Source organism: Myiozetetes cayanensis, unplaced genomic scaffold, assembly GCF_022539395.1.
Source record: "Myiozetetes cayanensis isolate MyiCay16 unplaced genomic scaffold, myiCay2020 scf230, whole genome shotgun sequence".
Lineage (NCBI taxonomy): Eukaryota > Metazoa > Chordata > Aves > Passeriformes > Tyrannidae > Myiozetetes > Myiozetetes cayanensis.
Genome location: NW_026087446.1, coordinates 2,146 through 66,468, shown reverse-complemented (window position 1 = coordinate 66,468; position 64,323 = coordinate 2,146). Strand labels below are relative to the sequence as shown.

The window sequence follows — 64,323 nt, the reverse complement described above, 5'->3', positions numbered from 1 at the left end:
CCATTTCTCAGCATAGCACAGTGCCATAAGTAAATGTCACAGGAACTGTGGAAGATGGTACATGAAAAGAAAAAAATTCAGCAAGAAGAAACCTTGAGACACAAGAAAATACCTACCAGACAAGTCCCTGTGACAAAATGCCACCAAAAATGCCTAAATCCTACACTTAAATAAATAAGCAAAACTCACCCCAAAAACCACCTCCAAAACTCAACTTTTCCAAACATCAGAGAGAAAATTGATATATTTATTTCTACCACTGAGATCACTGTAGTCCAAGAACCAGAAGAGAATAAGTTTATTCCAAGGCAAATCACTAGCTGTCACATATTTCCAGGTGCAGACTATGTCCCTGTTTTTCCTGTACTTTGGCCAAACCTTACAAAAAATTAATATTTATTTTATTTTTAAAACATTACTTCTTTCATAAAGTATAAAACTGATATGTCATAATTTCAAACTATGTCATTTGATTGACTTTTATTTTTTAAATAAGAACTTAATACTAGCATCTTTCGGATTCAATTTTACACTAACATAGGTGTCATGAAGAAGGAATTCAATTTAGCCATTCCCTCTATCAAACTCACTGCCCCTGCTCTCTCATAGAAATATTTTTTTCTTAAACCTAGGGGAAAAATATATATATTTATCTACACACACATAGATACACATGCATAAAAATAAAATGGAAAAATACAAACAGGGTATGCAAACAGGGATTGAAAAGGTGCAGTAGTTTGTGCAGTGTGTGTGAGAAGGGCTGTGCACACTGCTTGTAGGCCCAGAGCCCCGGGGAAGTGCTGTAGGTCTCTGCCATAATGGTGAGCACTTGCCCCAGAGTTAAAACCAGTGTTTCTACAGAGCCCCCGAGATGTCTAACACTTCCACACAGACAGAACTGGTAAGGAAGGAGACATCAGTACAGATGGAAGGTTGCAACGAGGGCCCAGGCCCTTATCCTGGAGAAAAGGTAAGAACCTGCAAAAGATGCTCATAGGTTGATGATCTCTTGCATCAGGTGACCGAGTTGCAGGAAACAGATAAAAGGCTGAGCAATATTAGCAGGGTCAAGACAGAGATAGATAAGTGGTTTCAGAACCATGCTCCTGTGGTGTACACCACAGAGAATGAGGCACCTTGGACCTTGGTGACTGTTGAAGAATACATTTGGTGTAGGTAGCTCAAGGTGCAGCTGCAGTGTGAGCTGCAGGTTGAGCTCTGGGTGGCTGGAGCCTGAGGCAAGGGGCTGTGAACTGGCACCAACCCTTTGCACAACAAAGGGCACAGGGACCTGGGATGAAGCCAGGTGACTGGACACTGAGAGACAGCAGAAGTCAAGGACCCCAGATTTTCCTGTGAGGATATAAAAGTCTGGGGGGGGGGGGTGTCCTCTGTTCGAGATCCCTCCTCAGAGGCACCCAGCTTGAGTTGTTACTTAGTTATTTAGTTATTGCACCAAAATTAAACTATTTGAACCATCTGGATGTCTGAGACTCTGCTATGGGAAACCTGGGGTCGAGTTGGTAAGGAAACTTGGTCTGACTGTGTGAGTGTGGTGTGTGTAGGGAGTCAAGCGGGACACCTGTGAGCTCACTGGAGCTGCCCAGTGCGAAGGGGCTTTGGTCCTAGTGCAGGTGGTGCAGGTGTGACTGCCAGAGTGGCTGGCTCTTGGATGGTTGGACAGGGAAGTTTCCTTAACAGTGACCCACAAAAACAGGACTCTGCTTCAGTCTCCACCCTCCAGCATTACAAGCAAAACCAAATATGAAGCTTTAACAGCTAGAGACACTCACAAGCAAGGTCTGCAAGGAGAAAGTGTAACAGCAGCACACACTGGTTATCACAAAAAAAAAAAAAGAGAATTACTCATAGCAGGTGTAAAGAAAGGATATTTATTAGTTGCCTAGCATTACTTACTTAGCATTAATATCTAGGTGTGTTGAGGTCTTAGGCTGCAAGTTGTGAATTTTCACCTAGATATGCTGAACTTCTACCTAGTTCAATAAAAGGAGGCCCCAGAGCTGGTTCTAATGAACATGAAACAGAGCAAGGATTTTTAGATGCTAGAATCCTGCTCTGAGGAGAGGCTCACAGATCCCACTTTGAGGAATGCTGCATTTAGGTTCAAATGATAGAGACAGAGAGCATGTGTTATGAGATTAGTTAAGAAAGAGAAGGCTGCGAGAGGCCTGTGAGAGGCCTGCTTGCGCCTGGTATGCTCTATCCTAATGAAAGATAACAAAAAGGTTGGCCTAGTAGTCATAATTTAGATAGGATGGACATTTGGGGGGTAAAGGGCTGAGTAAAGGGGTTTTTTGTAAGACTTTCGCACATAGTCAGGAAGAGTTGAAAAGTTCAGGACAATGAGGAACAGAGAAAACAACCCTCACGAGGCCAAAGAAACAGGAACGACCCCCAGGAATCTACCCAAAAGGATGACTCCACCTCAAACTCTGCCTGAACCCCATCTAATATGAATATTATAACTAGATGATGTAATTTTAATAAATATTCATGTAAAATATTGTAATCTCTCACCAAAACTGTATAAATTACCTGACTTTTCACTGAGAACTTTGGAGTTAGTTTGTCCAGCGCGAGCTGGCTAGCACCCCAATGTTGCTCTAAATAAATACCTTTGCTGCTTAAGGACCCAAAACTGTCTCTGAGCAGTTATTTTATGCTGTTTTTGGCATCAAGCAGAAGCTGGAACCTTAGAGATAAGAAAGAGCCAGCACAGAAAAAATGAAGGGACCCAGTGAGGAATGGGAAGACCCCAGACCTTAATATTAGTACTGGTCAGAACTGTCATGAGAGGGGTGAGGAATTTAAATCATAAAGGTATAATTACCCAGGGTTTTCTTTGTTCAGGGTTCCTCTGTGGAGGTACCCAGTTCAAGCTGTTTCTACCACTGTAGCACTCAAATAAATTACCTTATTGGACTTAAAACCTGAAACTCTGCTACAGTACACCTAGGGTGGAGAAACTTCTTTAACAGTGGGTGACCCTCTGTTAAGGGGCAATGAGACACCCATCTGCCAACCTGACAGAGAGTCATGAGAGGTATGCAGCATTCTGGGAGCTAAGGTCTGAGATGTTGCAGAGAGGGTGCCACAAATTGTCAGGAGCACAGACTACTATACTTTGCTACTGTCAGGGGCAAAGGTTTTTGGAAAAGTTGCAAGGAGGGAAAAGTAAACATTTGATCAAGGAAACCTTGGCTGCCAGGGAAGACCTAGCATGGAAAAGAGTTCTTTCTCACACATGGTGCTGGGTATGTTCTCCCTGTCTGTAGAGAAGTAACTCCCCTGCTACAAGAAGAGATAAGATTCTCACAGACATGCCTATGGGCCCCTGCTGGAAGACAGGCAGGACATAAAGTTATGCGCATGTGAAAGGTGTTGATATAAAAGCATCAGTGTTTCCTGCTGTAAGGGTAGATGGCCTTCCAGGATGTCATTGGCCTTCTTGGCCACCCAGGCACACCACTGGTTCATGTTCAGCTTCCTGTCAATCAGAACCCCAAGGTCCCTTTCTACCTGTCCGCTGTCCAGACACTCTGTCCCCAGCCTGTAGTGTTGCATGGGGTTATTGTGGCCAAAGTGCAGGACCCGGCACTTGGTCTTGTTGAACCTCATACCATTGGTTTCAGCCCATCGATCCAGCCTGTCCAGGTCCCTCTGCAGAGCCCTCCTACCCTCCTACACTCCCCCCCAACTTGGTGTCATCTGCAAATTTGTTAAGGGTAGACTCGATTCCCTCATCCAGATCATCAATAAAGATATTAAACAGGACTGGGCCCAATATTGATCCCTGGGGAACATGATTAGTCACTGGCTGCCAACTGGATGCAGAACCATTCACCACCACTCTCTGGGCCCGGCCATCCAGCCAGTTCTTAACCCAGTGAAGAGTGCACCTGTCTAAGCCATGGGCCATGGGCCGACAGCTTTTCCAGGAGTATGTCATGGGAGACAGTGTCAAAGGCTTTGCTGAAGTCCAGATAGACTACATCCGCAGCCTTCCCCTCATCCACTAGGTGGGTTACCTGGTCTTAAAAGGAGATCGGGTTGATCAGGCAGGACTTGCCCCTCCTAAATCCCTGCTGGCTGGGTCTGATCCCCCATGTGTCCTATAGGTGCTGTGTGATCGCACTCAAGATGATCTGCTCCATAATCTTGCTGGGCACTGAGGCCAGGCTGACAGGTCTGTAGTTTCCCAGATCTTCCTTCTGGCCCTTCTTGTGGATGGGCATCACACTGGTCAACTTCCAGGGACCTCCCTGGTTAGCCAGGACTGTTGATAAATGATGGAGAGCAGCTTAGCAAGCTCTTCTGCCAGCTCCCTCATCACCCTAGGATGGATCCCATCCGGTCCCATAGACTTGTGAGGATGCAAGTGGCTCAGCGTGTCACTAATTGCTTCCTCTTGGATTACAGGGGTGCTATTCAGCTCCCAGTCCCTACCTACCAGCTCAGGAGGTCAGTTGTCCTGAGGACAACCTGTCTTGTTGAAAACAGAGGCAAAGAAGGTGCTAAGTACCTCAGCCTTTTCCTCATTTTTGGTAACTATGTTCCCCCTCTCCCACTCCCATGTCCAACAAAGAATGGAAGTTTTCCTTGCCCCTCCTTTTGCTATTAATGTATTTATAAAAACACTTTGTTATCCTTACCAGAAGTGGCCAGATTAAGTTCAAATTGTGCTTTTACCTCTCTAATTTTCTTTCTGCATGACCTAACGACATTCTTAAACACTTCATGAGTTGCCTGCCCTTTTTTCCAAAGGTGAATAACTCTCTTTTTTCCCCTAAGTTCCTGCAAAAGTTCCCTGTTCAGCCAGGCCGGTCATCTTCCTCTCTGGCTCACCTTTTGGCACATAGAGACATCCTGTTCCTGCACCTTCAAGATTTCCTTCTTGAAATATGTCCATCCTTCCTGGATCCCTTTGTTTTTAAGGGCTATTTCCCAAGGTACTCTCCCAATCAGCATCCTGAATAGGCTGAAGTCTGCCCTCCGAAAGTCCAGGGTAGAGGTTTTGCTGATACCCCTCCTTGCTTCACGAAGTATTGAGAACTCCATCATTTCATGGTCACTGTACCCCAGACAGCCTCCTGTCGGAGGATGCAGCAAGGCCGTGCAGCCTGGCAGCATGGAAAAGAATGTAAATAAGAGGTGAACATCCAATCATATGTGAAGGTTAGTGGTAAATTACAGATAACAGAGCTAAGAATAGTGTTAGTATGTAAGATTCTACAGACGGTGTGTGAGTGCAGCTGTGTGAAGACAAGATGTAATATTCTGGATGAAGAGAATAAAAGCTGAATTTAGGCCATCATCATAGAGTGCCCAGTTTTATTATTTTGGTCGCCCTCACAAACAACAACAGCCTCCAACCACCACATCTCCCACCAGCCCTTCTGTGTTTGTAACCAGCAGGTCTAGTGGGGTCCCACCCCTGGTAGGCTCGCTCACCAGCTGTGACAAGAAGCTATCCTCCATACACTCCAAGAATCATAGAAACAGAATTAACTGGGTTGGAAGAGACCTCCGAGATCATCAAGTCCAACCCTTGATCCAACCCCACTGTGATTACTCCTAGAACCTCCTAGACTGCCTCTTCTCTGCTGTGTTGAGTTCCCAGCAGACATCTGGCAGGTTAAAGTCTCCCACAAGAACAAGGACTGGCAATTTTGAAACATCCACCAGCTGCTTATAGAATAATTCATCCACTTCTTTATCCTGGTTGGGTGGTCTATAACAGACTCCCATTAGGATGTCAGCCTTGTTGGCCTTCCCCGATTCTTACCCATAGGCACTCAACCTTATTGTCACTAACCTCGAGTTCTACAGAGTCAAGAGACCCTCTAATATACAGAGCCACCCCTCCACCTCTCCTACCTTGCCTGTCCCTTCTGAAGAGCTTGTAGCCATCCATTGCGGCACTCCAGTCATGTGAGTCATCCCACCACATTTCTGTGATGGCGACTACATCATAGCTTTCCTGCTGCATGATGGCTTCCAGCTCCTCTTGTTTGTTACCCATATTGCGTGCATTACCATACATGCACTTCAGCTGGGATGCTGATTTCACCCCTAACTCTGGCTCTTGCACCTGGGAAAACATAATCCAGGAGCGCAGCACAGGTTGGGATCTACCTGGCTGGGGAGCAGCTCTGTGGAAAGGGACCTGGGGGTCCTGGTGGACAATGAGTTCACTATGAATGAATAGTGAGCTGCTTTGGCAGAGAGCCAGCAGGATGCTGGGTTGCATCAAGAGCATCACCATCAGAGATAAAGAAGTCATTATCCCACTCTACTCAGCACCTTGTGAGGCCACACCTGGAATACTGTGTTGTTTTGGTCCTTGCTATACGAAAAAGATGTGGATAGGCTGGAGAGGGTCTAGAGAAGGGCCACAAAGATCATCAAAGAACTGTGAATCCTGCCATATGAGGAAAGGCTGAGAGAACTTAGCTTTGAGAAAAGAAGGCTTAGAGGGAGACCTTATCACCAGTATTTAAAGGGTGGTGACAAAGAAAATAGAGACTCCCTTTTTATATGGAAAAGAGGAGGGGGGGTAATGGGTACAAGTTACTCCTGGGGAGATTCTGATTGGATACAAGAAGAAAATTTTTCACAATGAAAACAATCAGCTACACCATGTCAATTCACGATCAGAGAGCATCTCTTTCTAGCACTTTGCTTATGTAGGTGTAACTTCACTGGGATATATATGTACTTGGCTTTTTATTTTTGTTTCACTTGTCTAGTGCTGACCTAGTAAAAATTTAACATAGCCATTACTTCTTAGTATCACCTAAGCAGGGCCCAGATTCACCCTGTCTCAGGACTTAATTGTAGCCAATTTTTTTTGCCACAGTATTTTAGCTAACGTATTCATGAAAGAAAACCAGAATTCTCCTCCCCCAGCCTCCCCACATTTTACTACAAACACAAAATTACTGGCATGCTAAGGGGTAAAAAACAGTAATGGAGAGCAGTTTTCTTTAGTCCCAAATACAGTTACATTAAGCAACCCTTAGTTATTAAAAATTAATATAAATCTCTATTCCCTGTCAGGAGATTACTTATGATCCTCTACTGCATGAGTAGTTATTCAGATTAAACCCCAGTAATTCAGATGCTAACGCTAGAAGGAAGGAATGAGTTATTTAAGAAAAGGTACACAGTTACACACATGTATGTGTTTAAAAAATCCCCCTTACATCTATCATCTTCTTACAAATAGGGGGGGAACTAAAGAAGAAGCAATTTCAAAATTTCACTTTAAATGCTACTACATTAATTTTCAATTTCCACAATTTTCACACAATTCAAAAAACGGTACAAAGCAGCATTATGAGCAATCACATCTGAAGCCAAGCACCTGGAAAACACAGTTTTGGTCCTCAAACAATACATTTGCCTGCTGGTGAGTGATGCTCCACGAGAACAGTTTATTTTGACATTGGTATTAATACCCTCTTCAACCTTCCCCTAACACACCACCCCCCTTAGTAGTGTCAGTGCAGTCTGTAGAAGAAACAGATACAGTTTTTAAAAAACATCCTACCAACTTACAGATCCCACAAAAGAGTGTAACAAGTGAGCACAATTGAACAGGTCAATATTTCTCAAGCCTGCTGCCCTGAAACAAAGTATAAACCAGTTCAAAACAATACAGAATTTAGAAAAAATAAATTTAAAATGTAAAGGGTTTTTCTTTTGGTAGTTTTTTTCCCAATTTTAGTACATGCATAAACATTCCACATTGCATCATGACAGACTTCGGTTGCTTTTCCAAGTGTTTAAAATGCTACGCAGTCTAATACCTTTTCACCTTTCTTTAAGGAAAATTATTGACGTAGCAAAAACCCCAACCCAAACCTAAAAAACCAAAGCTACTCTGGAACTCCTTACACTACAACATCTGTCAGTATCACTCTAAGTTCAGAGAACTTGTTTGCCATAGCTTTAAAAATCTAATTGTTTGAGTTTTTAAAGTTTATAGGAAAAAACATACAAGATATATGTTTCATACACATTTCTAGGAGCTCAGATGATATTTTCTTGATCCGCTAAAAGCTATTATAGGGTAAAGCCAATCATAATCAGCTTGAGAAAGTTCACATTCTTTTAAGAACTTGAAAGACAAGCAATCTCTTACTCCAACAACTTCTATCAACAGCATGCCAGAAGTGGTTTAATCTTTCTTGAGGTTGAAAAGGAAAAGATATACAGTTTAAGTCATCACATACATTTTCTAGAAATAATCACTGCAAGTTATCATTGCTAACCAAGCTGCAAGAGAAAGTATTTCAGGCTATACCAAAATTTGACTTTTAAAACATCTGTTCTAGTAGGGGAAAGAGAAAACACCCTCCCCAGAAAAACACAACACATTTTCATGATAGCAAGACTGTTTCCTTTCATCCTTTTATTAAAAGACTTAAAATCTAAGTTCTATAATATAGGCATTTAAATGGTAAATTCATGGAAATAATAGCTGTGAGGTAGTCCTATTTTAACATCCTTGTCACATTTTCTTTTGCTCCTTTGCCTATGGGGTTCTTTGATTTTCCCTGCATTATCTATGGTGTACCATACAAGTAATTCCTCCTCTAACTGAAAAGTTTTAAATATCATCTGATGCTTTCCAGCTAGGGACCTGTGTTGGTTTTGGCTGTGGTAGTTAATTTCCTTCATAGTAGCTAGTATGAAGCTATGTTTTGGATTTGTGATCCAGTGTTGATAATTCACGGATATATTTGTCATTGCTGAGTAGTGCTTACACAGAGTCAAGGCCTTTTCTGCTTCTAGTACCGCCCCACCAGTGGAAGTGCACAAGAAGTTGGGACGGGACAAAGCCAGGACAGCTGACCCCAACTGACCAAAGGAATATTTCATACCGTATGACATCATGCTCAGCAGATAAAGCTGGGGGAAGAAGGAGAAAGAGGGGACATTCAGAATGATGGTGTTCTGTATTCCCAAGTCTCCATTACTCATAATGGAGTCCTGCTTTCCTGGGGATAGCTTAACATCAGCCTGCCCATGGGAAATGGTGAACAAATTCCCTGTTTTGCTTTGCTTGTGTGCATGGCTTTTCTTTCCCTATTAAACTGTCTCAACCCATGAGTTTTCTCACTTTTACCCTTCTGGTTGAATCCCCCATTCCAGGGGGAAGTGAGTGAGCAGCTGTGTGGTGCTTCCTTGCTAGGGTTAAACCATGACAGTCCTTTTTGGCACCACATGTGGGGCTTGAAGGGTTTGTGATAATGGCAGATTGACTAGGATGAGCTAGGTCAAATTTATAGCTGTTATTGCTGTTTAGCTATTAATTGATAGGCTCCAGTGCTTGCTGTGGTGCTTGAGGATCATTGAGTCCAACCATTAACCTAGCACTGCCCAGTCCACCATTAAACCATGTCCCTAAGTTCCACATCTACACATCTTTTAAATATCTCCAGGGATGGTGACTCAACTGCTTCCCTGGGAAGCCTCTCTCAATGCTTGACAACTCTTTCCATGAAGAATTTTTTTCTAATATCCAATTTAAACCTCCTCTGACAGAACTTGAGGTCATTTCTTCTCATCCTATCAATTGTTACTGTTACTAGGGAAAAGAGACCAACACTCTCCTTGTTGCAACTTCCTTTCAAGTAGTTGTAGAGAGCAATAAGGTCTCCCTTGAGCCTCCTTTTCTTCAGGCTAAACACCCCCAGCTCTCTCAGCCTCTCCTCATAAGATTTGTGCTCCAGACCCTTCACCAGCTTCATTGTCCTTCTCTGGACATGCTCCAGCACCTCCATGTATTTCTTGTAATGAGGGGCCCAAAACTGAACACAGGATTTGAGGTGTGGCCTTGCTAGTGCTGAGTACAGGGGAATGATCGCTTCCCTAGTCCAGTTGGTCACACTGTCTGATACAAGCCAGGATGCCACTGGCCTTGGCCACCTGGGCACACTGTTGGTTCACATTCAGCCAGCTGTTGACCAACACCCCCAGGTCCAGTTCCACCAGGCAGTTTTCCAGCCACTCTTCCTCAAGCCTGTAGCATTGCAAGGAGTTATTGTGACTCCAAGTGCAGGACCTGACACTTGGCATTGTTGAACCAAATACAATGGGCCTTGGCCCATCAATCCAGTCTGTCCAGATCCCTCTGTAGAGCCTGACTACCTTCAAGCAGATGGATACTCCTGCCCAACTTGGTGTTGTCTGCAAATTTACTGAGGGTGCACTTGATCCCCTTGTCCAGATCATTGATAAAGATATTAAACAGGACTGGCTCCAATACTGAGCCCTGGGGAACACCACTTGTGACCAGCCACCAACTGGATGTAACTCCCTTCACCACAACTCTCTGGGCCTGGCCATTCAACCAGTTTTCTACCCAGCAAAGTGTACACCCATCCAAGCCATTGAGCAACCAGTTTCTCCAGAAGAATGCTGTGGCAAACTGTCAAAGGTTTTATTAAAATACAGGTAGACAACATCCACAGCCTTTCCTTCATCCACTAAGTGGGTCACCCTGTCAGAGGAGACCAGGCTACTCAAGCAGGACCTGCCTTTCATAAACCTATGCTGACCAGGCCTGATCACCTGGTTGCATCTGACAAGATGGCACTCAAAATGACCTGCTCTATAACCTTCCCTGGCAGCAAGGTAAGACTGACAGGTCTGTATTTCCCTGGATCTTCCTTTTGGCCCGTCTTGTAGATGGGCATCACATTTGCTACCTTCTAATCAACTGAAACCTCCGCAGATAGCCAGGACTGCTGGTAAATGGTGGAAAGTGGCTTGGTGAGCTCTTCTGTCAGCTCCCTCAGTATTTTTGGGTGGATCCCATCTGGTCCCATAGACAAGTAGTGTAGCATGTCACTGACCATTTCCCCTTGGACTATGGTGGCTTCATTCTGCTCCCCATCCCTGTCAGGGGGCTGAGTACCCAGAGAACAACGGGTCTTACTATTAAAGACTGAGACAAAAAAGGCATTAAGTAACTCAGCCTTTTCCTCATCCTTTGTCACTATGTTTCCCCTCGCATCCAATAAAAGATGGAGATTCTCCTTAGCCCTCCTTTTGTTGCTGATGTATTTATAGAAACATTTTGTGTTGCTTTTTATGGCAGTGGCCAGATTAAGTTCTAGCTGGGCTTTGGCCCTTCCAATTTTCTCCCTGCATAACCTCACAACATCCTTGTAGTCCTCCTGAATTCCCTGCCTCTTCTTCCAAAGGTCATAAACTCTTTTTTTTTTCCTCGACTTCAGCCAAAGCTGTCTGTTCAGCCAGGATGGTCTTCTTCCCCACCAACTTGTATTTCAGAACATAGGAATGGCCTGCTCCTGAGCCTTTAGGATTTCCTTCAAGAATGTTCAGCCTTCCTGGACTCCTCTGCCCTTCAGGACTGCCTCCCAAGGGACTCTGTCAATCAGGTCCCTAAACAGCACAAAGCCTGCATTCTACAAGTCCAAGGTGGCAGTTCTGCTGATCCCCATCCTTACTTCTCCAAGAATCAAAAACTCTTATCATTTTATGATCGCTATGCCCAAGATGGCCTCCAACCATCACATCACCCACAAGTCCTCTGTTCACATACAACAGGTCCAGTGGGGTGCCTTCCCTAATTGGCTCACTCACAAACTGTGTCAGGAAGTTCTCTTCCACACACTCCAGGTACCTCCTAGACTGTTTCTTCTTTGCTGTATTGTATTTCCAGCAGACATCTGGTAAGTTGAAACCCCACATGAGAACAAGGGTTAGCAATTCTCAGACTTCTCCCAGCTGTTTATAGCATATTTCATATGCCTCTTCATCCTATAACAGACTCCCACCAGGATATCTGCCTTGTTGGCCTTTCCCCTTAATATTGATGCCTTTGAATTTTTAGGATTTTTAACTTTTTGTAGATTTTAATGTAGCTGTGTAGTAAATATGGATTTTTAGTATAGTTGTGTAGTTTCTCACACTTCAGAATAGCAGTTGACACTTATCAAACCCTATTCTCATGCTCCATATCAAATTTTCTAAATTCTTTAAGCTTGTTTAAGGTTCTTTCCAACGAAGGTCTATAGCAAACACATCCTGTTTAAGAAAACATGCACCCTAGGCCGGAACAACAAGATATCTTGTACCCAAAGCAACCTTGAAGGCATGGAACCTTGGAGAAGCTCCAAAGGTAATGTGTGACAGAAGGAGGAGGAAGATGACAAAGAAAGGGGTTTTGAGAGCTCCAACTCAATTCTAGGGAGGCATGCCAGGGGGGCAATTCTGGGGAAGATCTGGGAGTGGATAGCTCTCAGATTGGATGGATAGTACTATAAAATTGTAGAACCCCTGGACACGCATGTGCGCCTTTGTACTCCTTGCGGCAGAAGGTCTTCATAAGGTTGCTCTATATCTCATCTATACTAATATTGTGAGTTTTTTCTCCCGGTTTTGAGGCATCAATACTGACACTTCAACACTCAACCCTATCAGTGCCATCATTAAGCTCTAGATAATCAAAAGAATCCCTAACATACAGGGCTACCCCACCACCTCTCCTTCCTTGCCTATCCTTTCCAAAGTCTTTATAGCCATCCATTGCAGCACTCCAGCCATCCCACCATGTCTCCATGATGACAACTATGTCATAGTTTTCCAGCTGCACAATGGCTTCCAGCTCCTCCCATGCAGTTTGTCTTCCATGCTATGTGCATTGGTGTAGATGCACCTGAGTTGGGCCATTGATCCTGACACTGTTTGGGGGGGCAGAAGCCCTAATTCCTATGTGACCATTCTCAGGTTGGACTTGATCTGGGTTGGACTTGATGATCTCAGAGGTTCTTTCCAACCTGGCTGATTCTATGATTCTATTATGCCAGGGCACATGGGAAGGTGGGGCAGTCACAGAGGAGACATGCCTGCTGCACCAGGTAGGCACTTGTCTCCATTGGCCCCTATCTCTTATGTCACCATGTTCAGTTGGGAGGATAGGGAATCCTCCGTATTGTGTACCTTGTCTGCCTGTCAGGCCTATCCCAGGGAAGGTAGGGTGCGATTTCAGTAGTCTCTCTCTCTCACGCTCCCTGATACTCCTCAACCTACTCACTTCCTGCCAAAGCTCTATGACTAAGGGGAGGAGTTCCTCTACCTAAGTGCACCTGCCACAGGTGTGCTCACTACTGATGTCCGGTACTGGCATAAGAGCAGGGCACACCCTGCACCCTGACACATCTTTCCACTGGAGCTCTGTCTGGGCAGCTGTGTCAGTCATGGTGGGTGCAGAGTTGAGAGGCCATGGCTTTCTGCTGGGTAGATACCACTGTTCCCTGGAGCACCTCAAAGCATCTAGTCATGGATGAGCCCACAAAAGAGCAGGTACACCCCTGGAGGGCCTGCAGTCCGTAGATAAGTCCAAGCCAGAGAAGGGGCAAGGGGAGGAGTTCATTGCAATATTTAACCCTAGAACCTGGTCCAAAGGGGCCAGTGGTGGAGACTGTAGCAGAAATACCTTTAAAATGTTGCAACCAATGATTTGAGCCACCTGTTATAAAAATTACTATAGCAGGAATCACCTGAACCAATTGAGGAGAAGCCTTACAAGAAGCAGTGCATCAGTGACCCAACCTGAGCTGGCTTTGGGGCCCAGTAACTGCACCCAACACACCAACTTCTCCTGACCTGAGTGACCACCATAACAGATGGAGCCCAAAGTCATGGACTAAATGAAATCAATGGACATTTGTGAACATTTTGCAAGGGTGGTCCACAGACTAAGGGAATGATATCTGTGTATTGTATCAAAGGATAGAAGGGGGGGTTAATGAGGATATACTGGATAGTGTGGGACGTGAGCATGATATAAATGGTAAGGAATAAGGGGTGGAGAATGTACTGGTTTTGGCTGCAATAGAGTTATTTTTCTTCAGAGTAGCCAATATGGGGCTGTGGTTTGGATTTGTGCTGAAAACAATGTTGATAACAGAGGGATGTTTTCCCTACTGCTGAGCAGTGCTTACACAGAATCAAGGCCTTTTCTGCTTCTCACACCACCCCACCAATGAGTAGGTTGGAGGTGCACAAGAAGTTGAAGGGGACACAGCCAGGACAGCTGACCCCAACTGACCAAAGGGATATTCCATACCATATAACACCATGATCAGCAATAAAAACTGCAGGGAAGAAGGAGGAAGCAGGGGATGTTCAGAGTGATGGCATTTTGCCTTCCCAAGTCACCATTACGCATGATGGAGCCCTGCTTTCCTGGAGATGGTGAAACACCTGCCTGCCCATGGGAAGTGGTGAATGAATTCCTTGGTTTGCTTTGTTTGTGCGCATGACTTTTGCTTTCCCTATTAAACTGTATTTATTGCAACCCATGAGTTTTTTCAGGTTTTCTCTTCAGATTCTCTCCCCCATCCCACTGGGGGGGAACGAGTGAGTGGCTGTGTGGTGCTTAGTTGCCAGCTGGGGTTAAACCACAACAGGTCCATAATTTGTCTAACTTCTCACAATGCCTATTAACACAAAATAGCACCACTGAATTCTACAAGATTAATCTCTTGAACTGGCACTACTAATTATTGAGATTCTAGTATTGTATCTCTAGCTTTAGGATGCAAGGAACATTAAAACTCAAATATTTCTTCAACCAAATACTCAGAATGCTGTCATAATTACCTGCTACAGCGTGTTGTTACATAAGTATAATCTCACGAACAGCAATTTTGATCCTCTGCTCTTCAGAGGTCGTCTTACATAGGAGGACAAGCAAAGTACTTCACCTATTGCCCCCTTCTCTTCCTGTACAGTCCAGGATCAGTGCCTTTCTTTAGATGCTTTTATTTGAAATAGTTCAGCAAAAGGTGAAAAAGAACACCACACTTATCCTGAAGGCTTGTAGTTGTCCGTGTTGAAACCCCACTGTTGTGTTGTATCTTATTCAAGAATTGAGCCAAAAAGCAGCAAAAAGATTGCAGGATAGCAAAAGAGGCAGCTTGATTCATCAGATGATGATGACTACAACAAGAGAGGACCAGCCTTTTTTTCCCCTCTTTCAAAAAAGCCTGTTTGAAACCGGAAGGTAGGAGGCAATCTTCAGAAACCTAAGCCTACATTAGAACCTTCTTGTTTTTCCCCTCACCCTTTCTGAATATACTCAAGAAAAACCATGCATACCTTACATATAATGAAAGAAACAATGTAAAAAACTTAATTTTCACTTATCTATTCACCTGTGTTTGTCAATTTACCCTATCCCACCTTTTCACATTGTCCTCCCTTTACTCTGCTCTTGCATTTCTGTCCTTTTCCAACCAACTCTGTCCTGTGGTGTAATTTGTTTTCCCTCCCCTTCTTGGCCCAGGTGGCCAAGAAGGCCAATGGCATCCTGGCCTGCATCAAGAACAGTGTGGCCAGCAGGACGAGGGAAGTGATCCTTCCCCTGTACTCAGCGCTGGTGAGGCCACCCCTTGAGTATTGTGTTCAGTTCTGGGCCCCTCAGTTCAGGAAAGACATTGAGGTGCTGGAGCAGGTCCAGAGAAGAGCAACCAGGCTGGTGAAGGGACTCGAGCACAAATCCTATGAAGACAGGCTGAGGGAGCTGGGGTTGATTAGTCTGGAGAATAGGAGGCTCACAGGTGACCTCATCACTCTCTACAACTACCTGATAGAAGGTTGTAGCCAGGTGGGGGTTGGTCTCTTCTCCCAGGCAATCAGCAGTAGGACAAGAGGGCACAGTCTTAAGTTGTGCCAGGGGAGGTTTAGGTTGGATATTAGAAAGAAGTTCTTTACAGAGAGAGTGATCAGGCATTGGAATGGCCTGCCCAGAGAGGTGGTGGATTCACCGTCCCTGGAGGTTTTTAAGATGAGGCTGGATGTGGCACTGAGTGCCACGATCTAGTAATCACAGTGGGTTGGATCAAGGGTTGGACTTGATGATCTCGGAGGTCTCTTCCAACCCAGTTAATTCTATGATTCTATGATTCATTGATCAATGTGATTCCAAGACACCAAATATCAACAGAAATGATAAACACTATCAAGACTAAAATTGGAAGAACTCTAGATCTAAAACAGAGCAAGGCAAATTAAGCTACAGAATAAAGATGCTTGTCATGGGTTCAAGTGACAAGGGGGCCATAGAGATGATTTCAATTAGAAGCTACTAGAAGCTTTTGCTATTCTATGAAAAAGCCAATGATAGCCAGCTCTAGGATGGACTTCCTACTACTAGCCAATAATATTCGCTTCTGTGATAACATATTTAAGAACATAGGAAGAGAAGGTTTGTGTCGCAGAAGAAACTCCAGCTCGAAGGAGAGCAGAGGAGAATATGAGATAGCAATGTAGACTCCAAGGTCAATGTAGCAGGAGGGAGGAGGAAGAGGCCTGGGGAGGCCTCCCTCTCCCCCCTCCAGCAGGGGAAAGACTGAAAGCTGAGACCCCTGCTGCCTGTGGAAAATTATTGGGGTGCAGAGACCTCCCTGCAGCTCATGAAGGAGTCCATGCTGGAGCAGAGGAGTGCATGAAGAAGATGTGACTCCGTGGGAGGCCTAAGATGAAACAGAGTCCTGCTGGAGACCTGTGGCCTATGGAGAGAGAAACCTATGCTGGAGCAAGTTGTCCCAGGTAGGACTTGTGGCCCTGTGGGGAAATCCACGCTAGTGCAACTCATTCGTGCCCCAAGGGACAGCAGATTATGGAAGAACTGTGGCCTGAGGGATGGACCCACGCCGGAGAGGTCTATCAGAGACTGTCTCCCGTGGGGAGGGACCCCACAGGAATCAGGGGAAGGACTCAAAGCCATTACCCTCCCCTGTTACCATGGTGAGGACTATGGTAAAGCAAGATGTCCCCTTGCAGCCCATAGAGAAGACCGTCAGAGTGCAGAGAGAGAGAGAGAGACACCTCTGCACCTGATGGAAAAGTGACCCCCCAGGACAGTGAACTGGAAAGAGTTCCTATCTAAGAGATGGATTTTAACAGTGGCAGTAGGAGCCGCTGGCTGTGCCTTTCCCCCTTTTTCTCATCTCCCTGTGTGTCTGAGGGAAGGGGGGAATGGAAGGAAGGTGTTGTGTTTTAAAACTGTTTTATTATTTTACTCTTTTAGCTCTTATTCTATTAGCGATAAATTAGCTTTTAGTTTAAGTTTGTTAGCAATAAATTTAAGTTCTATTCTCTTTGAGTCTGTTTGCCTATGAAAATTAGTTAATAAGTGAATCTCCCAGTTCTTATCTCTACTTAGGAATTCTCTGACTTATTTTTTTCCCTCAGCTCAGAGAAAGTCAAAGGGGAGAGGAGAGGGGAAAAACGGTTTTCAATAAGTGTTTAAAATCCATCCAGGGTCAAAACCACGACAATGTTGTTAATATGATGTATACAGAAAGGGAATATTCAGTATTTGCTGTTGAAGAGAATTTCTGCTCTTTTAGGTACTTAATTCTGTTAGCCAAAACAGAATTCCTGCATTTGTATGTCCCTCTTTCAAAAATATGTCATATAAGCCTTCCTCTCTGTGCTTCAATTTTTATATTGTTTCTATATTATATATATAAAACCCAGTAAAATTAAAACAGCATTATTTGATAAAATATATTCTTGAATAAGAAACTACATGTTACGTACATTGTACTTTGTTCAATTGGAAAAAAAACACAAACAAAACAACCAAACCCAACAACACTAAAAAAACACAGGAATGCATGAGACTGTACAAAATAGTTACAGGAGCATCACAGGAGCATGAAAAAAAAGAAGCAAAAGTAATGGATAAAGCAAAAATGGCCTCTTCCATCCTACTGAAGTGAGACTGCTCTACTATGCAAACAAATCACTGCAGTGATGCCAAGTGACAGTGCTAACCTGCTGTAGTAGGCATGAAGGAATATAGGCTAAGAGTGAATAGCATGCTCTCAGGATAGGATTTCTACGTGAAAAATTATCATTTCGTGTATGTTGGCAAACCAATGTAAAGTCTACAGAGAACATCTTCCAGGATATGTAGTAAACAAACTTCTCACACCCCTAGCCCTTGAGTCAAATAGTTGCAATTGTACAGCAGCAGATGTGAAATCTGATTTGGTATGAAAGTTTGATACTGTCTCTGGATATTCTCAATATATTCAAGAGCAATTTAAGAGAGATACACAAAAACAATATTTCTTTTCAAACTTATGCAAGAAAAGCAAGACAGCTTACTGAGAGTACCAAGAGATAATTGTTACATGTTTGCACCTGTTAATTTTTCAAACCCCAATTGTGGTGGTGCTTCCCCTCCCTCCTCCAGTTGCACTATGATCTCAGAAATGCTCGGTTAGGCCTTGGCCTTGATAAACAGCACCTGGGCTGAGCTCCTCTTGAGCTTATTAGAAACACTGTCTGTTCCCAGGAACTAATGCTGGCTAAAAAGCTCCTGTTTTTTTAACAGCCTTAGAAACTTATTTTTCTTGCCTGAATAACAACCCAAGTGGAATAACATTTTTATTATTGAACTTTCAAAGAAAGTTACTGACCCAAATTGGGGCCAGGATGAAAAATTACTATGACTAAAGCCAACTCTCTTGTGACCCTATAAACAGTGGTCCTAAGTGAGACCCTTTGAGCTCTCCTGGCCTGCAGCAGGCTGCGACCAGCAACCTCCCTCTGAGTGGGGACACCTCTCAGAGACAGCAAACTCGCATTTGCTATACACTGAGGATTATCGAAGGATGACGGATCCTGGGCTGATACCCCCCCATTCCTCGAGGCTCAACCCTTTGCCCACTGAGAAGATGCAAAGGCATCCAATATGAGCACTTCACTGAATTCAAGGGGAATTTTTCACAGGTATATACCTTGTACAGACTCCTTTAGGTCTGTGTGCTTGCAAGTGTGAATGTGCAATAGCAAATGTACTAGGAATGCTGCTGTCCTAGATTCTTAAGTACTTTAGATTTGTAAGTTAGGCCTATAAGTGAGTTACTGTTGTGTTTATAGTAAGTTCTATAGAATCTCTTGTTGATTTGTTAAAATTAGGCTATTAAGTGCTGTTAAGTTTAAGTACTGTTAAAACCTTTAGGCCTAAACTGTTGGTCAAGTCTGGGACTCAGTTTGGCAAGGGGGTCCACTCTGAACATTGTGACTCAACAGGAGAGTCTTTCTTATTCCTTTTTATCCTTACCCTTTTCCATCCCCAGTCTCTATGTTGATGATTTTTTTGTCCATTTTAGCTTTAGATTGATTTTAGATTTTAGTCCATTTTTTCTGTGTGCTTTAACCATCTAGTAAATAGTAGAGTGAACCTTGTCAATGAACTTTGTCATGCTTTCACTTTTATATTAAACCTGCTTTTGATGATACCTTTGCTGGTGATTCTTTGAGTGACCTAAAACACTCATTTGTGACAAATATCTATGGAATAAAATTAGAGTATGCTTTGGGGAGATGAGAGGAGAGACAGACTTAAAGAAAAACATCACTGGCAAAAATTAAAACCAAGTGTTTAGATGTGTAAGAGACATTCATCTTATTAATCACCACTAATATAAAGCAAAGGAATCTGGAGGGCAGATTTCGGCCTTTTCAGAAGACTAGTTCAGAGGGTACCCTGGGAAATTACCCTTGAAAACAAAGGGGTCCAGGAGGGATAGACATGCTTCAAGAAGGAAGTTCTGACCGCACAGGAGCAGGCTGTCCCAGTCTGCCAAAAGTCAACCTGACAGGGAAGACGACCGGTCTGGCTGAACAGGGAGATTTTAAAGGAAATTAGGGTAAAAAAGAGAGCCTACCAGTTATGGGAAAAAGGGCTCGCTACTCAGGAAGAGTTTAGGAATATAGTTAGGTCTTGCCAAAAGAAAATCAGAGAGACGAAGGCAAAACTTGAACTTGATCTTGCCACTTCTGTTAGGGATAACAAAAAGTCTTTCTATAGATATATCAATAGCAAAAAGAGGGACAAGGAAAACCTCCATTCTTTATTGGACATGGGTGGGAACATAGTTATCAAAGATGAGGACAAGGCTGAGGTATTTAACACCTTCTTTACCTCAGTCTTCAACAGTAAGACAGGTTGTCCTGAGGACAGCTGGCTTCTGGAGCTTGTAGACAGAGATAAGAAGCTGAATAGCCCCCCTGTTATCAAGGAGGAAACAGTTAGCAACCTGCTGAGCCACTTGGATCCTCACAAGTCTATGGGACCAGATGGGATCCACCCAAGGGTGGTGAGGGAGCTGGCAGAAGAGCTCATCAAGCCACTCCATCATTTACCAACAGTCTTGGCTCACTGAGGAGGTCCCAGATGACTGGAAGTTGGCGAATGTCACGCCAATCTACAAAAAGGGCTGCAAGGAGGACCTGGGAAACTACAGGCCTGTCAGCCTGACCTCAGTGCCTGGCAAGGTTATGGAGCACATCATCCTGAGTGCAATCACACAGCACCTACAGGATGGACAAGAGATCAGAGCCAGCCAGCATGGGTTTAGGAAGGGCAGTGTGGAAAACAACGTGGAATATACACACTGGAAACAACAGTCATAGAAGAGAAACAGACGCAGCACAGAAAACTCCCAAAGCCAGCACAGAAAACTCCATATCGCGAATTTATTGCTCCAGGCCACCCTATTCTATGTACAATTACCTCTCTCCCCCCACATCCCCCCGTGGCAGCTATGTGCAGCGCCATTCTTGTCCTGCCCACAGAGCCAGGGGCTACGCCCCTATCCTAACTCCATTGGTTGTCTCCCCTGCCTCTCCCCGGTTCCTGGGTTCTTACTGGGTGTTAACCTCCCGGTCCCTCTCATTGGCTAGCCAAGTAGCTGAGCCCCCCCTTCCTTCAGCAGCCTTATAAGCCACGGGAAATTTGAATAAACCCTCTTTGCCTCTAAACAGTCTGGTGTTTGTATCCTTGGCCAGCACTAAGGATTGCATCACTGCAGCTCCATCCTAACAGATGGTCCTTTCCTTCAAACTCTGTCAGGGCAGGTCCTGTCTGACCAATCTGATCTCCTTTTATGATCAGGTGACCTACCTGGTGGATGAGGGGAAGGCTGTGGATGTGGTCTATCTGGACTTCAGCAAAGACTTTGACACCATCTCCCACAGCATACTCCTGAAAAAGCTGGCAGCCCATGGCTTGGACAGGGGCATTCTCTGCTGGGTTAGGAACTGGCTGGAGGGCTGGGCCCAGAGAGTAGTGGTGAACGGGGCTGCATCCAGCTGGCAGCCAGTCACTAGTGGTGTCCCCCAGGGATCAGTCTTAGGCCCAGTTCTGTTTAATATCTTTATCGACAATTTAGATGAGGGGATTGAGTCCACCATTAGCAAATTTGCAGATGACACCAAGCTGGGGGGGACTGTTGATCTGCTGGAAGGCAGGAGGGCTCTGCAGAGGGACCTGGACAGACTGGAGAGTTGGGCTGATTCCAACCGGATGAGGTTCAACAGGGACAAGTGCAGGGTCCTGCACTTTGGCCACAACAACCCACTGCAGCGCTACAGGCTGGGCACAGAGTAGCTGGAGAGCAGCCAGGAAGAAAGGGACCTTGGAGTTTGGATCAGTAGGAAGCTGAACATGAGCCAGCAGTGTGCCCAGGTGGCCAAGAAGGCCAATGGCATCCTGGCCTGGATCAGGAACAGTGTGGCCAGTAGGACGAGGGAAGTGATTCTTCCCCTGTACTCAGCGCTGGTGAGGCCATACCTGGAGTACTGTGTCCAGTTCTGGGCCCCTCAGTTCAGGAAGGATATTGAGGTGCTGGAGCAGGTCCAGAGAACAACCAGGCTGGTGAAGGGACTTGAACACAAGTCCTGTGAGGAGAGGCTGAGGGAGCTGGGGTTGTTTAGCCTGGAGAAGAGAAGGCTCAGGGGAGACCTCATCACTCTCTACAACTACCTGAAAGGAGGTTGTAGCCAGGTGGGGGTTGGTCTCTTTTCCCAGACAGCTATCAGTAAGACAAGAGGGCATGGTCTTAAGCTCTGCCAGGGGAGGTTTAGGTTAGATATTAGGAAGAAATTCTTTACAGAGAGAGTAATTAGGCATTGGAATGGGCTGCCCAGGGAGGTGGTGGATTCTCCGTCCCTGGAGGTATTTAAGAAGACTGGATGTGGCACTTAGTGCCATAGTCTAGTAACTGTGGTGGTAGTGGATCAAGGGTTGGACTTGATGATCTCAGAGGTCTTTTCCAATCCATCTGGTTCTATGATTCTGTGAACAAAGAGTATTAAGTTCAGGCTACCAAGGTGTTATTTCCCATCCTCATCTATTCTGAAGCATGAACTTGATTCCCTTTTCCTGACTTAGACTGAGAACTCAAATCCATTTCTTGCCAATTAAAAATAAAGTAGAATGGTGAGACACAACAACAAAACTGAAACACTTTCCTTCCCCAATCCCCTTCTTCCCAGGCTTACTTTCACTCCTTCATTTCCAACTTTATACCTCTTCTCCCCCCACTTCAGGGGCGGGGAGAAAATCATAGAATGGTTTTGGTTGGAAGTCCTTCACAAACTGCTCCAGCATAGGTCCTCTCCATGGGGTACAGTCCTTCAGGAATGGACTGCTCCAGTGTGTGTCCCCTAGGGGCTGCAATTCCTGACAGAAAACCTCCTCCTCTCCAAAGGTATGCTCTCTAGAGGGTGCAGCTTCCTTCAGGGCACATCCACCTGCTCTGGTGTGGAGCCTCTGCGAGCTGCAGGGTGGATATCTGCTTTGGAGTGGTCTTCTCCACAGGCAGTAGGGAAACCTCTGCTCCAACACCTGGAATACCTCCTACCCCTCCTTCACTGACTTAGGTGTCTGCAAAGCTGTTTCTCTTGCATTTTCCCCCTCATTCCTCCCTCTCTCACAGACACACTCTGCTGCACAGCATTTCACCCTTTCTTAAATGTTACCACAGAGGTTCCCCAGCCTCACTGATTGGCTCATGTTTGGCCAGTGGCAGACCTATTTTGGAGCCAGTTGGAACTGGCTTTGTCCAGCACAGCAGCAGCCCCTGGTCCCTTCTGATGGAGGCTGCCCCTACAGTCTCCTCACTACCAAAACCTCACCACATAAACCCAATATAACTCTCTATACATACACACTTTTTCCTTTCCCCCTCCCCCTAATTTGTATTACCTACTTCTACCAAAAAGACACCAATAGATGAAAATACTTCCATAATTATATTTGTGGAATCTTTAACTCCCACTTAGGTTTCTTGAAAGCAGGAACTTATAATAGTGGTTTTCAATTTATCTTTTTAATCTTCTGTGAAAGGTACGAGTTTATACAGCAAATTCAAGCCTGCTGAAAAAGAACTGGCTTTACTTAATTATCTTTTGTGGTCCACAGACTATTAAATCAACAAAGCAAATTCAATCCACAGAAATTAGTGTCTTGTATTAACATCAGCTTTCAAGAACATAAACAATGGTAAGAGATGTTGATGCAAGAAGCACTTTCTGCTTGCTGGAAAAAGGAAGTACAATTGCACCCCAGCCAGCTACTTTCTAGATAAGTTTTACTTAGCCCACCCTTTTTTACCTACAGAGAAGTAAGGTCTGTTCAAGAGTTTCCTGATAGCAAATGACAAGCACACAAATAGGTTTTCCAGGATCTGTCTGAATTAGGCTACAGGGTTAATGACTGATACAAGCATAAGGGAAAAAGAGTTTAATATTTTAAAACTTTTTTAAAGCTTTAAATTGTGCTCAGCAGCACATTTAAGATGCAAAAAGTCTTACTTCACAGGTAACTATCATGTTTTAAGTAATGTGCATCTTCCTGATATTTGCTTATAATAAAGTTGTCTGAATACGTTTTTGATATTTAGTTGGTTTAGTCTTGAGAATTGCTACAGCTTTTGAGTAACTTTGATCTACTGGTATTTACAAGTGGTCATAGTTTGATATGCAGTATTCTTCCTACATTAGCTAGGTGGCTCACTTGAAGTAGTAAAAAACTTCATAAATACAAAGTCATCAGAGTTGTCCCCAGTAAGTTAATCAGGGGTCTTAGTTATAACTCTCTAAAAGTTCAGAAGACTAGCTTTGGTCACACTGTTTTATTTTGTTCATGTTCCTCTACTCAACTGACAAGGCTTATTGTTGAGTTTGGTTGGGGTTTTTTGGTTTTTGTTTTTGGTGGGGTTTTTTGTTTGGTTGGTTTGGTTTGGGGTTTTTCTTTTTAATATAAGTAATCAGGAATATTTTGCCACTTACTAGAAGAAACCCAAAATTTGTTTACTAACTAAACAAGTACCATCTTTACTGGAAGTAGAAATCAACAACAAAAAAAGCTTACAAGTTATTCACATGATTCAAAGTTTACTGACTTCCTAGAATATTTCTAGGTATAACATCAAAGCCTGAAATTAACAGCTTCTTTTTTTTAAGTTTCTTTAGTTTTACTGTTCATAGGTTTCCTACAAATTTACACCTAATATCACCTAAACACTTCTCTCCCCCCTTCTTCCCACCCCATTACTCACTATGTTACATGCAACCTTAATGGCCAGCATGTGCTGAATGATCATTATCTTCTTGGATCTTTTTCACTTGGAGCAATAATTTAGATCTATCCCCTCTACCCAACTGGCTGTTTTCATAAAGTCCACAGAACTCAGTTTTCTTTATGACCTCTGACTCATGAAATCAACTAACAGGTTCAACAGGCTGTGATCAGAAAGAGGAGGAGACAGACAAGACAGATAGGTAGACTGACAACATAATCACAACAGCTTCTATTTGTAAGTTTCCCTTGCCTTCTTAAATCTGAAGCATTCATCCTATTCCTACTTTTAGAAATATTAATTTCCTAGTGCAGTAGATACTTGTTCAATTTATCAGTGTTCTAAAATAAGAATTCAATTCCACCCCTACAAGTTCACTGTTATCCTTATCTTGCAGCAGGAAAGTTCTAACCAGGCATTTCCAACGGAGTGAACCCTCTACACATCCTAGAACACCAGCAATCAACATTAGAGGAGCGGATTTTTTTTTTTTTAATTAAGAAAATATCTGGGAAAACTGTACTTTCACTTTGGAAAACAAACATGAAGTTAACACTTTCCATTATACTGCTCTGACAACTCAATAAAAAAAAAAAAAAAAAGGAAGCCTCCTTGGAATTAACAGTCCACTGTTCCAACTTTAGAGATAGCATAGTTTGGGGGTTATACAGCACATATTATGCATGCATGCCATGCACTCTATAGATAGACATGAGTTTTACTTTATCATTTCAATCTAATCTGTTTCAGCTTTTGACACTTCAGACAACTTTTGAGGAAAAAGAGAGTAATGCTGATAGACCTTTAATAGAATTAAAATTGTATTATGTAAGGTATGTACACGATTGTTATGGTCATTAAATGAAACTAACTGATTCTAACAAGCAGATTATGCATCTGTAAAAAAGCATGGTCAGTCCACTTGCTCACCAGGAAGCTTTGGCACTAAGTTAAAACATAAACCAGTTCTAAAAAAACAAAATACAGGAGAATATGTAACCAAGGACTGAACGTGCTTACCTTGACTCTCCGCTACTGTTTCTTACAACATCTTCATCACTGTGCCCATTCATTGTAAGTATTAAGAAGTTTAAAAGATAAATAGAAGTCCGCTCAGGTTAGAAGGCAGATGTCAAGAAATTATTTCTTGGTACTCTGTTTTCCAGGTGACTTTTTTACTCAACTGTTCTCTGCAAGATTTTTCCCAAATTACCTAAAGTAGTAAAGGAAAATGTTGACATAAATGGAAATATTTGATAGTTGCAACTGAAAGATACTGAAAATAACCTATCCTAACACCACTGAAAGGGAGTATCTATCACATTTGGCATCTTCTTTTTAATTGAAAAATAACTTTTGGTGTGACATAGTCCTGTCTTAAGAACAACCCGATCTTACTTTTAGAGGAAAACAGCCTCCCGAAACACATAAATAAATTTTATGAATATTAATGCTCTAAAATCTGATTAGCAAAATCATTTTGTGCACAAAACACATATCAGAAGCAGTTCTAGACACAAAGTTTACATTCTGTTAGGCGTAGTCAGGAAAATAAAGACTGTCCCATTTTAAAAAAATGGCTCAACTACATCAAGCTAAGAAGATGCCACAGATGGAGTGATGATTATTTCATATGCATTAACATCTTCAATCAGATCTCTACCGTGTCAGATGCATCTAGAAAAAGTTTAGGTTCACTTTAAATGGAGTGCAAATATGAACTCATTGGTAAGAAGCTGAAGAGCGGCGCCTCTCACAGAATAAGTGGTGTGAAAGCAATTAGGGGCTCTTTAATACAGCCCGACCTACAGTTCATAGTGGAGGCGGAGGCCGCTTCGTTCCGGGATGGAAAAAGCCCTCCGCTCAAGCACTATCTCAGATACCAGGGCCACTCCAGACAGCAAACAAAGGCAATGACGGAAGAAAAGTGATAGGAAAGAGCCCTGTAACCCCAGAGAGGCCGCGAAGCGAGGCTGGGGCCCCCGCGGCGGCGAGTCAGGCAGCTGGATGGTTTCTCGCGGATCGGCCGCTGGCTGCCCAACGAGGCCAAGATCCGTACTATCTGTCCTCCCACGCCCAGGGTGCGAACACTCTGCCGCCTCCGGGACCAGCACTCCCTGGGCCCCAGGAAAGATCTTAAGAGACCACGTAACTCTCCTTGTCGGCTACTCCCTGCTCCGCGACGATCCTGCCCGACGACCTACACCGCGCTCTCGCGGCCTCCCGTGACCGACCGCTCCCAAGGCGCTCCCGAGGAGAGCCTAGGCCAGGGCTTCCTCCCTACCTCTCGCGAGTTCACCTCCCGCCCCCGAAAACGGCCCTCTGGTGGTGGCGCGACCCGCAAAGGCGCCGCTCCTGGCCAAGGCTTCCTGGAAATATTGACAAGGCGGCCGCTGTCTTCCCTGCTCGCTCCTCCCAGCGCCCCCCCCGCTCCCCAGCTAGAGAAGAGCAAAGGCCCTCAGCCGGTTCGTCACGCTCCCCCCGAAGAACCCAGCGAAAGAGGCTCAGTCCCGACTGCCCGCCTCAGCTTTCACAGCTCTCTCCCTCCCTCTTCGGAAAACAGCGACCGGATACAGGAGTCCAGCGGCACGCTGGGCATCCAACCCCCTCTTCTCAACGCCAGTCGCCTCTCCATCCATCTTCGAAAGCGACAACCACTGCGCAACTGCGAAACAGGGAAAAGGAAAGGAGCCATGGCGGCCCTCTGCCTACCTGCGTGCGTGCGCCCGGCTTGGCTTTCTTAGGGCTGCCCCGGTCCGAGGCGGCGCTACACCCCACGAAGAGGTCTGTGCTACAACCTAGGGTCAGAGACTGCTCCTGTGGCCGCCACTAGGTCTGTGCTGCCGGCTCCTTACAGCCCCACGCGGTGGGCTCGCCTGCAGCTCTCACCGGCTTGAGCAATAGGGCCCCAAACCGGGCAGGGAGAACCCTGGTGAGTAAGTGCTCTGTTGCTCCGCCGCCTTTCCTTATGTCCTCCCAACCACCGCCATCACGCTGCCACTCCGCTCAACCTCCTCCTCCCTTAGTTGGATGGAAACCCTGGGCGTGATGTCAGTCCTGCGCCCTGGGACAGAGTGGGGAGGAGGAGGAGCAACAGTCGGGAGGGGACAGCGCCGCCGGGACAATAGCACCAGGAAGGGCTGCTTGGAGGGCATGGCGGAGCCCAAGCGGCTTTCTAATTGCGCCGGATACTGCAGGGCCCGGAGGCAGCAGGTGCCCGCCTGCCCCGCCGCAGCAGTGAACGGCCGCTGAGGCCGGTGCCGCTCCTGGTGCCTGCTGCAGCTCCTGTGTGAGGGGGCAGGGCGCGGCGCGGCACGGTCCGGCCTGAGGGACGCCCATGACTCGCCCAGCGTGGCAGGCAACCTGGCCTAAGCTACACGTTACTGGTTAGCGTGGTGTGGTTTGTGGGTTTTTTTTGTTTGTTTTAGGTTTGTCCTGTCTAAAATCAGAGCCCCCTAACAAACATATATGCATTTCTTAGTCTTCCTATGCCGTTACAGTTGGCATTAGGGCATATTTAGGAAGGCTTGGCATGCAGCTGCACAGAGAACACTTGCCTCCTTGAGGAAAGCATCCCCCAGCTGGAGGCAGAACACTCTTGATATCTAACTCGAGTTGTTTTGAAGCGATCAATGAGAAAGATCTTTGTTTAAGGTGGCTCATGCTCAAAAAAAAAAAATCGTCTTACTGCTGGAGTCTACATGTTCTCAGAGTGGCAAAAGAAAGTAGTGGCTGCTGATTGAAAGACTTCTGCTCTGAGCAACAGTGTGTTGGAAAGAGGAAGTAATTTATCTGCTTTGTCCTCTTTGTATTCCTACATATTGTGCTGGTTTTGGCTGGGGTAGAGTTAATTTTCTTCATAGTAGCTAGTATGAAGCTATGGTTTGGATTTGTTCTGAAAACAGTGTTCATAATTCAGGTTTTGGTTTTTTTTATTGCTGAGCAGTGCTTACACACAACCAAGGCCCTTTCTGCTTCTCACACCACCCCACCATTGAGTAGGCTGGGGATGCACAAGAAGCTGGGAGGGGACACAGCCAGGACAGCTGACCCCAACTGACCAAAGGGATATTCCATACCATATGACATCATGTTCAACATATAAAGCTGAGGGAAGAAGAAGGAGGGGGAGGATGTTCGAATTTATGGCATCTGTCTTCCCCAAGTAACCGTTACGCATGATGGAGCCCTGCTTTCCTGGAGATGGCTGAACACCTGAACACCACTGAATTAATTCTTTGTTTTGCTTTGCTTGTGTGTGCGGCTTTTGCTTTACTTATTAAACTGTCCTTATCTTAACCCACAAGTTTTCTCACTTTTCCAATTCTCTCCCCCATCCTGTCACCAAAATTGTTGCAAAAATAACACTGTAATTTCAGTATTAGAAAGCAGGCATTACTTTATTTCGGCAACAGATGCATGGGGGATCACTCCTCCTGACATGCACACACCAACTATCAAAACTTTTAACTATTTATACATTTTAGCAAACAAAGGAGTTAGTGTTCATTGGCTACAAGTTATATAGTCCTCTTATTAATTAGTATTCTATCTTCTGTTGGTTAATGATCTCTCGCTTCTCATGCTAATTAGTCTGTGTGCTCAGTCTTTCTCTTCTTTTGGGTCAGTGGGTTTCTTGGGTCCGTGGTCACAGATCTCTCCCTGCCAGAATTACCTTTTACCCAGTCAGAGCTGATTTCAGCACAATTGCTGAGTTGGTTTTATTAGTTTCTTCCTTATCTTGGGAGTTCTGCCAAATGTCCCATAAATTCTGCATTCTTTGTGTCCACTATCAGTTGTGCATTCTCCTTCCCCAAGCTTTGTTAAGCCTCCTCCCAGGTCTGAGATCATTGAAGCATGTCAATCCCTAAATTTAATTTGGTTTTCTAACATATGGACATCACTTAGAGCTTGCTTGCTAGCTGCTAATCTGTTTCATGGATTAAATTTCCCTTCTTGTTGATTAGGCTTGAAAGTTTACAAAGATCAAACATCAAAGAACATCCTTTCTTAAGAAATTTTTACATATTCCACATTTTGCAACAATTAGGCCGAACCTTGTTTCATAACCCCTTTCTCATTCCCTGTAACTCTCTGAGCAAATTGTTAACTATTTTTGACTCTTGAGATGTCAGTGTCAGCAAGACTAAACACTATTTGTTACAATTAAAGATTTTCCCAACAATCCCACTATGGGGGGAGTGAATAAGTGGCTGTGTGGTATTTAGTTGTTGTCTGGGCTTAAACCATGACACATATGCAATCACACTCCATCATGCTAGGAAGGATTGTGGGGTCGTTACTGACCAGGATGTGGTACTATACTTGGAATTTTCTTCAGCACCTTGCAAGAGTAAAAGAGGTTAACATGAATAGACAGTTTGCTCATGAAGGAAGGAAGGGCTTGAGAGTCATTCTATGTATATGCCAGAGTAAGGTGGCTACAATAACTGTCAAATCAGTTCATATCTGAAGATTTGTGTTGGCCAGGAGCCAGCATCTGAGTCACAGTCAGTCAGAGATGTTGGCCTAGGGTTTATCTCATAGCTGCTCCCCCTAGGGTGAGCAAAGCTGTGCAGCCAAGACACCTACCAACCCCTCAGCAGGGCTGCAGGGGTTTCCTGTTGCTGCTTCTTCAGCCCACCAACTGTTGGGATCAGCTGTTATACACAGCAATTCTATCTCCTTTTTGGAACCAGACTGCAGCAGCAGAGGCTAGGTGAGGCATTTCCACTAGTCCATCTCAAGCACCATATAAAAATACCTCAAAATCTCAGGAGTTAAAAACAGAATAAACTTTTTTTTCACCCTTAGAAATAATAATTGAAAAAAAAAGCATAAGAAGGTGTTTAGACAAGAAAACAGCTTCAAAGCCTATAAAAAAGCTGTATTAGACTATGTTCCTTCCTGAGGCACTTAAGTTCACTGATGTCAGCTTAAGGGATAATATTTCATGTGGTGATAGACAATGACACCACAAGATCAATGGAATTTAAACTCAAGAATGTCAGAATGAAAGTGCTTTAAATTAATTTTAAATTTTAATTTAAATGAAGGTAATTAATACTGAAACACTTTATCAAGGTGTACTGGGTATGACTGTGATGGAGTTAATTTTCTTTGTAGCAACCCACATGGCACTGCATTTCAGATTTGCGACTAAACCAGTGTTGATAACACTGTTGTGGCTATTGCTGAAGGATGCTTACACAAACATCCAGGCTTTCTCTTTTCTCCACTCTGCCCCCACAGCAAGTAGTCTGGGGGTGGGCATGAAGGCTGGGAGGGAACACAACATAGACAGGTGACCTGAATCGGCCAAAGGAATAATCCATGCCATACAATGTCATGTTCAGCAATTAAAACTGAGAGGAGAGGGTTTTGAGTGACATAGCCATTGCTCAGGGACTGGTTGGACATCAATCTATTTGAGGGATGTGGTGTTTGTCTTTGCATTAATTGTGGTTTTATTTTCTTTAATTTTCTTCTTTCCTTTACTTATTAAAGTATCTTTATCTTGACCCACAGTTTTCTTGGTCTTCTTATTCTCTTACCTGTCCTGCTTGTGTGGGGGTTGGGTTGAGTGAGTGGCTGTGTGGTTGTCCTAGTTTCAGGGGCTGGGACCAGTTTATCACTATGTGGGTATAACCAAAACGGTGTATTCTACACCCTCTATGTCATTTCTGATGGACTGTTAATAATGGATCATTTGCAGCAGCTGCCTAGGCACACCTGACACCTCTGACTACAAGCTGGGTGTTAAAGAACTCTGAGAGGAGTGTTTCTTTGTCTTCACACTGAATACTCAGCTGTGATAACTCCCCTCCGGGGAGGCATTAGCACCTTCATGCCTAGCCTGAGGGGTCATCTCTGCTAATGAGCCATACTGGACTGGCATAATAGGAAGCTGCAAGGACCTAGACCATCAAAGACTCCAAAAATATCCCTTGTCTCAACAGAGGTAAATCACCTATTGTGGAACTCCCTGCCCTGGGGGAGGTACTGGACATTCCCACCTGAACCTGAGCATATATAATCTTGGGGTTTGTGGACTTCTGGTACCACTTGTTGGATCCAGAGGAGGACCAGAACTTCAACCGACCTGTGACTGTCACTCTCGAAAAGACTGCAATCATTGCTTCAACAGAACTGTGACCAACAGGTTTTCCTTTCCTTTTATTTTGCACCCAGGGGGGCCACGTGGTGCTCAGCACAGGGGCTAACGAACACTGTTCTGTTCTTGTCCCAGGGTGCTGGGTTATACATCTGTTTTGTGAGTTAAAGCCAGTTTTTCTCTGTATCATTATATTTATTGTAATCTTTTTACTAAATTGTAACTCTGACTTGTAATCTCTCTTGAGTTGGATTCATTTTTCCCACTGGTTTACTTTTAAACCAGCACAGTGGTGCTTAGATGTTGAATAAGACCCCAAATCTGCAAACATTTTGAATATTTTCACAAATTTCTGGCATTCCTCTGATAAGTGTTTAGGGCAAAGGAGTTCAGGAAGGCTGGACATTCTTCAAGAAGGAAATCCTAAAGGTGCAGGAACAGGCTGTCCCCATGTGCCAAAAAATGTTCTGGCAGGGAAAAAGACTGACCTGGCTGAACAGACAGCTTTGGCTGGAACTCAGGACAAAAAGAGAGTTTAGGAACTTTGGAAGAAGGGGCAGGCAACTCAGGAGGACTACAAGGATGTCATGAGGTTATAGAGGGAGAAAATTAGAATGGCCAAGGCCTGACTAGAAGTTAATCTGGCTATTGCCATAAAAGACAATTAAAATGTTTTTACAAATACATAAGTAATAAAAGGAGGGCTAAGGAGAATATTCATCTTTTTTTGGATACAGGGAGAAACATAATGGCAAAGGATGAGGAAAAGGCTGAGGTACTTTATGCTTTCTTTGCCTCAGTCTTTGATAGTAAGACTGGTTGTTTTCCAGGTACCCAGCCCCCTGACCTGCAAGAAAGGGAGGACAATGAAGTCCCTATAAGCCAAGACGAAATAGTAAGTGACCTGCTACACCACTTAGACATGTACAGGTCTATGAGGCCAGATGGGATCCACCCAAGGGTACTGAGGAAGCCACTTTCAACCATTTACCAGCAGTCCTGGCTATCTGGGGAGGTCCCAGTTGACTGGAAGTTAGCAAATCATAGAATCATTAAGGTTGGAGAAGACCTCCAAGATCAGGTCCAACCTTTGGACTAATATCACCATGCCCACTAAACCATATCGTGAACTGACATGCCCAATCATTTTTTGAACACTTCCAGGGATAGTGACTCCACCACTTCCCTGGAGAGCCTGTTCCAATGCTTAACCACTCCTTCAATGAAGAAATTTTTCCTAATATCCAACCTGGACCTCCCCTGGTGCAGCTTGAGGCCATTTCCCCTTGTCCTATCGCTAGTTGCCTGGGAAAAGAGGCTGACACCCACTTTGCCACAACCCCCTTTCAGGTAGCTGTAGAGGGCAATAAGGTCTCCCTTGACCCTCCTTTTCTCCAGGCCAAACAACCCCAGCTCCCTGAGCTACTCCTTGTAGGACTTATGTTCCAGACCCTCCACCAGTTTTGTTGCCCTTCTCTGGACATGCTCCAGCAATTCAATGTCCTTCTTGTAGTGAGGGGCCCAAAACTGAACACAGGATTTGAGGTGCAGCATCACCAGTGCCAAGGGGAACAATCACTTCCCTAGTCCTGCTATCCACACTATTTCTGATACAAACCAGGATGCCATTGGTCTTCCAGTCTCCCGTGGCAGGTAGGCAGCATACGGTGGTGGAGAAAAGGAGAGGGGAGGTGAGGAGAGACTCCTGGGGCAACCAGTTCTTTCTCCCTTTCCTCTTCGCTGATTTTCCAAAATTTGTCCTCAAGTTTTATAGTGTTCAAAGGAGGTTGTATGTGGTTTCTTGGCATGTAGCCAGTTCAGATGTGCAAGGAGATATGATAACCATAAACAATGACAGGATCTTTTGGCAGGAAAAGTCCCATGGGAAGTCCTGGTGAGAACTTCTGGCAGAGAGCTGACAGAGAATTTTTGGTAGGAAGTTTTTGACAGGCAGAAACAATGGAGAAACACAATTTTTGGCATTTCTATATTATCTGTGTGTTACACCCTTGATGCATTTTCAGAGTCATGTTTTCCACCCGTGCAGCAATGTCCTGCCACAATGCAGCAGCCCAGATGGGTTTACCCCTGCATTGCTAATTGGCCTTCTTCCATTGCTGTAGCCACCCCCATAGGACATTAACCACTGTCCAGGAGTCAGTACAGAGGTATAGCACAGGCCACTTTTCTCGTTTGGCAATCTTTAGGGCTAGTTGGATGGCTTTCTCTTCTGCAAAATGGCTTGAGTCGCCCTCTGCTTCAGCAACTTCAATGACCTGTCGTATGGGACTCCACACAGCAGCTTTCCACCTCCAATGGTTTCCTGCCACATGGTAAAATCCATCAGTAAATAGAGCATAGCCTCTTTCGTTCTCTGGTAACTCATTATATGGTGGTGCTTCTTGGGCATGAGTCACCTCTTCAGACAGTGCTCTAAAATCCCTGCTTTCTGGCCAGTCCATAATCTCTTCCAGGATTCCTGGCAAATTGGGTTTTCCCATTCAGGCTCGTTGTGTGATCCAAGCTACCCACTTACTCCATGTAGCACTAGTTGCATGATATGTTGAGGGGATGTTGCCTTTGAACATCCAGTGCAGCACGGGCAAACGTGGTGCCAAGAGGAGACATGCTTCTGTTCCAACAACTTCTGAGGCGACTCCAACCCCCTCATAGGCTGCTAATATCTCCTTTTCAGTTGACGTGTAGTGGGCTTCTGGTCTTCGATAACCCCGGCTACAAAACCGTAATGGTCGACCTCGGGTTTCTCCTGGAGTTCTCTGCCAGAGGTTCCAGGTGAGACCATGCTCCCCAGCTGCTGTGTAGAGGATATTTCACACAGTTGGTCCTGTTTGAACAGGTCCCAGAGCTACTACACGGGCTATCTCCTGTTTGATCTACTCAAAGGCCTGTTGTTGCTCAAGGTCCCACTCAATAGAGTGGACTCACAAACTGACTGTAACCTGGAATATGTGTCCTCCAGAAACCCACAAGGCCTAGGAAAGCTTGTGTTTCCTTCTTGTTAGCTGGTGGAGACATAGATGCTATTTTGTTTACTACATCCAGGGGCACATGACAGCGTCCATCCTGCCATTTTATTCCCAAGAACTGAATCTCCCGTGCAGGTCCCTTTACCTCACTTTGTTTTATGGCAAGACCAGCTTTGAGAAGAATTTGGACTATTTCCCTCCCTTTCTCAAAAACTTCTGCTGTTTTGCCCCATACAATGATATCCTCAATATATTGCAGGTGCTCTGGAGCTCCCCCCTGTTCCAGTGCAGTCTGGATCAGTCCATGGCAGATGGTTGGGCTGTACTCCCACCCCTGAGGCAGTCAATTCCAGGTATACTAGACACCCCTCCAGGTGAAGACAAACAGTGGTCTGTACTCTCTTGCCAGAGGAATAGAGAAAAATGCATTGGCAATATCAGGAATAAGACTACTATGGGTTCATGAAACACCAGCATGTAAACAAGGAAAGCAAGAAAGGGACCAGGTGAACAAGTCCTGTATGATATTCGTGTTGCGTATCCTGAAGAAGGAAACATAACCCAGAAATCCCCTAACAACTCTCTAAAACAGACTTAAGATGGCTTAAGTCTACATGTCAGGCTTGACATTTTTTGACTATTCAATGGATGTTTTAAATAAGTTTAAACCTAAATGTTGAGGAGTGTTTTGCACTTGGACAGAAGAGAGACCTTAAAAGAGGTAGTTTTTTTCCTGTCCATTACTGATACTGTACTTCTAGTAGAAATTCCTAATGAAAAAAAGTACATGGTTGCATTGTGTCTATTCATTTTTTAATTCTGCATCTTCTTCCTCAACTTTTTAATCAGCTAACTTTTTTAATCAGCTAGCAAGTTCAACCAAGTCTATCAAAATGCCTGTTGTTGTCAAGAAGCCTAAATTAATGCCCTACTTAAGAAAAAGACTATAGCTTGAGCTCAACTGGTGTCCAACAAATCCAAATCATCCCCCTCCTGCCTTCCTCCCCTTATCACAGCACATGACACTTTTTGTCTAGCCAGCAGTTAATGGACATGAAAAGGAACTTGAGGTGTTGAAGCACAAGGCAAATCATAGGGAACATAGCAGAGATTGAGCTGATGGTATACAGAATACAAAATTGTAGGAAGAAAGATCCTCTTAGCTGTTCCCAGAACACCTATTTGGTTTTTTCGGTTTAAGTATTTGGAGACTTCCAGACACAGTCTGAACCTGCAACAAGGATCCTTTGAGAGGCCAGGCAGGGTAGATAATTGTTTGATCTTCTCTGTAGCTACAGTAGCTACACCAAAAGCCCATCAATACCTCTTGGGATCTTTGAAGTATCCCCTCCTGAGGTAATCAATGCCAAGGATACAAGGGGCCTCTAGACCAGTCACAATGGGGTGCTTTTCCCACTCGTCCCCTGTTAAACTCACTTCAGCCTCCAACACTGATAATTCCTGGCATCCCCCTGTCACTCCAGAGATCCAGATGGGTTCTGCACTTCTATGCCTCGATAGCATCAGCATGCACTGTGCACCCATATCTACCAAAGCTCTATACCTCTGTGGATTCGATGTGCCAGACCATCAAATGCACACAGTCCAGTAGACCAGATCATCACTTTCCTCCTCCTGGCTGAAGGCAGGGACCCTCTATTCCTGTTCCTGGTCAGAGTATTCACTGTCTGACCTTTGCAATGCCAGACCAGAGGTCCCCTCACCAGTATCAGAGGAGTTGATTTCAGTCCTCTTATGTCTGAGACGTCGCTGATTTCTTTCTTGGGTCTCTGCGGCAACTATGTGGACAACTTTCCTGGGTGACCCCTTCTTAACAGTTCTCTTCCCTCTTACTTCATGTATTCCAGCTTAGAGGTGGGTTCACCATCCCACTTCTTCATGTCTTCCCCCTGGTCATGCAGAAAGAACCAAAGTTCACCATGTGGCCTGCGCTTGGGGCTTCCCTTCCCTCTGACTGGGGCAGGAGGGGACCTCTTTCAATTTCATGATCTCTGGCAAGGACTTCATGACCTTCTAGTTGTTGACTATCAGCCCCGTTGTCCCAGCATTGAAGCAGCCAGGTAGGAATCTGTTCACTGGGCTGGTGGCTGTAATCTTTCCGCAAGTCCCGGAGTTCTGAGGAGGTCAGGGACTGGGTAACCTCCGTTTCCTGTTTGATTTGTCTGACTTCCTTTGTTGAAGGACCAGCTTTTTTATCTACCTCATCCCCTCCTTCTACTCCTTCTCCTTCATCCTCTTCTTCCTCTTCCTCCCTTACTAATTGCTGATATGGACCTGTAGCTTGCCTCATCCATTTCTTCTTTTTCACGACTGGGGCGATGACTGTAGTTGTTGTGGTTTGAGTCCCTATCTCAGCCACAGTGTCCTCCATTACAGTTTGGGTCCCTGCCTCCACTACAGTCTTCTGAGAGAATTGAACTGTGGCTCAAGAAGCACAGGCCAGGCCCCACTACAGAGCAAGAAGCTGCTGGTTTTGATTGGGGTAGGCGAGGTGTGGAGAACTGGCTACGTGAAAAGAGGCATGCAGGCCCACAGGAACTGGGAGGGTATCGACTCAGCAACTTTAAGCACAGCTGGTGTAGCTGCTGTCCAAGCAAGGTCGTGCTAATCTCTTAGCGATAGCCGTTGCTCAATAACAAGATCTTGTTATTACTACAACCTGGGAAAATGAGGGGCTGAGGGTCTCCACAGGCAAGAAGTGGAGGCGGTCCGGACCTCTAGGGCTCTTACCAATCATGTAGTTAAATTACAGAATATTAATAAGCTCATTATCTATCCTATATTTTTCTGTGGTGTGTGTTCAATAAACGGAGCATGTTTATTCTCATATTGAGTGTCCCTGCTTTCCCGCGTCTGCGACAGCGAGGCACCCTTCCATCAGGTGACGTGTCAGTTTGCTAGGGTCGAATACCTGTTCAGGTGTGAAGTCTCAGGTAATGGGAACTGTCAAACGCCCTAGGAACCTGCCCAGATCCTTCCACAGAGCCTCCCACCCAGGAACTGGGCACCTCAGGGTGCATCCCAATATATCATCACCTGAAGTTTGTTTTGTCCTACACCAGATTCCAAGAACTCTGTAATGTGCTGACAGTATTAGTTAGTAACAGTAACATTACCAAACAGCTCACATAAGGATTAGCAAGGAAAGCGGGAGACTTCATTATAAAGCCATTTATATCAATGCCAGTCCCAGATAGCTCCCCAGAAGACAACTCCCCAAGCATGACAAGGCCATTAGTGCAAAAGCAAAGCATGGAACCATTGTTTAGATTAGTATGTTCCCAAAACTTAGCAAAATAAAGTGATAAGCAGTGCAGCCAGCAAACTCCGTGTCCTGCACAGGAGCTTGCTATTCAATAGCTACTATTACTATAGCATGGGAGCCCCTGGTGGTCTAGTGGTTAAGGGCACGGCGCTGTCACCGCCGAGGCCTGGGTTCGATTCCCAGTCAGGGACACTCCCCGGGCAGATGGAGCTCGTTAGCCCTGTAAGGCAATCCATCTACGTCCTGAGGACCTCGCTGCCACCGTCCAGGCTCGCTTGGCCCCGGCAGATGAACCTTAGGATTAAAGGGTGGGCTCAGTTCCGTGCACACTGTGTCTCACCTAAAAAATCCAATGCGCAGGCTGGAAGGTGTAAAGACCTTCCCCGGATCTTCGCTCGCGAAGACTGGCCATTTATTATACTATAGCATGCAATATATATATATATATAACTGCCTTTATCTCACCCCACATTGGGCACCAAAAAAGACTGTGGTGGATTTACCTTGGCTGGACGCCAGGTGCCCATCCAGCTGCTCTATCACACCCCTTCCCAGCCAGGCAGGGGAGAGAGTAAGGTGGAAAAAAACCAACTCATGGGTTGGGATAAGGCAGGTTATTTAAAGCAAAAAGTAAAGTGAAGCTTGCGCGCGCAGAAATGAAAGATAGCAGGGTTTATTCTCTACTTCCTGTGAACAGTGATGGTCGACCACTCCCAAGAAGCAGGGTTTCAGTACGCATGATGGTTTCTCAGCAGGCAGCCATTGGAGACAATGAATGCCCACCCTCCTGCTCTGTGCCTTAGCTTTTATATCTGAGCTGATGTCATATGGTATGGAATATCCCTTTGGTCAGTTTGGGTCAGCTGGCCTACTTGGGTCCCCTCCCAGGATCTTGCCCTCAACTAAGGAAGGAATGTTACAGTGTTGGTGCTGTGCTCAGCAGCAGCCATAACACCTGTGTGTTATCAACACCCTTCTAGCTGCCAATGCAAATCACAGCACTGTGAGGGCTACTGTGGGGAAATGAACTCCAGCTCAGCCAGACCCAATACAGCTGCTTTGGAAGGGATTGGCAGTGAAGCAGAGCTCCTCCTGGCACTCTGGTTGCCACTGCTGGGCTGGATGTTCAAAGTGAGTGTCTCCTCTACACATCATGCAACTGATGTGTCATGGTTTAGCTGGTTCTTGAAATCAGGCAGGAATTTTTTCCCTTCCCCCTGCCCCCTGCGTGCACTTGAGAGATACAAAAGAACTAGCCCGTCTGACTAATTGCTGAGATATTAGTCTCCTAGGAAACGGGGGAGATGAGGGGCTGCACTTTACTTTTTTCTCTCGTCTCCTGGGAAACGAGGGGAGGAGTTTTGTGTGCTGGGCTGTGGCTGCAACAAGGTAGGAGTGGAAGCTTGGTGGTTCTCTCTGCCCTCAACCGCTTGCCAGCTGCAAGTCCTGCCTGGATTCTTCATCGGAGAGGAGCTCTTTTTTTGTTTCTGGGGGTTTTCCCCTTTCCCCATTCCCGTTTGTTTTCTTTCCCTGGCGGTGGTCCTTGTGCACATCAGGGGGAGAGAGGACTGTGTTGCACAATTTTGACCAGCCGAACAGCGTGAGTCTCGTTTTTTCTTTTCTCATTGGGAGGACTTTGTTGTTGTTTCCCTTCCCCCTCTCCCCTTTCCCAGTGTGTGGGAAGGGAGGCCCAGTTTTTCTGGTTTCTCCAACATACCCCAGAGGGTGTTGCCGCCCCCCCCACGTGGTGGCGACCCGTGATTCCACAGCGCCACCTGAGGACTGGCACAGGACATTACAGCTTCTGCATCTCCAGTGATCCAACAGCGCCACCTGGTGACTGGCACAGGACATTACAGGCTCTGCATCTCCAGTGACCCAACAGCGCCCCCTGTCGACTGTGGTTGGAATTGCACCACAGGGCACAAACTGAACTGCTTACCCTTTTTTTCCATTGCTTGTTCATTGGTTTGTTTTTAAAGGGATTCTTTGTGGGTATAGGAGTATTGTTTAGTTGTTTTACTGGGTTTTTTTGGTGTTTCTGCCAATACACAAATACTTTTTAATAAAGGGGCTGTTATTTTTTCCTTTTCCAAAATTTGTTTTCCTTCAATTGAAGCCTCTTAATTTCGGATTTATAATTGCTTGGAGGGAGGAGTTTGGATCTTTTCTCATAACATCCTCAGCAAAAGACCTGTGTCTCATTTAAACTGGGACATGATGCTACCATGGAGTAAATAGATCACACAATGACCTCAAATAGGGACCCCCAGTCATCCAGGAATCTTGGAAGTGATGATGGACTGGCCAGAAGGCAAAGACTTTGGAATGTCACCAGAGGAAGAGGTGATGCATTCTATTGAGGCCCCATTGGATAATAAATTACCAGAAAATGAGAAGTAATATACCTTTTTCATTGATGGGTCCTGTCGTCTTTCAGGAAAGCATCAGACATGGAAAGCAGCTCTACGGAGTCCCCTATGACAAGTCGCAGAATCTGCTGAAGATGAATTAAGCCAGTATGCAGAGGTGAAAGCCATCCAGTTGTCCTTAGACATTGCTGAGCGAGAAAAATGGCCAATACTTTGTCTCTATACTGACTCACGGATGTGGCAAATGCCCTGTGGGGGTGGCTGCAGCAATGGAAGCAGAATAACTGGCAGTACAGAGACAAACCCATCTGGTCTGCTGCATTGTGGCAAGATATTTTTCCCTAGGTGGAGAACCTGGTCGCGAAGGTACGTCAAGTAGATGCTCATGTATGCAAGGATCTGGCCACTAAAAAACATCAGAACAACCAGCAAGTGGATCAGGCTGCTAAGATTGAAATGCCTCGGATTTGGATTGGCCACATAGGGGTGAATCATTTCTAGCTCAGTGGACCCAAGACACCTTGAGTTATCAAGGAAGAGATGCAACACATAGATGGATTTGCAATCAAGGGGTGGACTTAACCATGGACACTATCACGGAATCACAGAATGGGTCAGGTTGGAAGGGTCACAGTGGGTCATCTGGTCCAACCTCCCAGCTAAAGCGGGGTCATCCTAGAGCCCATGGCACAGGATTGCATCCAAACAGTTCTTGAATATCTCCAGTAAGGGAAACTCAACAACCTCTTCTGTCACTTGCACAGTAAAATTTTTCCTTATATTCAGGTGGAACTTCCTGTGCATCAGTTTCTGCCCATTACCTCTTGTTCTATTGGTTGGCACCACCAAGAAGAGCCTCACTCCAACTTCTTGACACCTACCCTTTAGATATTTATACACATTAATGAGATCCCCTCTCAGTCACCTCTTCTTGGGGTTGAACAGGCCCAGCATTCCCAGCCTTTCCTCTTAAGAGAGGTTCTCCAGACTCTAGACCAACTTAGTAGCTTCCTGTTGCACCTGCTTTAGGGGCTCCATGTCTCTCTTGTACTGAGAAGCCCAGAACTGGACACAGTACTCCAAATGTGGCCTCACCAGGGATGAGTAGAGGGGAAGGATCACCTCCCTTGACCTACTGGCAATACTCTTTCTAATGCATCTGTAAGACCCCAGTCCCAAAGCCACAAGCTTAACTGGGAGTATTACTTTAAAAAGATATAAGACTCCAAAAGCTTCACCCACCAAACTTTTGCAGAGCCTTTGGTTCTTAACACCTTGAGATAGCCTAAAGAGAGAAAAGCCACACACTTTTCCTCAAGAGATACTTTTAATATGGGAGGAAATAAGGATTTTGTCAAAGGTTTAAAAGGGGTAACATACAACCAAGTAGAGCATTCCACAAAGCACCGACCCAGCACATGCCGACCCACACATGTTTTAGGGTTAGGAGTTTCAGGGGGCATGATGTGGGCAGGCTACCAGGCTGCCCTTTTGACTGAGAGCTACTCCATGTGAGCTCTGACCCTTCCATATGAGTTCTGTGGCTACCATGTGAGTTACGGGGCTTCCCTTCCCCCTATATACACACATGAGTTGGTTCTGACCCAATAATAAAATACTTTTACTGATCCAGTGTCTCACAGTACCCCAGGATTCTGTTGGCATTCTTGGCCACGAGGGCACACTGCTGACTCACGGACAGTTTGTTGTCCACCAGGATCCCCAGGTGGGGATTCAGCATCCCTCTGCAGTGATGCTTTCCAGCAGGTTGGCCCTCAGCCTGTACTGGTGTTTGGGTAGACAGCGGATCTGCAGAGCCCCTAATGAAGGATGTAGAGGTGAAGGATTTTGACTTAGACACTTTTTGAAGCTGTTTCCCTGAGGAATTCACAGGGACCGTGAAAGACTTGAAAAGGTGCCAGAACTGACCAGTGAGAAAAGAATGTAAATAAGGAATGAATATCCAATTATGTGTGAAGGCTAGTAATAAATTATAGATAGGGAGCTAATAATAGAAAGGCATGTAAGGTTCTGTTTGCAGTGTGTGTGCAGTATGTGTGAGAAAGAGAAATTATTAAACTGGATGAAGCAATAAAGCTGATTGTCGGACCATCATCATGAGGTTCCTGGTTTTTATTTTGTGACCGTCCTAACTATTACAACATACTGGTGCCTGGGGTTGTTCCTCCCCAAGTGCAGGATCCTACATTTGCCCTTGTTGAATTTCAGAAGATTCTTCTCTGCCCATCTCTCCAACCTGTTGAGGTCTCTCTGAAGGGTCACACAACTCTGAGATATTGGACACTCCTCCCAGTTTTGTATCATCAGCGAACTTGCTGAGAAGGCACTCTACCCCCTCATCCAAGTCATTGATGAACAAGTTAAAACAACACTGGGCCCAGTATAGAACCCTAGGGGACACCACTAGTTACAGACCTCCAACTAGACTCTATACCACTGATCACTACCCTCTGGTATCTACTAATCATCCAGTTCTCAATCCATCCCACTGTCCACTCATCCAATCCACACTTATTGAGTTTGCCTATGAGGATTTAATGAGAGACAGTGTTGAAAGCCTTGCTGAAGTCAAGGTAGACTGTGACAAAAAATTACACGCAGGTACTCCAGATACCAGGGAGTGGGAGGATTTAGGAGAATTTGTTTCTGAAAGCCAAGAACACTAACATGACACTGCAAGCACCAGGCATGAAAAAAAGCACACGCTGTTCTGCTCAGGGCCTTTTTATCATCCACCTGTTTCCCCCTACCCGCCACGGGAGCCTTCAAGCATGTCTGCAAGAACCTTACCTTTTCTTGTACCAGGGAATCAGCTTCTCTGGAATGCAGAAGGAGAAAACACTCAAGATTATTCCTGGGAAGATGACTTTTTCCCAGGCAGGAAAGCTTCCTTGAGCAACATAAACCCTTGCCTACTAAAGTAAATCTTCTGGAAAGATTCTTCTATACTTACATAGACAATATCCACTACTCTCCCCTCATCCACCCAGGTAGTTGTTTCATCGTAGAAGGCAATCAGGTTGGTCAAACATGACTTACAATTAGTGAACCCATGCTGACTACTCCTGATTGCCTTTTTGTCTTCCTTGTGGGTGGAGATGGCTTCCAGAATGAGGTGCTCCATCACCTTTCCAGGGATTGAGGTGAGGCTGGGGTTATCACACAGGTTATCCATGAATGTGAAACATGCTACAATTAAGCAAACCAAGCAATTAAAGCCTCTGTGCTATGGAGGGTGATGGCTGAAATATAGGTGTGGGGAGGCCTGGCAGATTGACTATATCACATGCCCACACACCCACCAAGGCAAGTGCTATGTGCTTACAATGGTGGAAGCAACCACCAGATGGCTGAAAACATATCCTGTGCACCCTGTCACTGCTTGGAACACTATCCTGGACCTTGAAAAGCAAGTCTTATGGTGACATGGTACTCCAGAAAGAATTGAGTCAGATAACAGGACTCATTTCCAAAACAACCTCATAGACGCTTGGGCTAAAGAACATGGCATTGAGTGGATATATCACATTCCCTATCATGCAGCAGCCTGTGGTAAAATTGAACAATGAAATGGACTGTTACACTGAGAGCAGTGGGTGATGGGACCTTCAGACATTGGGATACATATTTAGCAAAAGCCACCTGGTTAGTCAACTCTAGAGAATCTGCCAACCAGGCTGGCCCTGCCCAATCATAACTTTTATGTACTGTAGAAGGGGATAAAGCCCCTGTATTTCACATAAAAATATGCTGGGGAAAACAGTCTGGGTTATTCCTGCCTCAGGCAAAGACGAACCCATCTGTGGGATTGCTTTTTCTCAAGGACTCAGGTGCACTTGGTGGGTAATGTGGAAGATGGGGAAGTCCAATGTGTACCTCAAAAGGTTTGATTTTGGATGAGAATAGTAAATTATTTGAATTGTATTATGTTAATTTCTATATAATAGTGTATGTCATCACTACTATGGTTGCTATATGCGATATCAACAGTATTACAGTAAGAATTACTCAGATTAATGAAGAATGAATTCTGATGAATTCTGAACCAAGCTAAGTGTAGCGATAATATAATCAGACAAGTGGAGAAGTGATGGAACCAGAACTGGTTTCAGCATGCAACAATCCAACACCACACACCATCTCTCCTTCCCTGAAGGACTGTTATGACAGATGGGGCCCAAAGTCATGAACTAAATGAACTCAATGGACATTTTAGAGGAATGGCCCATAGACTAAGGGAATTATCTCAGTGTGTATATATCAAAGGACAGGAAAGGTGATGGTGATTAATTGATGTGTTGCAAAGTATGGGACCTGGGAATGATTTAGATGGAATAGAATAAGGTGTGGATACTGTCCTGGTTTCTCTGGGATAGAGTTAATTTTCTTCCTAGTACCTGGTACAGTGCTGTGTTTTGGATGTAGGATGAGAATAATGTTGATAATACACTGATGTTTTAGTTCTTGGTGAGCAGTGCTTTCGCTAAGTCAAGAGCTTTTCTGCTTCTCATACTGCTCTGCCAATGAGGAGGCTGGGAGTACACAAGAAGCTGGGAGGGGACACAGCCAGGACAGCTGACCCAAACTGGCCAAAGGGATATTCCATACCACGTGATGTCATGCAGAACAATAAAACTGGGAGGAGTTGTCCAGGAGTTGGCAGCCCTTTGCTTGGGGACTGGATGGGCATCAATCATCAGATGGTGAGCAATTGCACTGTGCATCACTTGTTTTGTATATTCTCTTTATTATTATTTTCCCTTCATTTTCTGTCATACTAAACTGTTTTTATCTGAACCCATGAGTTTTCCTTTTTTTCTGATTCTCTCCTGCATCCCAATGGGGAATAGTGAGTGAATGTCTGTGTGGTGTTTAGTTGTCTTCTGGGTTAAACCACAACAACCCACTAATTCTATACATATCTTAAAAAATTGTAACACCTAGTTTCTTTTACCACTGATAGACCTGTATTTTCAATAGTGAACTGATTTTTTGTTGCCTGTTTTAGATATCTTATTTGTAGCACCTATTATTTGATATTCAAAAGTATTGAATGGCTGCAGTTGATGGCTTAAGAAATATGAGATGTTGATACCTGTAAAATGTCAAAACTCTTTCATAAACTGTGAAATGGGGGCATTTTTTTAGTCTTGAAGCATGTTGACATAAAATCTATGCCTGTAAAACACTTTTTGTTGAAGGCCATGTAGTATTCTAAAATTTTACATTAATAGAGAATAAAGATGAAAGTTTTGTTCCATTTCTTCCAAATCTGTTGTTGTTGATATCTTAGAGCCTTCTGGATTTTTTTAACTTTTGTAGATTTTAGAAGTAGTTGTGTAGTAACTGTAGATTTTAATGTAGCTGTATTATATCCCTTATCCTTTCACATAATAGTTTATATATACCCAACCCTATTACCCCATTTCATATCAATCCCTCTAAATTCCATTTGCATGTTTAGTCTTCTTTTCAAGGTAGAATTGTGGAAAAACACCTCTGTTTAAGAACACTGCACCCTAGACCTGGACCAGAAGATATCATACAGACACAGGAACCTTCAAGCCCAGAACTTTGGAGGAGCTCCAAGGACTGTATATGCTGTGAAGAAGATGAGGAAGAAAGAGTCCCAAAGGCCCCAAACCCAATTCCCAAGGGGCGTGTCAGGGGGGGCAGAACTGGGCAGAACTGGGAGGTGGATAGATCTGGGATTGGACATACCATATTATAAAACCATAGAACCACTGTCTGGGGGGTGTGTGTCATATGTATTCCTCTGGGCTTGAGGCCTGATTAAAGGACCCGCTCTTTTTATCTTATCTTACACAATAAATTGGCCTGGAGTATTTTTCTCAACAATCTCTTTAGGCAACAGTTTGTTGGACCTGAGACTTCTTTGGATCAAGCCATTTCATCCCGCAAGACCTTTTCATCTAGCTCCACTTATGTGAAGGGTTCCCACACCGATCCTGAGAAGCCCCAGCTCCAAACAATCGTGGGCAGAGGTGAGATTAAAGAGCAGCTCCTTTAGGGTAATTTTGCTAGCAGCTGTAAATTGGGTTTTTCTGGAAATTGGGGAATAAGGTGGACTTGGAAGTGAGACTTTGGGGGTCTGTGTTGTTGCAAAAGTCGGTGTTTTCCCAGTCTGTGGACGAAAAGCGTTTCGCCTGGATGGGCAGTTTGACTGGCCTGGGACAGTTAAGGGGAAACAGGTGGACGACACTCCCCCCCCCAATGCGGCTTCAGTAGAGGCAGGGCAGGGATGGTGGACTGTACTACTGTGGTTACTCAGGGGGTTTTGAGTTGGCTTGGTACAGTCGGAAGGAAAAGAGATGCCTTTTCTACATTCAAATAGCCTGCTTCACTTGGAGTCGGTGGTGGTGTGTGAGGGAGAGCCCATTAGGGAATCCTGAGGCAACAGGTTCAAATTCAGTGCCGGGAAGTTTTTTCCTGCCTGGTAGATGTCATCATGGGTTGTGTCAAGTTCCGAGAGAAGAAGATTCCAAAAGGATCTCCTTTAGTCTTGTTTTTGTGGCACCGGAGGCATGTGACTGGTCCTGAAACATCTTTAAAGAGGCAGGAGTTATGTAGGCTCTATATAAATATGTGGTCGTTGCGTGAGCTGCATGAAGGGGAGACTTGGCCGAAATTTGGCCCTTTTCAAATGAATACAGTGTTACAGCTCATGTTGATCCTCCATAAGGAGGAGTGGTGGAGAGTAGCAGTGCATGCTGAATTGTTTCTGGCTTTTTTAAACTGTCCGGAATGGAAGAGGGAATATAAGTTAGAGAAAGCCCCGGTAAAGGCTGGAGCTGCCACTATGGGACAAGCGAGGACTGGACATCCTGTGGACACCACAACTGGAGCTATGACTGTAGGTCCTGGGGGAAGTAGTGCTGGAGCAGGGGCTGCCACGGGTCTGGCAGACAGGACAAGGACCGTGGCAGATGCAGGCACAGAACACTCTGGCACAGACACAGCTCGCCCAGTGTCTGAACACTCCGCGGCTACAAGTAGCGCCGACTTGGCTGCCAGCGATACTTTGGCAGCTAAGAGAAGAGTGGCTGCCGCTGCAGGAGGAGGAGCAGAGGTGGTGCCTAAAGGTGCTGTCCCCTTCCCTATCAACATAGGTGCTTCTGGTTCCGCCATTATGGATGGAGTCGGAACCGCCTCTTCCCCATTCCAACTCCCAGTCCCATACGGACCTTACCCTGCCACGGGGTACAATGGAGGCAGGGTCATTCCAAGTACACCCACACCCCCCCCCCCTCCCCAGTATGCAGGTTTTCCCATTCCGGAAGGGGGGAAGCAGCATCCAGGAGCGTTTCCAGCTTTTGCCCCATATCGTCAGGGAATGGGTTCCCCAAGGAGGAGCAGATCACTCCCAGCCTACAAGAGGAGGCAAAGGCGGATCCTTCCCCGCTTTGACCCCTCGAGCATGAAAATCAAATCTAGTGATCTCACTGACACAGATAGAGAAGCCTTTGATGATACATAAGACAGCACCTCAGAGGAGGAAAGTAAAACCAACAACAAAATGAAAAGTTTCCAGTGCAACTGCAAGGGAAAGGGGGAGAAGGGCGCATGAGGCTTTGTCAGACCCAAGCCCGGTGGCTAGGAGAACGAGAACAAAAAAGGGGAAAACTGTCATAGAGGCTCCCCTGAAACAGGCAATGGGTAACCAAGGACCAATTTTGATAAAAGTTCCTTTTTCTCTGCTTGAGTTACAACAATGGAAGGTCTCAATTGGAGAATAAAGAGACAACCCAGAGAAGGTGGCTAATTATGTAGAAAGAGCAATAAGAACGCAAAATCTGAACTGGTATGATGTGGAAGCTATAATGGATACATTACTTGATAGCACAGAGAAGCAAATGGTTAAGCAAGCTGCCCGAACTGCGACTGATCTATTACTAGCATCTGGAAAGTTCACAGGGGAACTTAAGGATATATTCCCTTTAGAGGATCCAAAGTGGGATCCCAATTCACCAGAAAAAATGAAAGCACTGAAACATTATCAGGATTGAGTGGTGTATGGTTTAAGACATGCTATTCCAAAAGCAGTAAATTGGTCAAAAATGTATGAGGTAAAGCAAGACAAAAATGAATCCCTGACAGACTTCTTGAATAGCCTGAAAGGGGCTATATGAAAATATACAGATGTGGACCTCAATTCAGACCTTGGGAAAACACACTTGGTCTATTTGTTCATAGGTCAGTCTGCAGACTATATAAGGAAAAAGTTGCAAAAGGCAGGTGAGAAGAAAGAGATCAGTGATTTATTTGATATAACTTGGACGGTGTATTGGACTAGGGATCAGAAAGGCAAGGCAAAAGTGCTGGAGGTGGAGGCAAATGACTGCCACACACCCCACAAATGTAGTAAATGTCATGAATGCCACAAAACACAATGCCCACCACAGGTGTTGTAAATGCAATTACCAGCATAATAAGGGGAACAATAGGTGTTCTTTCTGCAAAAAGAAAGGGCACTGGAGAAGGGATTGTCCAGATTTGAAGAGAAGTGGAAACCCAGTCCCTCAACTGACTGAGGACCAGGATGGACAGGGTGTCTGAAGGGGACTGGAGTATTCTTCCCCAACAGAACCTCTGGTTAAAGCTAAGCTGGGGGGAGAAGCTGAGTTCTTGGTGGATACAGGCGCAGCATATTCTGTGTTAGACACCTTGGAAGGGAAACTCACTTATGATACTGTAAAGGTGATTGGTGTTACAGGGGTAAGTGAAACAAGGCCTTTCTTTAAACCTTTGAGATTTAACTTGGTTAAGCACTGGGTAACTCATCAATTCCTCTATATGCCAAACTCTCCCAAGCCTTTACTGGGTAGGAATCTATTGGAGAAATTAAAAGCTGAAATTAAATTCTGCAAGGGGGAGAATAAAAGTCATAATTCCTGACACTAAATATATCAAGGCAGCTACCTTTTTCATACAGCAGAACCACAGAGAGATCCCCACAGAGGTTGAGAATGCTATCATCCCTATAGTGTGGGCTAGCGATTGTCCTGGGAGGTCCAAACAAGCAGAACCTGTAAGCATCGCACTCAAGCCAGAAGCAACACTGGTAAGACAAAAACAATACACTTGGAAGCTAGAAAGCCATAAAGGATTAGCATCCCTAATTGAAAAGTTTCTTAAATTTGGGTTACTGGTAGAATGTGAATCCAAATACAATACCCCCATTCTACCGGTAAAAAAGGCTGATGGTAAGAGCTATCAATTGGTGCAGGATCTAAAGGCAACCAACAAAATAACAGAGGATATACACCCAGTAGTGGCCAACCCCTATACCTAATTGACCACATTAACAGAGGAATTAGGGTGGTTTACTGTGCTTGATCTAAAGGATACCTTTTTCTGCATTCCCATGCATAAGGACAGTCAAGAACTTTTTACTTTTGAATGGGAAAATTCTGAGACAGGGAGAAGAACTCAATTCACCTGGGCGGTTCTACCCCAGGGCTACAAGAACAGAAAGACAATATTTGGAAACCAACTGGCAAAAGAACTGGAGGACTGGAGAAGGCAGCAACCAGAAGGAGTTGTCCTGCAGTATGTGGACAATATTCTAATTTCTGCCAAAAGTCAGGATGAGTTCATCCAGCTCACTGTAAGTCTTTTAAACTTTTTGGGACTAAAGGGTATAGAGTCTTGAAAGAAAAGGCACAGATTGCAAAGGAAATAGTGATCTATTTGGGGCTTGAGATCTATCATGGACATCAACGACTCAGCATAGATTGGAAAGAAGCTATTTGTCATCTTCCAGAGCCCCACACCAATATGAGAAATGCAGGTTTTCCTGGGAATGGTAGGATGGTGTCGCCTGTGGATACCTGACTATGGCTTACTAGTCAAACCCCTATATGGACCACTAAAAGCAGTCAGGGACGGAGTTGTGACATGGACAGACGAAACCAGAGCTGCATTTAAACAGCTGTCCCCTAGCAGAATGCTTAAATACCACGATATGTTGTTGGAACAGGATGATGTTACCCTGAAAACAACATCTACTGTAAATCCTGTTATGTTTCTGTCCTCAACATTAACTGACAGTGTGCCCAAGCATGACTATTTGCAGACCATTGAGGAGGCCTATTCCAGCAGACCAGACTTGAAGGATGTGCCCACACAGTGATGAACTGGTCCTGGCTGCTCTAACTAGGACATCATCTGACAATGGGTTTCTGGGAATGCCCCCTCCAGGTGCTGAGGTGTTTCCTGTAACCGATCAGGACAGTCATCATGGCCTTAAATTGGTCTGTCACCCTACAGGGGGTGTGTTGGTTGGTCACAGCAAAACAGTGTATGTCCCTCTTGTTCTATGAATAAAATAAGGCTATGAGAAATCACCAGTGTTTTCTACACTAACATACTGTATTGGCACACTGTCAAGGCCTTCTCTGTTTCTCACTCTGCCCCAACAGTGAATAGATTGGGGTGTGTGCAATAGGTTGGGAGGGGACACAGCTTGGACAGCTGACTCAAACTGACAAAAGGAGCATTCCATGCCATATAATGTCATGTTCAGCAATAAAATTGATAGGATGGAGGGTTAGGTAGGTAGCCATCTTTTGCTTGGGAACTGTCTGGGCATTGGTCTACCTGTGGGAGAAAATGAAGAATGGCACATCCCCTTACTCTCCTCTCAGTTTCTGAAATATCCTTCTGTAATCAGACTACTTGTACTGGTATGTGTCATGAGCCTGATTTTGGTATTCATTACTGTTTGTAAAGTTAACCAACTAATTGGGAATGCCACACAGGAACATGCTCTAAGGCAGTCAATCTCTGGGTTGCAGGGTGTGTTGGAGGATTTGGTCAGGTGTCTAGAGCCCTTATCACCTCCCATAGCCTGGGATTTTATACCTGAACTGACACGTAATCCCATTGAATTAGCACAATGTTTGAAGGAGGGGAACCTTGCCTGCCCTAATGAAACACAACAACGTCTAACACTGTGTTGGGGCCTGGACCATGCTTATCGAGCTACTGTTCAGTACCCTCAAAAGAGAAAGAGGGTCTCAGTCTAGGGGCACACAAATGGACACTGAGAAGGTCTCTCACTCTGAGGCCACACAAATGGACACTGTGGCTAAACCAGAGGCCCAACCTTCAGCTATATTTGCTCCTGTAGTCACAAAGAAATAAGGGAAGCAGAGGTTGACTTGGTTAGTAAGAGAAGAAGCAACTCCTGCAGGGAGGGGGAAAGAGGAAGAATCAGAAATAAAAGAGGCAGAAACTTCACAGTCTCTATCCTTGAACAAGCTGCAAGGTATGCAGAAAGATTTCATCCATCAGCAAGGTGAGCAAATTGTTACTTGATTGCTCTGATGATGGGATAGTGGGGCTAGCCACCTGGATTTAGAAGACAAGAAAGACAAACAGCTGGGTTTTATCTCTAGGGTCTATGGCACTGAGAAAGGGATTGGAGGAGGGGCAGCCAATTGCATCCTCTGGAGGTGACTCATATCAACTGTGAGGTCAATGTATCTCCTCAAGTAAGATCTTGTAAACCAGTGCAGGGAGAATACCAAAACCCAAAGTTCAGTAAAGAGTGCATGCTTTAGTTCACCAGGGACAAACTGTCTACACATCTGTTGTGGCTTAAGCCCAGCTGGTAACTAAGCACCACCCAGCCGCTCACTTAACCCCCCTTTCTCCCCCCCACCACGGTGGAATGGGAAAGAAAATCAAAAGTAAAACTTTTAGGTTGAGATAAGAACAGTTTCATAATTGAAGATAAAGTAAAATATAATATTATTAGTAAATAATAATAAAAATTATAATATGAAGGGAAAGGAAAACACCCCAAACAAGTGATGCACAATGCAATTACTCACCACCTGCTGACTGATGCCAGACCCCGTTCCTGAACCCAGATCGGCCTCCTGCTTCCAGGTAACTCCCCCAGTTTATATACTGGGCATGATGTTCTATAGTGTGGAATATCCCTTTGGTAAGTTCAGGTCACCTGTCCCAGCTATGTTCCCTCACAGGTTTTTTTTGTGGACCTCCTCACTGGCAGAGCATGAGAGGCACACATACACAAAAAAGAGTCCTTGAATTAGGATAAACATGACTTAGCAAAACCCAAAACATCAGTGTGTTATCAACACCATTCTCATTCCAAAACACAGCACGTCATGTTTTTGCTACTTCTTAGAAACTAAGCAGGAATTTTTCCCTTCCCCCTGCCCACTGTGTGAAGGGGATGTTGAATAGGTAGATTGACTGTGGCTTAGGCAGTTAAGTAACACAAAAGAAGTGGCTGAGAAGACCACATTCCTAGTTGATGGCCCTCAGGATCTTGTCTTTGGGGAGGGGTAAGGAGTTCTTTTTTTTTTACTTTTTTTCCTCTCGTCTCCTTGGAAATGGGTGGGAGGAGTTCAGGTTTTGGTCAGAGCTGGAACTAAGTTGGAGTAGGAGCTTGGAGGTGTCTTTGTTCTCAACCTGGCTACCAGCTCTGAATTCTGCTTGGATTTTCATCAGAGAGGAACTGTTTCGGGAGGTTTTCTCCTCCATCGTTCCCGCTTTTCTTTCTTGGCAGCAGTTCTTGTGCACACCAAAGGAAGAGGGAAAACTATACTGCATGATTCGACCAGCAGGACAGAGTGAGTTCCTGTTGGGAATGACCTTGTTTTTCTCTCCCTCCTCTCTCTGTCCCCTTTCCCAGTGCAGGGGTGAGGGAAGACCTCCATTTTTGGTTTCTCCAGTACACCCAGGAGGGTGTCTCCCCATGTGGCAATGACCACTGATCCAACAGCGCCCTCTGCTGACTGTGGTTAGAATTGCACCAAAGGGCACAAACTGAACTGTTTACTTTTTTTTGTTTGTTCATTTCTTTGTTTTGAAGGGAATTGTTTTTTTAATTTCAGATTTACAATTGTTTAGAGGGAGGAGTTTGGGTCTTCCTCATAATTCATCCTCAACAAAACACTTGTGTCTCATTTTTAAACTGAGACATTTTTGGTGCCCAACGTAGGGCCTGAGAGAGGAAAAGTGGAAAAGGAGTAACTGCCCTTGTGTGATTTTATATGTGTTTTTGAACCTGTAGGCACCATGAAGTTTGGGGTCGTTGCTTTCCTCTGGCATATTACTATGCTGAGATATCTGTCCCACCTGTCGGTGTATTTCAACTTGGATACTACGACCCTCATTACAATAAGTACCTTTGAGATTTTGCATTGGGTTTATGACACGGCAAACTCAGAACCTGTGATTTTCATCCAGGATATGTCCTCAAGGATACACTACTGCTCTAGCCTACACTGTCTCCTCTGGGGGTTTAAGGATAATGGCATCCAACCCTATGGAGAAATGTAGGGGGGTATATTTGCCCAATCCTTCATCCATTTTCCCTTGGGATCCAATACAATGGCCTCTGGGAACTTTAAATTCTCCTTAGATGTCAGAGATGTTTTACCTTGAATGACATGGGTTATGGGAGGATATGGGTAAATTCCTAGAAAGTTGTTCAGTTCCTACAACATGGAAGCTCACTCTCGAACAACTCCTAAACCCTACAAAGATAATGACAGCTGTGAGGGAGAGAGGTTGTGGTAGACCCATAGAGACGCAGTTGCATGTGGGGTTTTGGCCATTGCCTACCGGAAGCTGCTCAGTATGGTGCAACCCTTCCAGGGAAAAGGAAAAGACGAAATAAGATGCCTGATACCAGGGTGACTCCAGATAAGGCCAATTCCAAGGGACACAACAAACCAATGAAGTTTGCCCCTATTCAAAAGAGGAAATATAAGACCAAATTGGCCCGCCCAGTTGATGATGATGGGGAGGCAGGACCCTCACAGGCAGCTAGCCTAGAGCCAGAAATCATCACTGAGCCCTTATTGTAGAACAACCTCCAGAGCTTACAGGCAGAAGTTATTCATCGTCCAAATGAGCCCATATTGACCTGGATGATTCAAGTTTGGGACTCCACAGGTGATGCCATAAACCTTGATGGCGGTGAAACAAGGTTCTTGAGGTCTATTGCCCAGGATGTAGGTATCAAGGAGGCATTTGTGAGAGAATCAAAACTCCTGTCTCTCTGGGCATGACTGTTGGACGGTGTGAGGGAGAGGTTCATTTACAGAGATTCCTTACAGGCAGACCATTATGCAAAGGGCTGGAAGACCATGGAGGAGGGTATCCTATGTCTGAGGGAAATGGCACTGTTAGAGGTATTGCTTGGAAGGGATGGGTAAGCCACCAACGATCCTGACAAGGTTAAATATACACCAGAGATGTGGTGGAGCTTCACATACATGGGGCCGTCTGCATTGCAGGCTGGGGAAAAGAGAGAGCCAGTGGTGTCTATAACAAATAAACTGGTTGTATGACAGTATGGTCCAAGGACCACTACAAACCCACATTTCCTCTGTAGAGACATTGATTAATGACCTCAAGACCCTAACTACAGAGATGAAAGATCAACAGGAGAAACTGAAAGAGAGGATTGAGAGAAACAGTTCCCGTATGGCACCAGTGAGAACCAGACGCCCCCCAGCTAGAGAGAGTGGACAGACCTCACGAACTGAGTTGTGGTATTTCCTATCTGACCATGGAGAAGACATGAAACACTGGGACAGGAAACCTACCCATGTCTTGGCAGCCTGAGTACAAGAGTTGAAAGAGAGGAAAAAAGCAAAGTCCGTGAAAGTGAGTGCAGTGCCGGTATCCCATGGGCAGGAATATGACCCTCTAGAAGGTACCTCCCACCGGTATTCACAGACGGAAAATTGTGACGATCAGGACGAAGACCAATATTAAAGGGGCCCTGCCTCTAGCCAGGTAGAGACACTGAACAACTGTGTCTATTGGACTATGTAGATCCGATGGCCTGACACGTCAGACCCACAAGAATACCAGACTTTGGTTGACACTGGTGCTCAGTGCACATTAATGCCCTCAGGACATGTGGGACCAGAGACTATTTCCATTTCTGGGGTGACAGGAGGGTCTCAACAGTTGACCATGTTGGAAGCTGAAGTGAGCTTGACTGGGAAGGAGTGGCAGAAACACCCTATTGTGACTGGTCCAGATGCCCCATGTATCCTGGGCATTGACTACCTTAGGAATGGGTATTTCAAAGACCCCAAGGGACATAGATGGGTTTCTGAAATAGCTGCTGTGGAGACAGAGGCAGCTAAGCAGTTGTATTCACTACCCGGCCTCTCAGAGAACCCTTCTGCTATGGGACTGTTGAAGGTTGAGGAACAGCGAGTGCCAATTGTCACTACAATAGTGCATTGTCAGCAGTACCGAATGAACCCAGACTCTGTGATCCGCATCCATAAGGTGATCTGTGAGCTGGAGGGCCAAGGAGTGATCAGCAAGATCCACTCACCCTTCAACAGCCCCATCTGGCCTGTGCGTAAGTCCGACGGAGAATGGAGATGGACTGTGGACTATCATGGCCTGAATGAAGCCACCCCGCCGCTGAGCGCCGCTGTTCCAGAAATGTTGGAGCTCCAGTACGAGCTGGAGTCCAAGGCAGTGAGGTGGTACGCCACTACTGACATTGTAAATGAGTTCTTCTCCATCCCCTTGGCAGCAGAGTGCAGGCCGCAGTTTGCTTTCATGTGGAGGGTCATGCAGTACACCTGGAACCAACTATCCCAGGGGTGGAAACACAGTCCCACCATCTGCCACAGACTGATCCAGGCTACACCAGAGAAGGGTGATGCCCCAGAACACCTGCAGTACATTGATGACATCATCGTATGGGGGAATACAGCAGAAGAGGTTTCCAAGAAAGGAAAGAAGATCATCCAGATTCTCCTGGGAGTTGGATTTGCCATCAAAAAGAGTAAGGTTAAGGGGCCTGCCTGAGAGATCCAGTTCCTGGGAGTAAAGTGGCAAGATGGATGTCGTCAGATCCTAACTGAAGTCATTGATAAGATCACAACAATGGCCCCGCTGACCAGAAAGAAGGAAATACAAGTTTTTCTCAGTGCCATAGGTTTTTGAAAGATGCACATCCCCGAGTACAGTCAAATCGTAAACCCTCTCTATCTGGTAACCCGCAAGAAGAATGATTTCCATTGGGGCCCTGAACAGCAGCAAACATTTGAAGAGATAAGGCAGAAGATTGCCCACACTGTAGCCCTTGGGCCAGTCAGGACAGGACCAGATGTGAAGAATGTACTCTACTCTGCAGGTGGGGATAAGGACCTTTCCTGGAGCCTCTGGTAGAAGGTGCCTGGCGAGACCCGAGGCCTCCTACTTAGATTCTGGAGCCGAAGCTACAGAGGGTCGGAAGCCAATTACACTCCAATAGAAAAAGAAATCCTAACAGCTTATGAGGGAGTACAAGCTGCCTAAGAGGTGATTGGCACAGAAGAACAGCTCCTTCTGGCACCTCAACTACCAGTAGTGAGTTGGATGTTCAAAGGCAAGACGCCCTCTACGCATCAAACCACTGACGCTACATGGAGTAAATGGATCGCCCTGATCATGCAGCGTACCCGCATTGGAAATCCAAATTGCCCTGGGATCCTAGAAATCATCACGAACTGGCCGGAAGGTAAGAATTTTAGTCTAGCAGATGAAAAAGAAGAGGAACGGGTGGATTGGGCTAAGGAAGCCCCAGCATACAACAAACTACCAGAAGAAGAAATACACTACGCACTCTTTACTGATGGTTCCTGTCGCATTGTAGGGATGAAACGTAAATGGAAAGCAGCTTTATGGAATCCCACATGACAAGTTGCAGAAGCTATGGAAGGAGAGGGTGAATCAAACCAATTCGCAGAACTCAAAGTTGTCCATTTAGCATTGGACATTGCTGAACGAGAGAAGTGGCCAAAACTTTACCTCTACACGGACTCGTGGATGGTGGCCAATGCCCTGTGGGGGTGGTTGGACAGATGGAAGAAGGCCAATTGGAAACGTAGGGGAAAACCCATCTGGGTCTCTGATATATGGCAAGACATTTCTACCCAGGTAGAGAAGCTGATTGTGAGAGTCCGCTATGTAGATGCCCATGTGCCCAAAAATCGAGCCAGTGAGGAGCATCGCAAAAATGAACAGGCAGACCGAACTGCACAAGTCGAGGTATCCCAGGTGGATCTGGACTGGCAGCACAAAGGAGAATTTTTCCTAGTGTGATGGTCCCATGATGCCTCAGACCATCAGGGTAGAGATGCCACCTACAGGTGGGCAAGTAACCGAGGGGTGGATCTAACCATGGATGCTATCTCTCAGGTTATACATAACGGTGAGACATGTGCTACCATTAAACAGGTTAAGAGACTGAAGCCCCTGTGGTATGGTGGACGGTGGAATAAATACAGGTATGGAGAGGCTTGGCAGGTTGATTATATCACACTGCCACAGACCCGTCAAGGTAAACGCTATGTGCTCACCATGGTGGAAGCCACCACTGGATGGCTGGAGGCGCATCTCGTGCCCCACGCCACTGCCAGAAATACTATCTTGGGCCTCGAAAAGCAAGTCCTGTGGCAACACGGCACTCCAGAGGGAATTGAGTCAGATAATGGGACACACTTCAAGAATAGTTTAGTTACTATCTGGGCGAAAGAGCATGGCATTGAGTGGGTCTATCACATACCATACCACGCAGCAGCCGCTGGGAAGGTTGAAAGGTGTAATGGACTGTTGAAGACTACCCTTAAAGCACTGGGTGGAGGGACTTTCAAACACTGGGATCAACACCTAGCAAAGGTTACATGGTTAGTCAACACTAGAGACTCTGTCAACTGAGCTGGCCCTGCCCAATCAGAGTCCCTTCACACTGTAGATGGAGACAAAGTCCCAGTGATTCACATGAGGGGTATGTTAGGTAAAACAGTTTGGATTAACCCTGCCTTGAGCAAAGGCGAATCCATTTGTGGGATTGTTTTTCCCCAGGGACCCAGTTGCACATGGTGGGTGATGCTGGAAGATGGAGAAACCCAGTGCATACCTCAAGGGGATATTATCTTCAGATGAACAGGCCATAACTCTCTATCTGTATTTGTATTTGTACCTACATATTTGTAAATGTGTATATAGTTTAGAATAATGCATGTACGGATGGAGTTCAAAAGGTTAATTTGATAGTGTGGTGGCATGGAAAAGGAAAAATTAGGGGTGGATAATGTCATGGTTTTTTTTGTTCTGGGAAACTAAGCAGGAATTTTTCCCTTCCCCCTGCCCACTGTGTGAAGGGGATGTTGAATAGGCAGATTGGCTGGCGCATAGGCAGTTAAGTAACACAAAAGAAGTGGCTGAGAAGACCACATTCCTAGTTGATGGCCCTCAGGATCTTGTCTTTGGGGAGGGGTAAGGAGTTCTTTTTTTTTTTCCTTTTTTTCCTCTCGTCTCCTTGGAAACGGGTGGGAGGAGTTCAGGTTTTGGTCAGAGCTGGAACTAAGTTGGAGTAGGAGCTTGGAGGTGTCTTTGTTCTCAACCTGGCTACCAGCTCTGAATTCTGCTTGGATTTTCATCAGAGAGGAACTGTTTCGGGAGGTTTTCTCCTCCATCGTTCCCGCTTTTCTTTCTTGGCAGTAGTTCTTGTGCACACCAAAGGGAGAGGGAAAAACTATACTGCACGATTTGGCCAGCAGGACAGAGTGGGGAAGGACCTTCCTGTTGAGAAGGAACTTTTTTTTTCTCTCCCTCCTCTCTCTGTCCCCTTTCCCAGTGCAGGGGTGAGGAAAGGCCTCCATTTTTGGTTTCTCCAGTACAACCAGGAGGGTGTCTCCCCACGTGGCAATGACCACTGATCCAACAGCGCCCCCTGCTGACTGTGGTTAGAATTGCACCAAAGGGCCCAAACTGAACTGTTTACCTTTTTTTGTTTATTTGGTTTTTTTTGAAGGGGATTTTTTTGTGGGTATAGGAGTATTGTTTGGTTGTTTTACTTGTTTTCTTTCCTTGTTTCTGCCAACACACATATATCTTTAAATAATGGGCTTTTATTCTTCCTTTTTTCCACACTTTTTTTTCCTCAATTGGTGCTGTTTTTCTCATCCCTGCAGATGTCCAGTCTTTGTCATGTTCTCAAAACACTTAGTTCTTGAGACTCCTCAAATTCCCATCAACTGGTTTACTCTGCCTTAACCCAAAAGGTCTCTAATTCTCCTACACTTCCCCATAGGGACGCCTATTGGGTAAGAGCCTTATTCTAAACATGCTAAATGATTATCTCGATTTAGCTTTCATGGGTGATCAGAGCTTGTCTGTATACCGCTCCCAATTCGTTTTTGCAGTCAGTTACTATCAACCGCAATCTCTGAACTTCAACCCGTCCCAGTCTTCTATTATCAGTGTGCTTGTTATTAGTGTTATTCCATAAACTGTTTAGTCTGAGTCCTTCAAGGGCACTAGCAGCTGCCAACAGTGGATAACATACTTGACAAAACTGATAATATACCAACTAAGAGGGGGGACAGTGTCAGCGTGTGACCCTGAATAGGTTAGTTGAACCACCCTCCAATAGAGTGGGTTGTTCAGTGAGGTCCCCATAATGGGGTTCTGACAGACTGGTCGGGCACAAGGGTCTTATCTTCCCTGGGGGCACTGATAGATTGATCAAATATAAAGGGTTCAAGGAAACCCCACCTTTCACATGAAAACCAGCAAGGCAAGTGGACTACCACTAAGGAAGGTATCCAGTATCTAAGGGAATTAGCAGTGGTGGAGGTGGTCTACAGGCCTCCAAAACTATGGATGACCATAGGGAGGACATGAGGAAGTAGGCTGGTATACCATCCTCAGACCTGGAAGTCTGTGTATGGGAACTGTAGGAAAAAACAACAGCTAAAAAGGGTCGATCTAGGAAGGTTATGCTCTGGTTGCTTTCAAGCAGCAGTAGATGGACTGAGGATGCCTCTCCTCTTTCTGATACTGATCTAATAGATGTATGACCATGTGGGTTTGAACCCCATGCCTGGTACAATAGAAGGACCCTACCAGTCAGTAGTGGGATCACACTTGTTGTCCTGGTTCCGACCAGGACAGGGTTAATTTTTGCAGTAGCCAGGACGGGGGCATGGCTAGGACCCAGAGGTTATTCTATAACACATCACTGCTAGCAGAGGGGGGAAGGGAGTCTCTTCCGAGGAAAAAGGGTTCCTTCTGGTCGAGTAAACATGGTAGAGGGTAACATCGGTTTCAAGGAGGGAGAAGTCGGGGTATCATGACTGCAGTCAGGTCAGGTTGAGCTCCTCGGTGAGCATGTGAATCACTCCCTCTCTTTTGTACACTTTTGTTATTAATATTGTTTCTGTAACTGTTCGTTTTCTTATGTCATTGCTGTTTCCAGTAAATTGTTCTTATCTCAGCCTGTGGTCTTTGCCTTTTGTGCCTCCAATTCTCGTCTCCAGCCCGCTGCAGGGGGAGGGGGGAAGTGAGCGAGTGGCAGCATAGTTTGGAGAGTCTCAGTGGGCACAGTAAATTGGGGAGTACCATTCCTAAACCACAACACCTGTGAAAAGTCATTTCGGTGTACCCTGGGCAACACAGACTTGGTTTCCCTTCATGGTGAAAATACTTTGTTTGCAATTACAGGAGTCAGGTAATGAGTGCTCTGATCAGGAGTGCCCTGCTTCTGGCCAGGCAAAGGAAAGGGACAATCAAATTTACTGGACTGTATGGATTTGATGGCCTGGCACTGGCCATTGCCATTGACTATCTTGAAATGGGCACTTCAAGGATCTTAAAGTGGTACTGGTGGGACTTCGGTGTACCTGCTGTGGGTACTGAGAAAACTAAACAGTTGTCTACCTTGCCTGGCCTCTCGGAGGATCCCTCTGTTGTGGGGTTGATCTGTATCAAAGAACAGCAGGTGCCAATTGCTAATATGATGGTACACTATGCACTACCATGGCAAATGGCAATATCACACAAACCAAGACTCCCTGGTTCCCATTTATGAGTCGATTCATCAACTTGAGAGCCAAGGAGTGAGGAGAAAGACTCATTCTCCCTTTAACAGTCCCATATTGCCAGTGCAAGTCTGACAGAAGGTGGAGGTTAACAGTGGACTATCATGACCTTAATGAAGTCACACCACCACTGAGTGCTGCTGTACCAGATATGCTAGAACTCCAATATTAACTGAAGTCAAAGGCAGACAAGTGGTATGCTACAACTGATATTGTCAATGCATTTTTCTTGATGTCTTTGCTAGCAGAGTGTAGACCATAGTTTGCTTTCACATGTGTGGGTGTCCAATACACCTGGAACCAAATGCCCCAGGAGTGGAAGCACAACCCTACCATTTACCATGGACTGATTCAGACTGCACTGCAGCAGGGTGAAGCCCCTGCAATACATTCTGCAGGGGAAGATTCTTCAATATGTCTGCAATACATTAATGACATCATTGTGTGGTCAACACAATGGAAAACTGGTTTTGACAAAAAACAAAGCAAGATCAAAGGATCTTCAAAAGAGATCAAGGTTTCAGGAACAAAATGGCTGGATGGGCATTGTCAAACCCCAATAGATGTGATGAATAAAATAACAGCCATGTTCCCACCAGCTAACAAAAAGGAAATCCAGGCATTCCTAGGTGTCGTGGGTTACTGGAGAATGTATATTCCAGATGACAGACTGTGAGCCCTGAAAGAAGACCTATTTTAACTGGAGCAAGATCCTAGCAGTAACTACAGCCCATAGACAGGAGCCATGCAGGAATATGTTTTCTGGCAGGAACTCTGACCCATGTAGAACCCATACTGGAGAAGTTCTTGAAGAATTGCAGCCTGTGGGAGGGACACCACATTGGAGCAGGGGAAAAGTGTGAAAAAGAAGAGGCAGCAGAGGCAAATTGTTATGAACAGACTGCAGCCCCCCATTAACAATCTCCCCTGCACCATTTGGGACAGTGGGGACATAGAGGCATTGTAAACAAAGGAGTGAAATTGAGCCTGGGAAGAAGTAGGAGGTGGGGGGAAGGTGCTCTAGTTTTTGTTGCTGTTTCTTACCATTGAACTCTATTTTAATTGTCAATTCTCATTTTACTGCCAAAAAATAGAGAGAAAGTCAAATGAATCCTCAGCCAAAGTGTGAATGAGAAGGCTTATTTGTCTTTGTCTTCCTTCTGCTGGAAAATTGAGTGGCCATAAAGTGATAATCACAGAATAATAGAATCATATATGTTGGAAAAGACCTCTAAGATAATTGAGTCCAACTGTTGACCTAACACTACCAAGTCCACCACTAAATCATGTCCCTAAGCACTACATCTACACATCTTTTCAATATCTCCAGGGATGGTGACTCAACCACTTCCCTGGGCAGCCTGTTCCAGTACTTGACAACTCTTTCCATGAAGAAATTTTTCCAAATATCTAATCTAAACTTCTTCTGGTGCAACTTGAGGCCATTTTCTCTTGTCCTAGTAGTTATTACTTGGGAAAAGAGACTGACTCTCACGTTGCTACAGCCTCCTTTCAGGTAGTTGTAGAGAGTGATAAGGTCTCTCCTGAGCCTTCTTTTCTCCAGGTTAAACAACCCCAGCTCCTTCAGCCACTCCTCATAAGATTTGTGCCCTAGATCCTTCACCATCTTCTTCATTGCCCTTCTTTGGACTTGCTCCAGGACCTCAATGTCTTTCTTCTAGTGAGGGACCAAGAACTGGGCACAGTACTTGAGGTATGGTCTCACCAGTATCAAGTACAGAGGGACAATCACTTCCTTTGCCCTGCTGACCATGCTATTTCTGATACAAGCCAGGATGCTATTGGCCTTCTTGGCCACCTGGGCACACTGCTGACTCATGTTCAGATGGCTGTCAACCAACATCCCCAGGTTTTTTTCCTCCAAACAGCTTTCCTTTCCAGCCACTCTTCCCCAAGTCTGTAGAGTTGAATGGGATTATTGTGACTGAAGTGCAGGACCCAGCACTTGGCCTTGCTAAACCAAATACAATTGTCCTCAGCCCATCGATCCAGTCTGTGTAGATCCCTCTGTAGAACCTTCCTGCCCTCAAGCAGATCAACACTCCTACCCAACTTGGTGTTGTCCACAAACCTGCTGAGGGTGTACTCAATCTCCTCATCCAGATCATTGATAAAGATATTAAACGGGACTGGCCCAATATGGAGCCCCGGGGAACACCATTTGTGACTCACCACCAACTGGATTTAATTCCATTCACCATTACTCTTTGGGCCTGGTCATCCAGCCAGTTTTCTACCCAGTGAACAGTGCACCTGTCCAAGCCATGAGCAGACAGTTTCTTCAGGAGAATGCTGTGGGAAACGGTGTCAAAGGCTTTAATAAAGCCTAGGTAGACAACATCCAAAGCCTTTCCCTCATCCACTAAGTGTGTCATCTTGTCATAGGAGATCAGGTTAGTCAAGCAGGACCTGCCTTTCATAAACCCATGTTGACTGGCCCTGATCACCTGATTTTTGCCCCGATTGCAAGGCGAATGAACAGAAGTTGATTCTCAGTATAAGTTTTACATCTTTTTAGTGCCTTTAAGAGCTGAAACAAGCAGGGAGGGAAACGCAAAACTATTTTTTTAATTTCACATTCACACCAATTTTGCCTAATGATTATCTGCTGCTTTGGAAACCAGCTGTGTATGTCACAGCTGCTTGGAAATGCAGGCTTTTGCCTTTGGAGACCTTTTCATCGTTTCAATGAGAAATTTGTAATACAGGTATTAAAAGTTAGATCCCCAAAATGAGGAGACTTAACTGATCAGGAAATTATTTCTGCTTTCTATGGCTTTGTTAACATTAACCAATTGGTTCTACCTTTGATACAAATCTATCAGTAGTTTCAATATGAAGATTGCTATTGGAGATGAGGATTCATACAATTATTGAGATTTTAACCACTGTATACTCTAAGCCTGTTTGAGAAGAGAAGGAGTGCTTAGAGCATTGGTAGGAGCTCTGTTTTAGTTTTCTGCTTTGTCAAAACTTTTTAAATAGAAAAAGTAATAAGGGCTTAACTCTGCACTTCAGTGGGAACACATGCTAACTTTACTTCTGCATATCTGAACTCTAGTCTCTCTCTACCTCACTTGCAGACATGCAAAATAGATTAGTGCAGATTTTTATTGTGACTTCTTTTGAGTTATGAAGTTCAAGATAAAATTTTCAAAATT

General features: G+C 45.0%; 1 long non-coding RNA gene across 1 annotated transcript; it reads right to left on the bottom strand.

Moving 5' to 3' along the window:
- Positions 1–3,781: 3,781 nt before the first annotated feature.
- On the bottom strand, positions 3,782–27,502 carry LOC126642587 (uncharacterized). The gene is made up of 4 exons (XR_007629481.1): positions 27,165–27,502; positions 25,473–25,665; positions 4,870–5,144; positions 3,782–4,300 (listed from the first exon to the last, which is right to left on the bottom strand). It is a non-coding gene; the product is annotated as an uncharacterized LOC126642587 (long non-coding RNA).
- Between the last annotated feature and the right edge of the window lie 36,821 nt (positions 27,503–64,323).